Source organism: Watersipora subatra, chromosome 2 (genome assembly GCF_963576615.1).
Source record: "Watersipora subatra chromosome 2, tzWatSuba1.1, whole genome shotgun sequence".
NCBI classification, from domain to species: domain Eukaryota; kingdom Metazoa; phylum Bryozoa; class Gymnolaemata; order Cheilostomatida; family Watersiporidae; genus Watersipora; species Watersipora subatra.
This window is the reverse complement of record NC_088709.1, coordinates 57,645,000-57,717,088: the sequence shown is the minus strand read 5'-3', so window position 1 is coordinate 57,717,088 and position 72,089 is coordinate 57,645,000. Positions and strand designations below refer to the sequence as shown.

Below are 72,089 nucleotides of genomic sequence, written 5' to 3'. Positions count from 1 at the left end.
AGCTGAATGGTATACGTAGTTCACACTGTAAAGTGCTCAACAATGGTGTTAATCAGCACTTTGTACATTATAAAACTTATTAAAAGCTACTAAAATTGAAAACTATAATTACTTCTTAGTAAAGCAATATATTTTTATCTATATACATATTTTTCAGGGTTTGTATGTATGTGTTTTTGTTTGTGTTTGTGCATGTTCACCTTAGCTATTCAAACCTTAAAATGAAGAATGAGGAATTATAATTCTGCATTATGATGGATTTGAACTCAGAGATTGTGATCACCAGTTTTAAAATAACACGCTATACCACAGAGATATACTAAGCGTATCAATCAAATACACTATCATATACAATATATGATAGTTTATTTAGAGTATGCACTCGCTAAATGATGTATTATTTATGCATTGCACCATACCTTAAGATGCCTCCCATTATAAAATCTTGGTCTCCTAACATAAGAACAAGCGATGTTTTTTTGTTAGTGGTTTGTTATGGCGATTTTTTATGCCACATGATGGCAAAAATAATTTTTGTGTCCATATATACTGCTTATATACATTATTAGAAAATAAACATTGCTTGCCATGGTGGGTTTGGCGGTATCCGCTATGGTAAAAACAGATTCACAAACAGATGTAGGATAAGATTTTGGTTAAAAGTTAGACTTTTACTATTCTACATACCAAAACTTCTTTCTAGTATGTGTCTGGAAAACTAAATTCATTTAATTTAGATTCAGCATTTATGTTTTACCTCTGTCTTGAACGTAAAGACTCACTATATAGTGCTTGTAATGTTTTATTATTTTGCAGATCATAATCAATAGATGCACTTAAGTGATTGTTGATACCTATAGTTACTACAGTTACCATATTATTTGGTTAACATGTTTCAATGATGGTGATTCTTACCAGGAGGTGATTGCATTAGGTATTTGCTATGAGTTTCTATATCAATCTATGCACGTCTATAGCCCATGATATTGGCATGACAAAGTGCATGCCAACACTAAAACAAGCTAAAATCATGTATGTGCATACCATACAATTTTCCAGAGTAATCATAACAAACCAGATTATATTTAGCCATCACTTGCTAATTATTTCACCTTTAAATTATTAAGTTTTCCTTGTAATGTAATTCAAATAGACACTTTCAGCTTATGAAATTTAAAACTAACAGTTGTTTGAAAAGTCCAAAAACTTTAACGGTTGTTTTACTTTTTTCCTAATTGGTGTTTAAAAGTTGTTATATGTTAAATATAAATCAATTTTTAGTCCAAACGCCTTTTTGTTACCTGGGCAATGCCGGGTAGCACAGTTGATATATATACATATATATATTTATATATATAGGTATATATATGTATATATAGGTATATATATATAGGTATATATATATAGGTATATATGTATAGGTATATGTATATATGTATAGGTATATAGGTATATAAATAGGTATATACATGTATATATATAGGTATATATATATAGGTATATATATAGGTATATATAGGTAAAAATATATATATATATATATATATATCTGAGCCATGCTGGGTAGTATGTATATGTATATGTGTATATATATGTATGTATATATATACATATATACGTATATATATATATAAATATGTATGAAGTTTATTAAAAACTACAGGTTAAAATAATTACTACTAATAGTTTTATGCAATCACGATACATATACTATGTAGAGTATATGAAAATGTTTTGTATGCTACATATACTATATGTAGTTTACAAACAACTGTGAACTATATATAGTATATAGAGTTTACAGTGTAAACTACATATACTATATATAATTCATTTTTACTTTTTAGTTCATTTTCACAATTAGAAGGTGTGTGCGTTTACCAAAAACAGCTATTAAACTGAGAAAAGTCTGAGATGCCAATGCAGGGCATAAAAAGAGAAAATTCGCAGTGTAATTATGTTTTCCTGAGAAAGTATTTACCGAAGTGTCTACAGGTGGTCACGATCTTGTTACGGCCATTTACGGTAAACAACTCTAGTTTTTATAAAATATGATCTTTCACATTGGTACCAAGCTGGCAATTCTTACTGATATTTGAGTAAGCCCTAGCTTTGTTCAATTCTTTGCAGTTGATGTCAATATTTAGCCATATACATGTATTTAAGGGACATGATGTGTTTGCTCAGCTCAGTGCTGTTTCTTTTGCTCGCATTATTTAGAGATGTACTAGGATTTCGGCCTCTTCTTTTAAATTATTCTTCATTCAGACCTAAAAATTGGTCTATCTTGTCATTCAAAATCGTGCGAGTTTGATATATAATGCGTCTTTCAGGCATTTCCCACTTAAAGGACAGTTACGGTTTTATACCACAGTTCCGACCGTTCTTTTTTGGTGTCAATAGCTTTTAGGATTTTCATATTTTGCCCATTGTTTGCAGATGTTATGTTTGGCATGTAACTATAGCTAGTTTTAACAGTGTTTTTTATAGAAGATGTTTCCCCAATGAGCGTTTATTAGAAAAACACGTTTTTACTAGCTTTAAAAGCTCAAATACTATATTAATAGACACATTAAGGTCAGAACAAAAGTTATATCAAGTGATATTTTAATGCCTAGCTTTTTGGGTTTGTTAGTGTTATTAGTGGGTTTGTATGTTAGGTTATAAGAATACCCACTTTTCTGTAAAGCCTTCTGGTAGACAGGGTGAAATCTTCATACATTTCTTGATCTGAGGACACTTCTGAAAGTAGTTTGTTTATGCTTATGCTTATTAGGTATGTTTCGGATGACAGATGGTGGATTCTGTGAGTTTATGTAGAGATAGTGTAGGGTTTTATTAGGTTTATTGAATGTTTATCTTTGTCACTGTTAAAATGTAAAGTGTCGTCCTGGTAGTCTATTGCTTTTTAACTGGCTTAAATGATGATTTTCAAATTGTATTTGGCGAAGATTTTACATACCATACTATTTGGTCTGTTAACCGCCCTTCTATATAAGCCACAAGTACTTTATTTTTAAAAACACAATAATAAAACGGTACCTAGGCCGCTCCTTTTGCATAGGCCGCATAACTCGAAACAACGGTGCTTTTTTTTAACATGGCAGCAACTTTGCTGGTTAAAACGGGTTTTTCGGGATTAGGTATCTGTTATTTTCAGGTCAAATATGGAAAATACGAGTTAATATTTTTTGGGTTTAATATGGAACAGTACCGCTAGGCATTGTTTCGTTTTTTCTTACTAGAGATTCCGGTTAATCTGTCCTAGCAGTGAAAGAAAAAAAACCTCACATAATAGCCGCACCCTCATATGATCCGCATGGCTCAAAACATCATAAAAAAGTAGTGGCAGATAGTCCAAAAAGTAAGGTATGTTCTTTCTGATAATCTCAATTTTTGGAGCGTTTCATTAAAGATAGCCAAACCATCATCTTTGAACAGGCCGATAAAATTGCCAAACAATTTGCTAAAATGTGATAGAATCGTTCAACCCACCAGCTCACAGGTCTCCCCACCATCTTTGGTGTGGGGACGAATTGTCCTCCAACCAACTGGTTGATAAACAAATTTTTGTACGAGGTTTCTCATCATAAAAATGAGTGAAATATTAGTGTTTTAGTATTTTTATTTTATTGTCACCAATGTTAGTAAGGAAATGAATTTTATGACTTTATCAAGTGCTTTTTTTGTAATAGACAAGTAAAACTCTACTCACTCTCTCTAACCAAATAAATTGAGATTCTCTTTTGTTGTTCCGCTTTTTAATTTTTCAAAACTACTCTAAAACTGAAGAATTGCTCTCTCGCAGGTTGTTGTTAACTCTGTCTACCATGGCCTTCCAAGTTTCGAACAAAATAGCCATGCTGATATGGCCAATATCGGACTTAATAGAGTTAAGGAGGCAACATGTTGAGTTGTTACTGAAATTTTTCTTTTGGTCTTTGAGGTTAATGTATGCTGCTTTACTAGCCATAGTTTTTACTCTTTCATCTATGCATAATTTGGAAATGTTTTTAGCTTCCTTAATAATATATTTCAGGATGCTATCTCTAGCCGTTTTGTAGGTTTTTTAAATGTTACGTTGAAGGAGATTGGCATAGCTGGATGTACTCATTTCATGAACATTAATGGTCTTGTCAGAAGCTCTGATAAGTTTTTGTTCCCTTTTAGTATATACTAGCTGCATTACCCGTGTTCGGGAACAGATTTACGTAAAGCAATAGTTTTATTGAGAGTTGTCTTTCATACTGTAAAACAACTCCAAATAATATTTGGAGTTGTTTGCACATCATGCATAATTATATTTGCATAATATGCAAATATAATATGCAATATTATAATATTATTATATTAATCTTACAAATATAATATTAATATGTTATATATGCATTATATTGCATATTATGCAATCTACCGAAGTTTTTGTGCTGATTTGACTACATACACATATGCAGTTGTACATGTCAATAATGTTTGAGATACCAATGGAAATATGCAATGTGTTTTACAGCTAGACTACAATGCATCAGTCTCGAAACACTCAAACCGGAATTGTCATAATTTTGTACACGGAACTGATAATGAGATTGACGTTGCTAGGCAAACTGAAGTTCTTCAAACTGGCAGTATTGAAAAGTTTTACATATTTTAAATTACATATTTTAAGAAATTATAGAAAATATTTTGCTATTGCACTGCTTAGCTATCACCGGCATTTATTGAATTGAGGCTTCTGGATGCTTGAAACACTAATCATGACTGACCAGTTCTTTGTCTATAGCCTGTGTTTTGACATGGTATATACAAACTGTGCACCAGTGATGTGGTCGTGTTGATAAAATTTATTATCAATAAAATCTACTATATAAACTAAATATATGGCCTCTCGCCTTTCCAACGAAAGGCATTATATCTGGAGCATTTTTGGACATTCGTCCGATAAAAAAATTCAGCCCTATATTGTGTTGAAAGACTGTAGTCAAGTGCGAAGTTTTCTCTTCATACACGGCGCCTGGTAGCAGCTGCTGTGGTTAGTGCATCTTGCTGTTGTCGCTGTTTTGTCTGCTCAGAAAATTCAGCTCGCCGAGCAGCTGTTGTAGCTGGTGCATCATGTTCTTGTTGCCGCTGCATCTGCTCGGAGGTTTCTGCACATCTGGTCGAAGTAGCGGCTGCTCTGAGCCGTTTGAGTCGCTGCTGGGTCGGTTCAGCAGTCTCTGCACTTCTAGCGGCTGCAGCATCTATTCTGGCCTGCTCTCGATGTACCTGTGTTTGTTCAGCGGTTTCTGCTTTTCTAGCAGCTGCTATTCTGTTTTGTTGTAAGCGTAGCTGTGTTTGCTCTGCAGTTTCTACACTTCTAGCAGATGCAGTAGCTATTCTGTTTTGTTGTAGGCATAGCTGTGTTTGCTCTGCAGTTTCTGCACTTCTAGCAGCTGCAGTAGCAGTTCCGCGTCGTTGTGGGCGTAGCTGTGTTTGCTCTGCAGTTTCTGCTTGTCTAGCTCCTGTTTTGCAAATTCCATCTCTTTCCCTATGGGAGTCAATCTGTTCTTGCGTTTGAGCAGAAGGCTTTTTGGAAGGCATTGCACTGCTTCAAGCATTTCTAAAATTGAACCAGATGTTGTGCTTTTTTGTAATTTACACTGCTCGCTTTCTTCTCAATGTCGCCGATTGCTTGGAGTGCCCATGCAAGTTCTGTAGTAGCTGCAGGACTCGTAGCTGGAAAAAAAGTAAAAGAAACTCAGCTGCGGAAGGAAATGAACATGTTTACTATTACAAACAGTAGCAAATCCAACGTTTTCAACCCTTAAACTGAATTAGGCTCATTCATGCGCTCTCTATGGTCGACCGCCGTAAACACATTTTTGCGACTTTCCCAGCAATTGCTGAATTTTATTATTTGTTGATAACATAACCAACGATCTTTAAGACTTTTATAGTAGTGACAGTGTTGTCCAAAGATTTTTTTATAAAATTAGCTTAAAATTTAATTTTAAATCTTTGTTTGAGAATTTCCAACTTAAAAACGAAGGTTTTTTGTGCGAGTTCATTAAATGCGTTCAAGTTAAAAAACAAATAACTACTTATGTTGATGAAATCATAGCCGATTCAGATTTTTGTGATTACACAGATAATTAAAACGCACAAAGTATAAATACAACAAATTTTTGTATAGCAGTGCTTGTTAACACGTTGGCAAAATCTACTATATAACCAAAACAAACGTTCTAGATGAAGTTTGAAATTGAAAAAATATTGCATACAAATTAGGCAATATCGGCAAAATGGCTGGCAGTAGGCCGATAGCTAAATTTGTAAACGGACGGAAGTGAAAGGGTTATGTAGTGGAAGTGAGGCATTTCATAGACGATACAACATTGATTAAGAAGAACTTACCTTTTTTTGTAGAAATTTAGTAGGTGAGAACTGCGTTTTCCAGTGACCGCAAGAAACCAACGTTCGTGTGACCTTCTCGGTACATGTTTGCAGTAAATATTAATCACATGAAAATTACTATTCATTAACTTTATTTAATGATTTGTACATTTGTATAGCTGTATAGGCCGCCGAACTCAAAACGATGCATTTTAACACAGCAACAAATTTGCTGTTTCAAACGCATCAGTGTCGTTGGGCGCCATAAAGATGCGCGCTAACCAGAGATGACGTGTTTTGTGTAAAAACGATGAATAGGTTATGTATAGAGGCGTGTGCTAGCCGGAGATTCCCGTTAATGCGCCCTAGATACCTAGTAGCGGGTAATAGTCCAAAAAGTATGGTACTCTATAAGGCGGACACGCAATCTCACACGCAGACAGACAACGATTGCCATTTATATAGTAGATTTCTAAAATGTAGCACACCATGTAGATTATATATATACATGTATATTGTAGGAAAAACATGTGTCCGAGTTCAAATCAGTTTATTACTAAATAGTTTTATGCCTCTGCGAGGCAATCATCAGATAAAATGACTTTGCTCAATAAAAGCAGTAAATATACGCAGGGTGTGGTCACAAGCATACATATTAAAACCAAAGCTGAATCAGGCAGATTAGTTGGTAAGAGCTAAGATACGCTATTGTTTTAAGCAGGTATTTGACCGCGTGTCTACATGTAGAGACATGTTCATTTTGCTTATTTAGAGATGACATATCAGGCTTGCATAATATGAAAAACTTTTCCCATATACATAGATTGCATATATTAGTTACACTGCTGTATGCATTGGCTTGTTTCAGTAGCTTCCACTTTATTGAGTAATGGGTGTTAGTGCTTTTCAGCTGTCAAATATATTTACTGAGTTCAGTGCTCAGCTTTCTTGCCTCGTTTTGAAATAATGCAGTATGATGGTTGTATGGGGTCTTAAACTGATTTTCCATTAGCCCTACATAAGTTTTATCAGTATTTTCTGCTGTTACTGTTGCTTGATATATGCGAGAAGATGCTAAACGTTTTTCATTGAGTGGGCAGTTAGCTTTGACTCTGCAGTTGCACTGTCTGATGTGATGGTCGTTGTTGTTATTTGACAGTAGTCGGGAGTTGTGTGTACTTATAATGTTCTATATGCTAGTGCAGCAACTATAGCTGACTTCGATGTAATTACGATTAAAGATCTTATGGAGCTCGTGGTGCTGGGAGAATTCTATGCTAATGATCTTCAGAAATGTTTTTTCAATATCGATGGATATGTTTCTGCTTTATAATGGATTGTACCACAATATGTTTCGCTTTCTAGGTGGTCGCTGATCCTTTCCATTAGCTGGGGGTAAAAACTTGAGTTGGTAATTGGGTCCACAATCATTGATAGCTTTCTGGTATGTTTAGCCAATGTTCTAAATATTTCAGAATTGGAAAATATCTCGCTTAGTCTCTTGTTGATAGAAGGTGGAACATTTGCAAGAATAGATGGTGGATGGTTTGATTTCATGTGTACATAAGTTGGAATGTTGTCGGGTTGCCTGTATAGCATGTAGGTCTTATCATGAATGCTTAGTGTAATGTCCAGGTAGTTTAGAATCTTTTTGTTGACTTCAATGGTGATCTTAGGTCCAGTGTCGTTGAATATTTTGCATATACCTTTCTTGATGATTTCAACTTTTCTAGGTGATTCACAAGTGATACCTAAGCCTTTCAGTGATGCCAAGCTAATTCAGTTTTACAAGTTCAATGTATTTATATATAAACGTATATAATAGAATGTCAGTTCAAAACTTTTCTAACATAGTGCTCAATTACTAAAAGCAAGAGCTGAAATATAGTGAAGTGAGAGTTGACTAAAAAAGCTTTATTACTATTAGTTTCATATACGTAGTAAAATGTACAATCCTCAAATAAAACTCATTTACTACTGACAAGCAGGTAAGATATACCTTGAACAACCCCACTATAGGATTAAAACATAATTATATGACAGCCATGTTGTTAAGTATATGGCTAGGTTATATTTCTGGATAATAAGAAATTTCTACCGTGGCGACATATAGAAATGAGTTCTTGTCTCTTATTTAGTTGAAATATATATGTATATATTTTACTAGCTGTGCTACCGGGCATTGCCTGGGTATTAAAACAGTCTGGACAGAAAATTGATTTATATTTAACATATAACAACATTTACCATTCTAACTTCAAACTACATATCATGAGAAAAGTGTTTTGTGTAGTTAAAATAGAACAAGGAAAAGATGTAAACAACTGTAAACGTTTTAAAAATTTTTCAAACAACTGTCACTTTCAATCTATTAGCCTGGAAGATTGCCAATGGAAAATTGCAGTAAGCAGCTTGGCTTTTAATGACACTGCGTCGGCATTGTGTTCAGCTGCAGTTATTCTAATAACAGCTATAGCCGGTATGCGGGCAGACATGCAACACACGACATACGAACCATGGACATACTTTGAGAAATATATATATTTCTCAAAGTATGTCCGACAATAGTATATTTTTCAAAGCACCTTTCATTCTGTGAAAGGTGCGGCACTCTTAACCTTTGTGCAAAGCTCATTCCTTTTGTGATTTGAAAACTCTGGTGTCAGCAAATTGACTTTTTTAAAGTATGTGAGGCAACCTAGTTGTTTCATGGCAGGAAGTCAACGCTCATTGGTAATGGGATTTGTGCCTTTGCCTGAGCTCCAAAACAGTACTGTCTGTAACATGAGTATATATATGTATATATTTATAAATTTATATATGTATATATATATGCGTATATGTATGTGGTATATGTATGTGGTATATGTATGTGGTATATGTATGTGGTATATATATATATATATGTGTGTATATATATATATATATATATATGTGTGTATATATATATATATATATATATATATATGTGTATATATATATATATGTATATATATATATATATGTGTATATATATATATGTGTATATATATATATATATATACATATATATGAATATGTATGTATAGTGTGGAATATATAGAATATAAAATTCTTGAGAAGATCAATAAAACCCTAACCACAAAAACTTATACTAATCTATGATGGAAAACCGCCGACGTAATTGATTGGTTTAAATGTATTAAGGATAAACATTATTGCTCATTCCTAACTTTTGATGTAGTAGACTTTTACCTATGTATAACACAAGAACTACTCAAACAAGCAATATATTTTGCTAGCAACTATACATGTACTAACATTACTGACCAATAAAAGCAAATAATGCTACACGCCAAAAACTCCATACTAATACACAATTACAAAACTTGGATAAAAAAATCGTCTACTAACAGGACCTTTGACCCAACAGCGAGTAGCTTTGACGGAGCAGAAACATGCAACTTAGTTGGCACATACATGTTGCTGCTCCTACCTAGCCAAGTTCGTGAAAACATTGGACTATACAGAGATGATGGACTAGCCATCAGCCCAGCATGCCCACAAAAAATTGAACGACTCGAGAAGTTGATATGCAAAATATTTAATCAGTGCAAACTAAAATTACCCAACAAAGCAAATAAAAATTCTGTAAATTTCATTGATGTAACCTTTCACCTTAATGCAAATACCTACTCAGCCTATACCAAACCAAGCAACACAACCTTATATGTTCACAAAAACAGGAACCACTCACCTACTGTAATAAAAAATCAACCACACAACATTAACTTGCGACTAACTACGCTATCCAGTAATTAGCAGGAATTTAACAAAGCACCGCCTTACCAAAAAGCACTCGATGACAGTGGTTATAACCACACACTAAGATACAAACACATCTCGACTTAGTCGACGACTAACAAGAGGCAGCGTAAGCGACATATGACATGGTACAACCCACCTTTTAACGCCGTTGTACAGACTAACATAGACCAAAAGTTTATATGCATTATAGATACATGCTTCCCATCTACTCAATCGCTGCGCAAAGTATTTAACACACACGCACACACACGCACGCACGCACACACACTAAAACTTAGCTCCTTTTGCTTGCCAAACATGAAACAGCACATAGACTCACATGACAGATGCTTGTTGAACAACCAGCAGAGCACGACTACAAATAGGGCCTGAAATTGTAAAGGAAGGAACAACTGCCCACTAGACAAAAACTGCCCAACTACGAACATAATATACCAGGCCATAGAGACCAAAGGAGATACGGGCACCAAAGCACCTACATAGCACTATGCACAACCGACTTCAAATTAAGATTTAGAAACCACACTGTCTCTTCCATACAGGTTGACAAACAAAAAACAGCACAGAACTTAGTAAACACATCTGGAAACTTAAAAATGACAATAAAAGCTACAGGATTAAATGGAAAATTATGCAGAAAGCTAAACCTTATTCAATCCAAACAAGGAAATGCTATATGTGCCTTACTAAAAAGTATTATATCATTTGCGGGCCAGAAACAGCCACCTTAAAGCAAAGAAAGGAGTTGAAAAAAATGCAGAAACAAAACTTAGTTACTGTTTGTGTCAAGATGAAACTCCTGCATTTTTTGCTTGCCGTGTATTTGTATTTACAGTAATACCATGAATTACTTGCATAGCGCACTTAGTTACTTAATCTAACCTACAAAAAGAGCAGTGTCTGTTCATTCATCTTCAGCCACTCCGAGAGCATTAAGAAAAACAATTCTACACTCAAAAATGGAATCTGGCCAATCAGGTTCAAATGCAGGTCCGTTACCACAACATCACATAGTAGTTAGATTCCAAGCCAGCCTACTGTATCTATACAGAACCAAAAGGAAACTATTATTTGTACATGTAGAGCCAATGCAAATACGTTAATAACCTATCTGGAGTGTATTCTTAATTTGCAAAAACTTTTTTTATTGCAAATAATTGTTAGCAATGACAATTCTGACTTAACTCGCTACAGCACCAAATTCTTTTACTAAATTTAGACCTCTGGACTTTGGGTGGTTTTATTGATTTATTGATCAATAGTAACGCTGAGAGTTATTCACAGTTTATCAGTAATAATAATGCCGTAAACTGTAAAAATTTTGATAAAATGTATAAGATCTATTGTATATATTTATTATCTATCACAGGTGTTGTTTTATGTGCATGTACGTATTTTGGAAATAAAATAATTCCCAATATTGATTAGTAAAAGTTAACTATATGAGCGCATTAACGTAGAGTTGGCTCGCTTTGTCTCCAAACAGAGCACATTTATTTGTAAAACAAGTACAATAAGTACAAAGAGGTTTAACAGCATAAAAACTTAGGTATTTTTAGGTTGCAGTCTTCTTCAGCAAGTTATCAACTTGAGCTCGAATAGCCATTACACTTCTATTATCAGCCTTTTTGTATCACATCCACCATCGACCTTGTTGGCAGTTTGCCTGATTTTTTAGTCCAGTTCTTTTCAGATTTTTTCTGTTTCTTTCGCAGTTCGCCCTTTTCTGCTGACTTAAACAACAAACAGTGTGAATAATTACTTATAAAACATCAAACATGCTATAGATTTTGGTAAATCACATATCATTAATCAGTTGGATTCAAAAATTAAATAAGCTAGTTAATGTGTGGCACGTCAAAACAAAACTGACGATTTTTTCAGATATAAGTAAACAACAATGACATTAACGCTTGCTTTTGTTATTTTGCATTGATTAACGTCATATCTAACAATGTATTGCAATTCAGGTAAATAAATTTTATCCTGATAGGCTATGGAAATTTGCCAATATAATTAAATGGTGCAATATAATAACCAAGCGTGTGGTTGGACTAAAATGAAAAGTTGTGCTGAAATGCTTGAAAATATCTTGTGGCTTTAATCATGGTAAATAATACCAAGTGTGATCAAAAATATAACTCCTGACGTGTCTGCATTTAGAAGACAACTCATTCCTTTTATTCAATGTACTTAAGTGTGGCTTGCATATTATGAACTATTTTTTAGTAAACATATTTTGTGTTTTCTTGCTTGTCTATGGTTGTGCTTGGGCTAATTTTTTCCAAGTTTTATTGTGAGCAGAGTTGCTATTTTTTCATTCTTAACTTTGCTTGCTATGTTCTTTGTGGCGCTGTTGATTTTTGTGATTAAAAGAGGCGTTATGATTGATATATTTGGTTTTAAATTCTGCTGAGCAAAGTTCTACTTAGGCTGATACGTGGTTGTCTGTTTGGTATTTCACTGTTGCTTAGAAGGCCTATATTACATTGTCATCTCAGCACTTTCTTTCCAAAGAGCAAATTTTCCATTGTCTGCAGTTGCAATTTTTTATTGTTTTCTTTTTGCTGTGTGATATTTTTTGTCAGTTTTTCTTGCTCGCATCAATGATTGACTTCATGTTTGGCAGTACTGAGTAGCTTAGTTATAAGTTTTGTCTATTAAATATTGTTTAAAGTGGGTGTTTCTTTGTGAAGCATGTCGTAACTATGTTAAGGAATTTTTGGCCAATATTAGCTGCACAGTGGGCACTAAATATGGGATTGTACCATGTGATCTTTCTTTGTTTATTACAGTTTTTTAAATTTTTTGTTGAAGTTGTATTGTAGTGTGTTTTTATATCTTCCCTTGTTGAGTAATTTTTGGTATATTCGCACTGTACTGTTAATTTTTCGTTAATTCTATGAGACGGTGTATATTGTGTGATAGGTTTTTTCAGTGTGTGAGGTAGATGGCTCCTTTGATTATCCACATGTAGCAATGTATTACTTAGATTTAATTTGAAAAGGTCTGAAGTTTTCATCATGTATATTTAAAAGTACATCAAAAAAGTTTATTGATTGCTTGTATGCCCTGATAGTTACATGTATTTTCCAGTTGCTTTTATTCAATATGTTGCATATTAGTTTTTTTGTTCCTTCTATAGTTTGTGGCTTTCCTTTGCAAATTGCCAGTCTGTCATATCTGTGTAATTCAATACTGCAGGTAAGCCATTGGGTATTCATTTCAGTAAGTAAGTATCTAATAATTCACCAGTTCGCCTTAGTTATGGCTACCCATAGTCACGTCAAACAACTGGTTACAGTCCTATTTTGACTGAGTTGTGTCTTTGTGAACTAAAGAAACATTTTTGCATATATCATGATCATATTTTTGTCATCTGTGATTTATGTTATGTTACTTGCAATGTCTAAGGGTTTTTAATAGTTTCTCTTTTGTTTAACAGTGTCTTGTAAATATGGTTCATGATCTCAAAAAATGGGGTCAAGTCGAAAATTATCAAAATTTAGATACTTACTCAGCTTAACCCTTTTGCAAGAAAGTTTTTTGGGCTATTTGAGGGCCCCTGGGTAGAGTAAATTTTCAAAAATCGATGTTTTAAAATCTCCTGATACACTCCTATTTATGATATTGTAAACGCGCATTAGGTGTGTATGATACAGTTAATTACAAATAAATGTGTTTCAAGTCAATTCTTCTCATAACTTTTTCTCTAGCTATGGTACTTTTGGAAGCATTTTCTCTTGCAGATACCTGACTAGTATATAAGTTTTTGAAAGTAGTCCAAGCAATAGCATCACTACCACCCCCGTGAGTATAAAAACTTACTAGCTTCTCCATCACTTTCACTTTCAGATTCCGATGCAAAATCCTTCCAGCCACAATCTGAACCAGATTCACTGTCACTATTAGTTCTGACTATTAACTCTAAAAAGTTATCAAAATCAGCTGACATTATCCTATTACTGCTAGCACTACCACTACTACTGCTTGCAGCATTAGAAACGTGGGTAATTTTGTTTAGAGGGTGCATGGCACTAAAAGAAAGTTTTTACACTCTGTGAAAACAATCAGAAAGCAGAAACTAAAGCAGAAACAAGCTACAAACAAGATAACCAATTTTATTTAAAGATGTTTTTATTTTGAATATTTGTTTGTCACAGCGGCTTAATTTTTAGTTTCTAACAAAGAAGCATACATTGTAGTTTACTAGTAGTAACAAAATTTAACAGAAAAAGGCAATAAGCAAACCAAAAACCGATGTTCAAAAAAAGTTCATGTGGTGACAAAATAGTCGCTGTGCCCATTGTTGTCAGTATTGCAAAATGTAGCAAAACAGACTTAATTTAGCTACGACTTGTTAGTTGATTCAGATTTACGTTTAAACACTTTAAACACATAATTGGTCAATGCTGTTGTTCAATTAATTTAATATGCGGAAAACACTTTCCTCATAATATGAAGTTTGACAGTTACAGATGTTTGAAAAGTTTGAAACTTTTACAGCTATTTTATTTTTTCTCGTAAATTTATCAGACCGCACAAAACACTTTTCTCTTGATATGAAGTTTTAAAGTTAGAATTCTAACTGTGGTTATATGTCAAATAAAATAACTTTCTTTGCAAAGACTTTTACCTGGGTGGTACCTTTTATTACCTGGGCAACGCCCAGGTAATAAAATGTAGCGCCCAGGTAATTCACTTGCATATATTTGAATTACTACATATAAAAAACCGACACACTTTCAATTTGGTCACATAGTGTAATCGATGGTATTTTTTTATTTAAACAAAAAATGTTAACGACTTTTTAAAGCTTGCCGTTTTAATCAAAGCCTTACAACCAATTAATTGCTGTACTTGCGTTAAGTGTAAAATTGTTTAATATTAAACAATTAACTATTTAACTATCAGGTTATGATCAAAACACATTGCCACAAGTAAAAGCTTGATCTAATTCATCTTATATTTAAAAAAATAAAACTTTTAATATTTTTGCAGACCACTCTACTGAATCCCTGAAGCTTGAAAATTAATTAATTTGTTTCGTTTACGCATTTTCTATGACTTATGGCAGTTGCCTAACCTGAAGTGCAGTACAAAAACATAACAATGAAGTACCGTTTGTTTTGGATTGAATATATGGTAATACAAGGGCTACTCGTTAAGATACAGTTCATCAACTAATTGTAGCCAACAATTCACTTTCAAAACCTTTTATGTGCAACCACCGAATGAAGGATCTATGTTTCAATATCAGTTTTACTAATTGAAAGCACTAATATCTTAAACAACTGTGGAAACTGGTTTATGATTCAGCCAGTTTAAAAGACAATAAATGTATTAGCCTACTTATTATTAAAACCACATTTTAAAAAAACAATTTATTTGCAAAAATTGTATTACTGAGCTGCAATTTTGAAAGAGAACATTTTAACATACTTTGAATCACATATGAGAAAAGCTCATCAACAGTGTTGAGCAAATAAATGTGACAGCACGTATCCTTTTCAATACAAACGCGGCATTTCATATAGCGCGCAATAGGCTCTCAAAGTGAAACTGGTCCATGCAGCTTAGACTTTTGGAATTTGAGGTCATGACTTTTCTAGGGCGAATCATATGTCAGGAATCAGGTTCTGAGGCGTATGATTAGCTAAGATGCTTTATTAGACTGTTTTGCAGACTTTGAAGTGGTTGCTAAGGATAACAAAAATAGCGATATTTCATTTCTGGTTATTCAGTCTATGTATCGCGTTTTAAAACGTCTTACTGATTTATCGTTGGTGGTGACTTTTGGAAAGAATTTGAGGAGGTCGATGTGAATTATTTAGATTTACAGGGTAGAGAAGGAAGTATTAGTGATTTTCGAAACAGTAAGATCGATTTAGATCTTGAGAATGATGGATTAGATGGAAATTTTCCGCCAAGTTTTACTGATAACGGTCGTAGTTTAGAGATCCTGTCGTCACGACAATATCTAACAGAAGGTTCGAAGCTTGGTACCAACACTCCTTTGACTGGACCTCATGTTGCTCACTATGGCTTTGATTATGCGCAGCAGGTAGGTCAAAAACATTTTTTTAAACATTTCTTGTTGCTTGTTGCAAAACGCAAATCTTATTTCATGTTTTCGTCAATAACGCACACGCAGCCCAAAATATAACATTAATTAGTCGACTATTACAAGGTATAAAGCTATGAACGTAGTGTTTTAAGTTGAAACATTGCTGAGTTTTAACAATTAGCAATTGCAAATGCTAATTAAGAATTATAAAAACGATCAAATTTATAAGCAAAAATATACATTTAAAAAATAAAATATAAATAGTAAATGTACTTGCATGTCTATAGAAAAACAACAAATTTTCGTTCTGTTTAATTCTTAGGTCCACTACCCTGCCAACCCACAGCAATCTGGGCCACTCTATTTCAAAACCACTCGGATGTGTGCGCTATTTGGAGTGGTCTGTGACACCTTCCCTGCACAAGTGAATTATCTGATTGATGAGACTGCTTGTTCGACAAAAGGAGCCAACAGCGTCATATCTTATATTCATCAGTATCTAGAAACCTATTGCCTTGATGAAGAGAAAGCTTTGTTCCACGCTGACAACTGTTGGTATGCAAGCAACAACCAATGTTTTGAAGTTTCATGTTTGTATTGAAAATGTATTGATACAATTATGTATATCAAACCCTTTTTAATGGCCAGAATAAAAACAACGCAGTAATGCAGTACTTGGCTTGGCGCGTTGCAAGCGGGCTGTACAAGGAGATTGAACTGAATTTTCTCGTCGCAGGTTACACGAAGTTCAGCTGCGATTACTGATTTGGCTTGCTAAAAAGGAAATACAGAACTAACAGAGTTCCTCTCTTTCCGATATAGGTGAGGTATGTTTCTCATTTTGTCAATTAGTGAAATGAGAATTTTCAAATCTTGCTTGCGCTATTTATACAGAAACTATCTAAAGGTTCTTGGTTACTTAATCTGAGTTTTATTTAATTAGGTAGTAAATGGCTTGGCTTGGCTCGCCTAAACAGTGCCCAGCTTGTCATGGATGATCATGGCAATGTGCGTGTTCCAATAAAGGACTGAAGTGGATTTTTTCATGCAAAAAGCAAAAAGATCAGCCAAGTTAAGAGCTACCACCAGTTTATCTTATTGGCGGAAAGATTAGGCCTACTTTGTTTTGTGTTCTTTGCCATCCTGAATTTTGGCTGTGAAAGTACAACATAGAGAAATTCAATAATGTTGTACAATAAATGTAATACTAATAGACAGTGTGTGCAGCAATCGTTGTTTTGCTGCAGGCAGTGTCCAAGTAAAAAAGCATGCCAATAGCGTGGAGAGTGAAGATATACAGCTTATGTCTGCAGAGTCAGCCAGGTCAGGGTGGCCTGAAATCATTCTGCCTCCTTGTCTGACTGTTGAACGTCAGCAATATCTTTTCAAAGAAATCAGAGAGTTATGTGATGAGAGCAAAAGAGATATTGTGTGCCCAGCGCCTATTCAACAGCCATCACAGCTCAATACGTCAGCTCAATACATCACAGCTCAACCGCCGCAGAAACCAAAAAGACTACTAAAAAGTCTACTAAGGCTAGCTCTATCGCCCCGATACGGAAACGTAAACGTCAATCATAGACAGTAGCAGCAGTGCTACTAGTTTATTTTTTTATTGATATTATATTATTATATTATATTCATGTTATTTTGATAATATTTTAATCAATCTTAACTTGCTTTAACTTGAATCTAATTTAGCTACTAAACAAGTAACATTGATCTCAAATTGTCTCCTCGGGCTCAGAAGCCTGGATCGTCTACCCTAAAGACGCTAACTCATTCATCTCAGTAAAAGTTTTGTGAGTGCATTGGATTATTATTCTAACACATACATTTGCATCAATTTTATGCTCAAAATAATCAATTCAATGTGCAACACAATTTGATAGTAACTCCTTTACTGTGCATCAATGTGCTCCTTTTCAATGACACAACATGTGACCTTGACCTCACTGTTTTATGTATTCGAGCTGAAGTGACATCATCGGGACCCATTTCATATCGTTCGCCATGTTCTCTTCCCTATAGATCTCAACATTCATGAAAATATAATGTCTGTAGCGTGCGGTTGCTATGACATTCCAAAACGTCAACAAATACTACGGTTTAAAATTCAATCCATCAACTGTAACGACGAATTTCTCAATTTGTGGTGTCGACCATATTGACCAACACCTAAGATAAAAACCTGTATCTCAGGTTAAGTTGCTTCGATTTCAATTCCGAAAACAGTTTTGAAAAGCTGAGAAACTGCTCTATTACATTGGGCTAAAAAACAATTTTGTGATCTGACCTCATTTGTATTGAAAATGACACGACCTGTCACAAATAGGTCAGCTCACTGAACTGAAGTGTGAAATAGTTTGTCAGGATTTGTTTTATATGGGTACTCATTTTGGATATCTAGCCCTTAGACAAAAATATACTAGTCAAAGCAAGCAAAACCGTCAATTACTACAAACTAACATATAATTCCTACTAAAAGACTTCTAAAAAATATTTCCAACAAAAGCAAGAAAACCACTAAAAATGACAAAAATAAAACCATAGAATTGACAAAAATAAAACCATAGAATTGACAGACCAATAAACTGCATGCAAACTACAGCTTGATGACACAGTTTAACAGACTGATACAAAAGAGGCATTTATAACAGCAAAAAAACCATCAATGCATCTTTCTAAACAACCATTTTTCTAAAATTTTTAAAAATAAGTAATTGGTTACTAGCTAATATAATTATTTTTGTATGATATAAAACAAAAGCAAATTTATGGCAAAAGACAACAAAAGTTAACAACAGGTTGGAAGGCTAAAAACAAACACAAACACTTCTTTATTGCTTTGAACGATTGCGACTTTTAAATATCCATAACTTCAGATATTTTACAAAAAAACTTGTACATAAACTGAGCAACCACCCCTTTGCATCACTAAAACCTACCGATTAACATAAATAACAATCTGAACAGACCTTTTTTAATAAACAGGTTTTTGACAAAGCAAAACAACCATACCAGACAGCACTGATAAATAGCAGATGTGATCATTTACTTGATTTCAAAGATAAAATCCCAGCTGACAAAAGAGTATTACAAACTAGGGAATGCACCATAACTTGGTACCCTAGGACACTTAAGTATTCGCGGCATCTAACTTTCGCGTTTTCGCGGAGTCATCATCACGCGAAAAATTCATGCGCGAAACTAAACTATCATAACGAACTAGCGAAAATTTGAAATTAAATAGCTATGTTCTACACAGGCCTGTGTTCACTGGTTGCAAATTGGGGGGCTAATGTTAGACGACTAGTTATGAACATCTGGGGTGTGGAGAAGGAGGGGGGGTGCTGTAAGCTCCCAACAGGTTTCTCTTATGTAGGGCCTCAGCCGGGCCTCTCACGTGAAGTTTTAAAAAATTTTATTGGCAAGTATCAACATTTTTCTATTTTTTGAGATTTGCTTTGTTTTAGCTGATGTGACTGACAAAACGTTTTAAAATTAAAACAGGCAAAACTTGTATGCAGTTAAAAAGCTCAGAAAGAAGACATCTTTTTCTTTTAAGCGTTTTAACAAAGATCATTTTTGCCGATTTTATTTCAAGTTCATTAAGTAGGATATGGGCAAGCAGATGTTTGCTAAAACTTGATATTTTGCAAACCTTTATAAAAGTCGTTAACAAGAATATTTTGCCGCTGATGAAGATAATAATGACGCCTAAGAACTACTAAAAGTTGATGTTTGTATCTATGGCTTCGAATAAAGTGATATTCTACAGCGATAAAAACCTTTCTATAGCCGATGGACTATGAAATTCCTAAAAAGTTGGGGCGTCTAAGCCGGCCAGCTGTCCAAGGGAATACGGCCCTGTAGTTCATTGATATCCACAACAAAATCGTTATATTAGAAATGCAGATAATTTTGTGTGTGATTGAGCTCATTGGGAAATTTCTAGTAAATTCGTTAATACACCGAATGAGCAGCATGGCAAAGCAAATTAAGATAACAAGTTTTTTTGGAAAAGCCAAGACAAACGAAGAAGATGATGATATCAGTTTAGTCACCGAATTTGTAACTGATGAGGATGAAAGTCTGGTAGGTGAAGTCATACAATTAAATAATACTTATTGTAGTGATGAATTTTACTGCCAACCAAAAACGATAACAACCCTCACCAGGTCCAACCATGTTATACAGTTCTGGTTGTGATGTTGGTTGCTATCTATTTTCTTTTTTATGAGACATGTACTGTATTTGATTTTTTTTAAATTTGAAATATTGTGAACTCAAAACGTGCCATGGCCATCGCTTGCTATAAATACTTGAGATCTAATATTGGTACCATATCGGTCACGACGGAAAGGACCGAGACGTCATTGATAGTCCAAGAAACAAATGGCAGCAAGCGATCACGTTGAATTATCGATTTCTGCCATACATTTATACCTGCGGGTTACAAATACAAACTAGTCGCAAATATAAAAACTTTTTTACTAGAGGACCGGACCTGAGGAATCTAATTTGTTTGTTCCACTGTATTTATTTTCACATCACTATATTTTCGCACTCATCAGAGCTGCGAAATTAAGTTGCAGCGAAATTTTACTCTGTGTGCTACTCACGAAACTAAATACTAGCGAAATATAAGTGTCCTAGGGTATAACCAACAATTCAACTCAAATGTAAAAACTAAGGAAGGAAAAAATTTTTGACCTTCTTCAGCAAAGATTTCAAAAGAAAAGTTACATTCTTAGAGTATTTAAAGTATATCCTAAAATTGAGCTGTTTTAGTATGCTGAAAAGTAAAACCAGATTAGATTGCCATAATAAAAAGTTACTTTTAAAGCCACTAATAACTGACATTAGGAAATGTAAATGTAGAACCAAAATCCGATTTTCTGCTAAAGCAAATAGGTATTCGGATGAACACGGTGTACAAAGCACAAATGACGAGATTAGACAACAATGCCTTTGAGACCTATGTGGGACTTTGTGAGATCAATTTTAAGCCGAAATACTGTAATCATAAAACTAATATAAAAATACTCAAAAAAGCTATTACAGAGCTGAGTAAATATATATAGTCATTTGGAGACAGAGACATTGACTTCAAACTCAACTGAACTAAACTTAAACATGCTAAAATTTATAGTAACTTGAGTAAAAGTTGCAACTAGTGTCTCTCAGAAAAATAATGCATCATTAAAAACCTGAAACATCAACACTTGAGAAAATAAATTAAATTGCCACCTGCTGTCCTCATTCTAAAAGGTATATTTTCTGTTGTTTTAATAATAAGCCAATCAAAACATGAGAAAATTCACCAATCGGGTGACAGAGAGTAATGCTTGGAAAGCCACCTTCTTGTTTCAGTTAAGATTGACAGCTTTGTAAATGGAAAAGAAAGAAATCGACAATAGCTGAAATATATGAGTACATTATCTAGTTCTCTACTAATATTTATAGGTTTTCCTTGTCATTTTATTTGATATATATACATGTATTTTGTACAATTTGTATGTGCAGACAAATTTTATGCTACTCCTGTTTGATAATTTTCTATTAAAATACAAAAATGACTGATTTAGGTTTTTATGTTTAAAACTTCAGTCTGCTATTAGATTTGCTGGTTTGTATTGGTTGAATAGAAGTCACTAAAATTGGTCGTCTGGCATGAGAATTTAGACAGTCAGCAATCTAGCCATCGCATTGAACGCTCTTTAAACTGGCTTATTTCATCTTAACTGTTGCATGGTTTCATTTCAATGCAAAAAAGCCCACATCACTCTTCTCTGATACGGAATTACAGTGTTTTAAAAAGCATTCTACAAGCTATCATTGAGTTGAGATGCTAATGCAAAGATATTTTTACAACCAACCTCTCTGTTCTAAGCACATTAAGCTACTAATACAAACAATACAACTTTGACCATCTCTTGAGCGTGAAGAAGTCATAAAATTGACTTGGTTATTTAGATCAAATTAGTTATTAGGTACTTCAAACATCATAGTTTAGACACTTTTCATTTGCTTTAGTAACAAATACCAACATAACTTCAAAAAGCTGCTAAAAGGGTAGTAAAATCAGCTGTGGAACTTAGTGGCATTTCAGAGTTGCAGTCTGTCCAACAACTATACGACTGCTGCCTAGCCACAAAAAGCTTAATTTTAATAACACCAGAAGCCACACCAATCTTAGTTACCTTTAGAACGCCTGTCTGTGATAAAATTCAGATTGAACCTAGGCAAAAACTGTTTTAGATTTATGTGTATATAGTTTCCTAATCGCATTTTTATCAAGTAATACGATTTTAAGGGTTTTACATTTTCATTTTGTTTCCGTAATTGATATTTAGCATCAGTTTTCTATGAGCATATATACAAAATTTCTATTTCTTTTACCCAACAAAAACAAATTTAAAAAATAAATAAATAAATGTTAACTTCATTGCATCAAAACTAGTTTAATGTAAGGCAGTGGTGCTTTTACCTGTAATTACTTTGTAAAACAAAAAAAAATTTAAAAACTTGAAGAAATGAACTTAAACAAACCTATTTTATCATTACAAACTATTTAGCAGAATGATGTATAAGTGAGAACCAAACAGGCTAAATTAAATTTGCAATTAGTGGTATGTAAAATTTTCTGCTTTTTACAGTTTAACAGCTTTTGCCTTGTTTTTACTGCAAGCAATTCAAATATGAAAACAACAATTCACAAAATCTAAACAAACATGTAGAAACATTTGGTAAGCGATGGCACAATATGCTACATACTAAACATGAGCTGATTCTCCTAGATATTGTTTAATTTGTGTTTTAGTCTGCATATTATCAATTCACAAAACTACTAATTTTTTAGAACAGCTGTAGTATGGTGACTATATATAGGTAAACGTCATTTATTAATTCATAATTAGAAAACATGGCTCGACTATTTTCTATGCAACTGAAATTTTTTTTGCATTATTTGTTGAAATATTTCTAAATTATGGTATTTTTCACTTTTAAATATTGCATTCTTTTTCAATTAAAAATTAAAAAGTGCTAACTTTTTTATTGCAGCTATCTCCAGGGAAGAAAAAATTAGAGAAGATACGGTAGCGGTTTCACAAAAATTTGAATTGCTTACCCAATTTTTCATTTCATTCAATAGTAGAAAGCTTCTTATTAGGGTGAGAAATGGCATAATGAAATAGGAACTTAGAGAAAATTAATAAATTCTTTATTAACAACTACAAATAAAACAATATTCAGCTGAACTATTTTTCAAATCGCTGCCTCCTATTCTGGACTCAATAAGTAAATAGCAAAATAGTTCAAACTTTCGTTCTCATTTTGCTTGTAGCTGTGGTAAGCAGTAAAAAGATATGACAATTCACCAATTTTCACAAGATAATCAAAGTGCACCAATAATTAACCTATCGATATTACCCAGCCGCTATCTGATAAAATCAATATTTATAAGACTTATTTTCGGAAAAACTGTTTCTGTTTATATGTTATGATTTTTTTGGTTATATATAATTTTCGCACTTAAATAAAAGTCTATATTTATATTCATGTATTCCTAGAGTTGAATAAAAATAAAATCTTTATTATGCAACTTGAAGCGTGAATAGTTTAAGTTTAGCATCAAGTTTGTTGATTCATACATATGATTCACTAAGTAAATGTTTGGCGTTAACAAAAGAGTAACAAAATCTTTGCAAAATATTTGTTTTAATTTATCGTATACCAGCTATCATTCACACTTTCTAATTCCGTCATGATAAAAGTCTTTTAGGCAAGTCAAATAAAATGGGAGACAAAATAAAAGAACTGTAGGAGTTTTCAAAAGTAACTTGAAAAAAAGAATGAAATAAAGTAAATAAATAAATGAATAAGAAACTAATAAATAAAGTATGTTTTGCTAAAATGAGAAATTATTTTGTTTACAATTATATGATTTGAGTTTTATTTTAGTGTTGGCATCGCAAGGCGGATATAATTAGTTTGAAGTGGTAAAATATCCATAGTAATTATCTAATGCAAGCAACCTCTGATAATATTAGTCAAAATGTTATATTCAAACTGTAAATGTTCAAAATTAGTATAGAAACAATGTTAACTTTGGAAACTATATATAGGTATTTTTGGTGTAACTTTTGTGTATTTAGTGATTGGGATCTCCCAGAAAATGTAACATTGCGAAGCTGGGCGTGCAAAAACCACCGTAAAGAGTTCTTACCTTTGAGACAGGCCAATAACATAAACACTGAAATTAGTTCGAATGATCTGTTTTTGGTTTTGCTTTGACTAAACTTATAATGAACAACGCTAAACTAACATAAAGAGATTTACATACCTTTTACGTATTATAAGAAAAATTTCAGCTAATAGGAGTTTGGAATTTTTTCTCATATCATTGTAATCAGTAACACCGACTGCTAGATTTTAATTTTAAGATAATATTTTTTGATATCATACAACAGAAAAAAAGTTAAAAAAACTTTTTTCCTAATTGGACAAGGCCCATCTTGTTTTATATTATAAGGCAAAAAAAACTTGGAGCAGGAGTCGTGTGATTTGAGGGCGCACGGTATTAATGAATAATTTAGTGTGCACAATTGAAAAAAAGACATATGGTATATGATAAGGGTGTGATAAGATATGCTTAGCTTTTTAGTTAGTTGAGCTTGTAAGTAGACCTGATGTGTAAATGAAACAATTTCTAATTCAGTATGAATGTGATTTTTCACTACCAATATATACTAGCTATAACAGGACAAACGACCGACAGACAAAAGACAAGCAAATTTGAAAATTTATATCTATATATTTGTAATTTTATACAGTATGGGTTTTATTGATATTTCTAGTCACTTGCTACAATTATGATTGCATTAGTAGCGTTAGGGAAGATATTCACCAAATAGAGCATTGCCTAATTAGCATATTTTTTTGAAAGACTAGGTTTTTGGCGTACATGAGCAATATGGTAAAGAATTGACTCTACGTCATGTTATATTTATGTTTTCAGTGGCTACCACATGACCAGTGATGTGCATTATACTGCAATATAAATGCTTCAATTTTTAAATGCAATCTTTAACTATCATTTAAGGTATTTAGTTTCATATTACAAGTTTTTTTTTAAATGACTTTGGGTTTTTTAGCTTTTTTGAGTAGGCTCTCAATTACTTGGCATTTAACACCACGTAAAACTCACCTAAGTTACTTTCGTACACACACCGCAAAGACTTTTGCTCATAAAAAAATTGATTTTTTCTTTTGATTATCATCTAGTTTTCATTTTATGATAAACTTTGATTAATTACTAGTTGTTGCAAACAAATGCAACTAAACATACTGATGGCGTAAACCTCAAGATTTATTACCAATGGTTTTAGGCAGTTTAAATGTGGCTGACAGTTGTGCTTGACAATAAAAATCAAACATTGCCTAACAAGTTGCCAAATTGCCTAACAGTTGCCTAACAATAAAAATCAAAATGAGTATAAGAGTAATCTACATGTATTTTGTGACGGTTCTTAATGACTACTAAAGTAGCCAAACAATTGAAAACCTGATAATCTTAATAATTAAGGTTGATATAGTTGTTTCTAAGAAAATACTAGATGTTGTGAATTTTAAACAATGAAGTTTTGTAAAATGCTTTAACTTGCTTCATAATAAATAGCATAAATATTCTGCATGGCAAAGCTGTTCGTCAAGAGTTCTACATAATTTTGTTTAGCGGCAGCTTAGTCGATAGTGATACAAAGACTAAAATATAAGAATGAGAGTAATAATAACTCATAAAATCTCAACATGAAGTTTTTTGGTAGCCTATAGCCTGATTGTAAAATTGATACACCAAACAGATGGATAAACATCTATCTGTAAATTATGACTGAAAAAAATGTCTCTCGTATTTAACAAACATGACTGAACAGTGCTAAAAAGAAAATATTATTAGATAGATTGTGTTAGCTGCCATTGTATATACTTTTATCTAGCTACCAATAGATTTTCCATTTTTTAGTTCACGAATTGAAAAAAAGATTCATTTTATAGCTGCTTACTTTTGAAAAACTGTAATATTTATTGCAATTTAAAAATAGCAAAAACGTGGTAACCTCAATTTTAAACAAAGTTATTTTCTAAACAGAATAACTAAATGTGATTTATGTTGAAAGCTGTACCGCCTTTATTCTGTGAAGGGCTTGTTTTTTAAATGCGCAATCAGGCAGCTTCTAAGGTACAGTTAGTCAATAGACTTTTCTATTCAGCATCAGTTTCTTTAGTAAATGGTCTTGTGAACATTAAAAGCTCATTGAATTGCATTGAATTTGAAGTAAATAAGTTTTACCGTGTCTTTGATTACAAGCAACTTGACTACTGCAGTTCGGCTTGCTACATTCACACTACCAAATAACTAGAGAAAGTGCAGTGCAAAGATTAACTGTCAGGTAAATGTTTCTTACAAAACAAACTGAACTTTTGTTAAGCTGAAATGACACATATGCCAAAACCAACTTTGATTAGCAATTGTACACTATTTAACAACTCTGCATGAACTAGTGTAATCAGTGTTTTACTTAGCCTGTGTGTCGGGAGATTTTCAGAAATATAAAAATATTTTGTTACTCTTTCAGAATAGAAGAAAAAAAGTCCGTAGTAAAGTTATTGATAAAGCATTCATGTATATTCAATTGTGTGAATTTTTGGCTTGAAATCTGGAAATTCCTAAAGCACATTGTTTAAGTACAGAAGTGGTGGAAGTTGAGACAATTCAATATTTAATCCTATTTACACTTAGCCACAACCTATGTTTATGTAGAACTTGTAATAAATGATTTTCAATGCTGGCTTAATAGCTAAAAGATTTCTGCTGATGTTTTATGAAAACGAAAAAATATTGATTTTCATCTAAAACTAGTTTTACAGTGTTCTAAGTTAGACGTAAGCATTGTTGAACAGCAGTTGTTTAACGAAAATAAACAAAATAATAGAGGTTTAATAATACACTGATTTAATTATAACTTTATTTTCAAATAGTTTTATATAATTTTCAGCTTTCTTTATTAATGTTCTATTCTTCTAATTCTATGGCAAACTTATCAAAGTACTTGTACATGTCCTGGAGCAAAGGATTTGTCCTTGACATAAAGGCAGCAACTGTAACTATGCTTGATAATTGCTCTGGTATCTCACTAGAAATGAAAATGCTGACAGAATTAGGAGTCATCAAACTCAACCTCATTTTGTTGTTGGCTGGTGCCGTGATATCATCAAATATCGATGATGACAGACAGAATATTAACCTTAGCGCTGATGGAGGCTATATTGATATCCTTGTTTCTATTGATAAAAGGGTACCTGAGAACATGCAGATTATCTACAAGCTGCAGGTGAGCATAGATTACCTTATGACGTGTTTACATGTTTACAAAGATGTATTTAAATATTTCAAAGATTTTCTTATGTTCATTGTCAGCATATGATTACAGCACTTTTTTAAAACTGCTGAAAGTTTAATATGTTCAAAAAAATTGCTGTGAGAGTTATTTAGCACATGTACGAGCATTTCATTAGACAAAAGACTTGCAGTTGCCTATATTAACAATACAAAAACTCAACATTACAGTGTCTCACAAATACTCATATCTGTTAAACTGTTTTCCTCCTATCTAATCTAATATATATTCACATGTATTCTCCTGTCATCCTAGTCTGATTATATCCTGTTACTCCTACACTTATACTGTCTCATTGCCTTATTTACAATGCTTTATTGTAAATAAGGCATTGTAAATAAACCGTATGCTCTCTGTGTTGGTCCTAAAAGGTGCTTACATATTATGCAGCTAAAGTAGCATGAAAACTAAGATACTCTATATGTGTGTGTATGCGTGTGAGCGTACATGTGTGTGCGTGCATCTATGGGTGTGTGTCTGCGTGCTTGCATGTGTGTGTGTGTTTTCAGACAGCGTTATTTACAAAACTGACTTCCTAAGTGAGTGAATATGCAGTATGATTTGGGCACTTCACTATTATATCGTCATGGCATCTTTTAAGCTATTTAGTATGTTTACTGAGATCTTAATTTTACATAGAGATAACTTTTATAGACTTTTCAAAGTCATTTGATGCTGAGTCGTAATCAAAATTTAATACACCAGCATATGTGTACTTACAAAACTAGTTACATAAACTACATAAATAGGGTATTTAGTGAACTTTGAAAATAAGTGCTGACTAAAGTTGTATTTTAATTCATAATACAAACATATCAGAAAGACCTTTTGGTCATAAACTGATTTGCTTTAAATGTCACTTTAGGTAGTAAAGGCTGATTGAATAGGAACCGGTTTTGAAATAACAAAAATCCTATACCGAAAAAGATACCGATTTTTGTTCAGAAACATGAATATATTTTGAGACATATATCACAGAAAGCTATAATTTAAATGATTAAGTTTAATCTAATGAGCATATGAATTGTTTATACAATGACAGGCTGTCACCAAAGTGGCTATTTGGCTGCATATTCTACTGCATAGTATTTGCAGTTTAAGTTTTTCAGGCAAGCTGGGGTACATTGCAGTACATATAAACAAAGAATAAAAAATTATTTAGTGGGTAAATTGTATTAGGCCCCTACAAGCTGATTGCTTAGAGAACTATTCAGACCTTCAAGAACCCTGCATGCTTTTGTTTATAACATCATTGAGCCTGCTCAATATGCGTGCTCACATACTGTATATTATGCAATAAGAATTTGCAGCATTTGTTTATTTTAGGGTTGGCTTATCAATTGGTTGAGTTATTAATGAGTGCATTCAATGATTGTTGAAACTGTTTTGATTATAATGCTAACATGCCCGGGTGATTGCTAATTTCTTGCTTGTTGCAAATCAATAGAATCATACCAAAGCGTATTTCAAAAATTTTCCTTTGTTCACTGTCAGCGTACGCTTAAAGCACTCCTTTGAAATTGCTAAGGACTATTATGTTTGAAATCATTGCTGTGAAAGTTAATTACCAGTGTATCAGCACTTCATTCGGCAGCCAAAGATTTGCAGTCGCTTAAAGTAACAAGCCAGAAACTCACAACTACAGCTTCTTACTAATACTCCTACGGCTTTGTTTTTTGGTGCATTATAAAACTATACCTAGTAAAAAAAGAAATATATAGCAGAAAATACCTAAATAACTATTTCACTGTTACAGGAGTATTTGTCAGAAGCCTCAAGGGTTCTACTCACTGCTACAAATGACAGGCTCTATTTCCGAAACTTCACTATATTGGTCCCAGATAGCTGGGCACATAACGACACTTGGTCTGAGGTAATAATTTGTTATAAAACTGTATATTTATTTTACAGCTAATGTGCTAGCATTACAATAATTAAAAAAAAACAGTTTAATACGTAAATGAAAGAAAGCATCTGAATGTTTCAAAAAAATGGTTACAAACTGTAGTATTTTACATGTATTTCTCAGCGCACTGATCTCAGCTACTACAAAAAGTATAGAGCTATTTTGCTTTAAACGCTATCATTTCATTAATTAATCCCACGACCACACGAGTGGAGCGGAAGTGTGGGAGTTTTATGATAAATGCATGCGCACACAACTTACGAAAATTATTCATCAACAATGAGACGAACCCTCGTCAAGAAATTTCATCAAAAAATTTAAGCATCGAAATTTAAAGTCGTTAAAGTATAATAACGATACAAAACACATTTAAAACTATTTAAATATGTTATCAAGTCTTTGTAAACCTATGATAATATCTTAAAACTCACCCATCTGATCGGATTATACACAAATAGACAGATTAATTTCAACGAAAATCGCCACAAAACACTTGAAAAGCTTGGTTTAATAAAAGTTAAGACCGGAAACTAAAACGCCGAGGGACAGATAATAGAACGATGAAGTATGAAGATGTCTTGCGCATTTCACGAAAAAGTAACGTGCACTTTTCACCAGTCTATAGCATTGTCGAATTGCCGAAGGTTTTGGCCATTAACATAGGAGTACAGAAATCGTTTCATTTTTGCTGATTTCAATTTTTTCATTTTCATTTGCCAACACATTTAAATACTTTCCCATTCTAACTGATGTCCAACGCAGTATAAGTAAAGGCAAGCAAATTACGATGATATTTTTTAATGTTTTTTATGAGATTATTAAAATAATTAACTAAAAGTTTGGACGACTACAGAACAATGACTACGTAGTACAGACTTTCTAAAAATCTAACGCAGTGTAAGTAAAGGCATGACGATGATATTTTTTCTAACGGTTCTAATGAGATTATTGCAATAATTAATTATAAGTTTGGATGACTACAGGACAATGACTACGTAGTACAGATTTTCTAAAAATCTATATAAATATCACAACTTCGTGATATTGTTAGCTATGCCGTTTTGAAATGTAAACAAAATTTGGATGACTACAGGACAATGACTACGTAGTACAGATTTTCTAAAAATCTATATAAATATCACAACTTCGTGATATTGTTAGCTATGCCGTTTTGAAATGTAAACAAAATTGTGCATTGGTTTTTTATTATTACTATATAAATAATATTGGTTATTCTAATAATACCAATGCATTTTACTTCTAATATTGGCCAATATTGCATTTCTTTTTTTGCAGGAGGAGAGATATAAACATATAATCTTTTCCTTTCATTATTACTATTTGTTGTATATAATAACACCCAGTACATTACAGCTACCATTGCAGTTATCCTATTTGACTGCTAATATTGCATTTCTCAACCATCAGTACCCTTTCTTTTTTCCAATATCACTTTGTTCATGGGCTGTATGACAGTGGAATTTCTAGAATTTCTAGAAATAAAGATCGCTTATCAAAACCATTCTACATTCAACGCAACCAACTTTCAAACTGTGTATAGTACACAGTATCTAATTTTGCATTTCTAATCTTCTAATTTTGCATTTCAGAGTTATAATAAACATATTTCTTTATTGTTGTTGAATTACATACATTACAGTAAATTAGGCCTACAGCTTTATAACACTTTAATAACAGCTTTTATTTTGCTGAAGTTTGCAGAAATCTTTGAGACGCATGAACGCTCATAGGTTTTCTATTATTGTTGTATTACTATATTAACAATATTGGTTATTTTAATAATATCAGTGCATTTTACTTATAATATTGGCCAACATTGCATTTCTCTTATTGCAAGGGAGAGATATAAACGTGTAATATTTTCCTTTCATTGTTGTTGTTTGTCATGACCAAACACTTTTTAAATAAATTTTCTAAAAACCTATATAAATACCACTTCTCGATATTGCTACCTATTACGTTTTGAAATGTAATCAAAATTGTGTATTGTTTTTCTATTATTACTATATTAATAAAATTGATTATTCTAAGAATATCAGTGCATTTTACTTCTAATATTGGCCAATATTGCATTTCTCCTATTGCAGGGGGAAAATATAAAGATCTTTTCCATTCATTACTGCTTATTGTTGTATATAATAACACCCACACCCAGTACATTACAGCTACAATTGCAGTTATCCTATTGCACTGCAGAGCCATTTGATTGCTAATATTGCATTTCTCAACCATCAGTACCCTTTCTTTTTTTGCCAGTATCTCTGGCCATCTCTTTGGTCGTGGGCTGTATGACAGTGGAATTTCTAGTACCCATTTATTGATACTACTATTTAGTAATAGCTGTAAGTGCCTGTAGCAATGATTATTCCTGTCAAATCTCACTAATATTACGGCATCAGATGCAGCTATATATATCTATATATAGATGCATGATACGTTGCAGAAGCAAATAAGCTTTGCAACATACAATAACTATAACAGACCAACCAAAATAAAATTATTGAGTTGAAAGTCAAACGAAACTTTTGAGTTTGACTTCACCCGATGGTTTCTAGCTTCTTTAGCTACATTGTAATGACATGAACACTATAAAAATGTATCACGAACATAATGCATAGTTCTTTAAATATGTTGATGTTTGCAAACATTAATATTCAGTTTCTTATTTATAGGTTTAATTAACTTAAGAAGCTTTGTTATAACATTTCATCGTTGATAGTTTACACTTATTTTATCTAATTTTTCTATCTGTATTGGGTGAACCTACTTTGGCAGTTTGAACAAAAAAACTTTGTCATTTGGCATATGCCTGCTACTATGGCAAGCTGGTCGCATTGCTTTATTGAGAACATTTGTTGTCCTATTAGCACCATGTGGTCCGCTAACAATTGTTGCTAAGACACTTGTAAACAAGTAGCTTTGAAATGTTGAGAATGTTTATATAATGCTATTCAAACTTTCACTATTGTTTTCAATTGTTTGTTTAGTGCTTGCTTAACCATTGTTATTTAATGAATTGCAGAAACAATTCTTGCTTGATTAGCTTGATTTACATATGGCTAGCAGGCTTGCTGTATCTTATTTGCCTTTCTTTTTGTTATTGATTAAAAGACTCAAACAAGTAATAATTTGATATCCATTTGAATGACTAACCCTTGTGTCAAATTGGCTGTTAGCTATTACTTGTTGAAGTAACAACAGTAAATTGAGGTCAGCAGTCAAAATAAAATATTTTAGGCATGATTGCTTGCAGCCAATTAATATTAAAAGTATTTATGTGTAAATAACTTACATGAACTAGAATTTGAAAGAGCACCTGTGACTTTAAAATTCTGTAGTTCCCAAAAAAGTGTACCATTACCTAAAAAAACTGTGAGACTTGGGAAGAGCACAGTCAAATAGTAAGTACATAGCTATGTCTGTCTTTCTATTTTGTTATTACACAAAATAGAGTCTTTTTTCAACAAAAACTTGTTTGCACCAATATAAAGGTGAATATGATGTTCGTTATTTCTATAAAAGACAAACAAATATATTTCAGCTCTTAAGTTTTACCAAAGGTATATTATAATATTTAAATACAATCCTGTTAGCTAGTTATCAATTGCAAACATAAGGTTAGTGTTATGAGAAACTTCAGCTATTTTAGAAGTTAAAAATAAAGCATCTAGCAAAACACCAATTAAAAACCTTTTTTTTGGGGATGGCTATGACTTAATGTAGACTGCTTATAAAATAACTGGGAGCTAGTCTTATTTTAAATTAAACGATTAGCCAGTTTCTATAGACCAGTTAGTATTCCAATGTGGTAACTCACTTTAATTTTAATCGTTTTTTGTTCCCGAAATTTTGGAATTTTCAATCGAGATTACAAAGTATTAACAGTTCCAAAACAAGTTAAATATACATAGTAATCACCATTATTTTCTGTTTTGTAGTATAGCAGCAGTTGCCTAGTGATTTCAAATGCTTGATCATAAACAAATAGTCATGGTTGAATGTCCAAAAAAATTCCTAGTGGCGACATGAAAAACTTTAATTGTATTTTGTAACTAAAAATGTCTTTAGTCAACAAGTTTTTTTTACCACTTGACTCAGACATGTTTTTTTCAAGATGACATTGCTATTGTTTGTGCAACAATGCTCTAAAAACATGCACACCCACTGCTTCTAGGTTGTTATGCACAAATCAGGCTCAACCTTTTAGGAATTGCTAACACATTCTAGCAAAGACAAGCCTTATTGACATAACCATGTCATATGATTTTATACCTATGCAGTCCTATGTTAGTATATTGATACATCAATTGTCTCTCAAATAAATACTGACCTTTGAATTAATAAATTGTTGTAGTAGTTAATATTTTATGGGTCTATAGACTTGGATCTAGAATAATAAATTTTACTTTTCAGCCATTTTCATAAGTTGTGAGTTTGTTATAATATCTAAGTGCCTATAGTATAAAATTAGGCCATAATATATTGCAATTTTTGAAAAAATCATTCAATTAGTTTTTTGCTTTTGAAATTTTTACATAAATACAAAGTGGTTCACAGCAATAAAATTAGTTTTTTAATTGTGAACTTGTAGCCTGCAGAAGATGAGACAACAGACAGAGCCAGAATAGTGGTAGCAGAGGCTAACTTAGCCTATGGAGATGAACCTTACACTCTTCAACCTGGAGGTTGTGAACAGGAAGGAGACTATATTCACTTCACTCCTGCGTACCTCACAGAGATGTCAGCTAATGATACAACATACCGACCTGGTTAGTACAGCTCTAGAGAAAAACTAACTAGGGTTTAAGAGTAAAATCTATTTACTTATGTTTAGTTTTTATAACAACTGGCTAATCGGAAATGTAATGTAATCATTCTATAATTATCATTAAAACCTTTGATAATTTTTTATTATATGTGCTTGTATAGCAAAAAGCCAATGTTTCGGTAGCGAGATAATTACATATAATCTACTAAATTTAATCTAAAAATTTCAATCAATAGATTTTGGACACTTAAAGACAAAAATTGCCATTTTGACCGACCTAGTAGAGATGCCCCGATTCTAATTTCACCAGCCGATTCAGATACCGATTCGATATACCGATTCTTAATGAAAAATAATCCAATTCAGATACCTATTCAGATTCTTTTGTGTTGCATAGATAGTTAGTTGTTCATTTTATTATGCAAGTATAAATATAATGCAAAGAAAATATATATATTAATGTATTTATTTGTTTGTATTTATGAAAAAAAGATATACATGTATATATATTCACATACTGACATACCGTGCATCTAATAACAAAACAGTCCATGTTTCTTGAAATATGTTATTATTAATGGTAATTACAGTTAGCGGTACAGCTTTCTCTGTGATAATGAAGTCTCTCTTCTACTGCTGAACAAACTGCTGTGCCTGTACAAGTCTAAAGCAAGTAAATGCGTCTTTTAATTACCGTTAGTGATTCAATTATCTCAGTGAGAGGTCTTTATCTTCTATCACTATCGACGTAGCCAGTCGCACTGAAGGACTCGCACGCTACAGATGATGGAGGGCAGGCTAAACACCGATAAGCCACTGAGTATATTTTATGCGATACAAACGATACATCTTATCGTCAGGATCAAGAGAGAGAGATAGATAACTTTATGCATCAACTGCTCAAATTACTTTCGCAATGCTAGTAAATAGAAACATTACACGCATTCTTGTTGCTCGTTATGGTTCTCTTGTTCGTGATTGGCTGCAACAAATCATATTGCTGTAATTGGAAAATACCGCCCTTGGTGATTACGTCCTGACTAAAGCCAAAATATTGCGCAGCTGTGTGGATGTTTATTAGGCTATAGACATGAAATAGATTGCGTGACAGGCTTGGAAATCATTAGATAAAAGCAAGGAACTTGCAGCTGATGATTTGTTATTAAAGTAGCAGGTTAAAATACAGGTTTCTGCTAAATAGTTGATATGTAAAAAGTATCTGAAGTGTCCAATTTTTTAAGAAAAGATCGGCCGATACCGATTCAGATAGGTAATACCCATATCGGTACCGATGCCGATTCCGATATTGAAATCGCGGCAACTCTACTACCTAGTAATGAGTTTGTAAACCCAAACAGCTGTTTGAGTAATTAGGCAGCTATGATGTTTTTGACAGATGTCCACTGGGGCGCCATGTTTTAAATCGATTCAGAGTTAACATCTGCCAAAGAACTTGCACCTTACTGTTTAAAGGCTTTGGAGTTGGAGTTTATCATTTTTTTTCAAGACTCGCAATAGACTCTTCAAAACAGAACTTGTTAAAGTAAACTCATTTTAGGGTCACGGTCAATTTTCAATTCAGGCTTTTTACATTTTGCACTAACTCAGTCAGGATACCTGATCACAATTTTCTTTATCAATAATAATATTAATATCCATCTATATTACAAAACAGCAGTAGAACTTACTACTTGTTATACAGGTAGTACTTCAAAGAACGCATGAATAACAATCGCTTTCATAAAAATCATCTTCTATGCTAAAAGAGTGAAGCCTAGAAATAAGTTGGCAGCAACGCAGTGGAAATCGCTTCAAACAAAATGTTGTAGCGAAAGTTGTTTAATGAATGCAGTAATAAGATAAAAAGGTAACTAATTACCTCTTCATCGTTGTATGATCAATTTATCATTAACAATAGTAGTTAGAATATACTTGTTATGAAGCGCGTCAAGTTTTTACTTTGATTGGGGAGAACTTCACGTTGTATTATCAATTGGAATTGGTCTGCAGTAAGCGTCTCTGCGACCAAAGATAGTAGCTTCACTACAAATACCTTTGCAACACTTTTGCAAAGTGAAATGCAGTTGAACTCATTCAGATTTATCAGTTCTATGATTTGCCGAGAAAAAATGCCGTATCCATTTAAAGCATGGAAACCTAGTAAAAAATGTTTTATTAAACATAAAAGTTTTAATATAAGATGAATAAAATTTTGAGTATGCTTTCATCTTTTAAGTTACCATATAATCATAACATATTGTTTATGATATAAATTAATTAAAATAATATATTATAATATATTATTTTGTTTGATAAACAAAACCAAATAACAATTGGACACATCACTAATTCTAACAACAGCTTTGTGCACAAAATTCATTTTTACTCTCCACGTTTATATACGCCATTGAGTTGATTGCATTTAGAGCGATGTTTCTATAATGATGTTCTATCTCATAGTTCATGAGACAGATAAATGTTCTCTTACGCCATTTTTAATGTTTGTTACTGTATTACAAGTTCTTCTAAAAGTTGTATTACTTTCAACTCATATTTTTCTTAGTTACTCCGTAAATGCAAACATATCGCTCATAAGGACGCTGCGGAAAACCAGTTTACTTTACAATTGAATTTCAGTCAAATCCTGTCATATTAAGGTGTGCTATACATGATTGATTCTAGTACTGAACTGAATTTGTTGCTATAATGATGCAACAACTACTAGTAAATTAAAAACAATTATTTGAACAGCAACATAATTTTAAATTACCAAAATTTTTAAAGTTTGCTGAATATATAGCAAACAAAAAATTGAAGTCATGAAAAATATTACAAAATCTTAAACTTTCTGACGATGTCAGATTAGAATTTTACCCATTCGACTATGTTTCTAATGATTTCATAACAGTATATATGAACACTTTTATATTTGAAATAATTAAAGTTTTTTGCTTCAGTGATTTTATAGCAAGCCATAAAATGAAGGCATCTAAAAGTATCACAAGATATAAAATTTTCTAAAAACCCAAAATTAAAAGTTTAAGTATTTTTTCATATGTCTTATGATACAGCAACATCACATCTACTATATAAACAGCAATCATCGTCTGTGTATGTGTGTATCTGTGTGTGTATGTATGTGTCCGCCTTATAGAGTACCGTACCTTTCGGACTATTAGCCGCTACTAGGTAGCTAGGGTGCATTAATGAGAATCTCCGGTTAGTGGGCCTATATACATAACCTATATTCATCGTTTGCCGTTTTCACACAAAAACGATGTAATAATTACAGCTCGATGGCTTCCTTTTAGCTTCATGACACGCGATGCTTTTTTGTCCTCAACGTATTAGGGCTAATTTGTTTTCGGCAAAACGATATCGCCAATAGACTCTCTCGATATTAGAATTTGGGGGTTAAATTTTATTAACTCTATAAAACACGATGCCGTTTTTGTGAACCTCTATTTCTGGCTTTTCTTAAGGTTCAATTACTAAATCGCTGTTAAGGTCACTACTTTTCATGCGAACAATTGTATTATCTCAAGTAGGAATAGCATTTAGATTATCTCACCATCGATCAGACAAAGACACTACAATATTTTATTTTTACATAACATATCGTCGTACCAGTATCATCGTATTCAGAGTTTTAATGGATAGCTGTTGGTAGAACAGTAACTTTTTTATACACACAATTCTATGCAAGAGTTGTTATTATTAATTCAACATATTCACAAGTTTTATTTTGTTTTCCCAGTTCGTAATAATTGTATCATTACCGAATCATCTCATATTGTAATCATAGCAAAACAGACTCAATTTAGCTATTACTTGCTAATTATTTCACTGTTACATCTAAACCCTTTTATAGTCGTTTTATTTTGAAAATTTATTTGACCTGCAAAAAACGTTTTTCTCATGATATGAAGTTTAAAAGTTGTTTGGCAAAGTAAGTTTGAAAACCTTTACAGTTGTTTTAGGTTTTAGTCAAAACTGACTTAATTTAGCTATTACTTGCTAATTATTTGAAATTTACATCTAATCCCTTTTACAATTGTTTTATTTTTTTTACTTTATTAGACTGGCATTAAACCTTTCCTTCATGCTATGAAGTTTGAAAGTTACAGTTGTTTGACAAAGTTTGATAAACTTTACAGTTGTTTTTATTTTCTCTCAAATTATTTCAACCACACAAAACAATTTTCTCATGATAGGTTACCTATCAGGTTTTTTCATGTTACCTATGTAGTTTGAAAATTAGAATGGCAAATGTTGTTATATATGTTAAATACACATAGATTTTCTGTGCAAATACTTTTTTATTACCCGTGTACAAGTACAGCTTATGGTGTTAAATGTTGAAAAAATTCTTTACCAAAGTTATTTTCTTGCCTTGGAGTGGATTAAAATTTACATTATTTTATTTCAATTAGAAAAATGGTTTCTGATCTCGAACAACTCGGTTTTCGAATTACCTTCTGGAACTGATTATGTTCGAGAACTGAGGTTCCACTATACTTTATCAAAAGATATAGGTCACTGAAAGTTATGAAATTTTAAATTTACATTGGTTTGAAAACCTTTACAGTTGTTGTATTTGTTTTTAAATCAGTTGGCCTGCACAAAACCTTTTCTTCACGAAATGAAGTTTGAAAGTTTTAGTTGTTTGAAAAAGTTTGAAAACCTTTACAGTTGTTTAATTTTCTCTCTTAATTTATTTCAACTACACAAAACACTTATTTCATGATATGTAGTTTGAAAGTTAGAATGGCAAATGTTGTTATATCGCTGGCTTAGTTCTCAAACCAGTCATGTGGGACACAAAGCTAAATTCACAAAATGGATTACAAGTTTTGGTCTACTGTAATTTCATTTTAATATTAGTTAGAAATTTCAAAATCCAGTAAACAATATCCTGACAAAGATGACAATGAATGAGTAAAATATTTTTATCCTATCAGTATTCATTGTGGCTAAAACTATTTTTCATAACTCCAGTTGACTGGTTTGTTCATAAACTAGTTTAGAAGTTAGAGCACAAAGCAGCAAACTGGTATATCATTGATGCATAACAATCTGTCTGATGATGCACAAGCGCATAGAATTACATTGGTTTATAATAGTTCTTATATAATAGTTTACAAACATTGTATTTGCTTTCTCTAGATGAACAATCAGATAGTCTTACGACATTAACATACATAAGCACAAATTTATTATAGTAAACTTAGTCTTTTTTAGGAGCGAATTCACGTATGATTTGTCTGTTTCTGCAAAAAAAGAAAGCATTGTTTCGAGATCTTTTACTTTTGCTTCAGCTAACGTTATCACTCTTTTTTGTCTTCTGGAGCATTGGCTAATCTGATCTCAGATGAGGATCCTCGTGACAGGGTTTTACTTATAACATAATCCAATTTTAGACTAGGCTTATTCGTGCGCTCACGATGAGAAACATTTTGAGGTCCAGCTGCACGGTAAACAAGCTTCTTCACCTTGGTGTAGCGTACGAGATTATAATGCCCTGTTTTTGTCATTTCACTTTACTTTTTGATGTGTTTCTTCTCCAAAGGGTGACTTCCATAATTTTTTACTTGGTTTTATATTGAGTAGGTGGCGAATAACATGACATTTTTTGGTTGGTACCAACATCTTTGCAAAGTTTGCTACAACATACCATATTTAATGCTATATATAGAGAAGGAGAACTGATAATAATACAAGCACCATTTTGTGGTATTCAAAAACAAGATCAATTATTGATGACGAAAAATGCTGTAAAAGTTTAGGTTCAGTTTTTTTAAATAATTTGGTTTAATGTACCAAACCTACTCATTTAGATATCTGGTTTAAAACTTCACTTTTTTCAATAAAATTTTTCTTTTGCCTCCTATTTGCAACCTCCATGCTTGTTTTAAGTCTTGCAACAAAGCAGTGTTGAGTTGTGAGTCGCGTATATGCAATGAAGCAGTTTTAACAATACACTATATGCAATTTCAATTGTCTGAAACCAAGACTGCAAAGAGAAAGGGAAATTCCTCAGCAAAAAAAATTTACTAAAACTGATAAAAATAAAACAAATCTGATTAACAAATCTCAGCTGGCTTAGTAATGAATTTTTTAAGTTGTATCAGGACTTTACAGACACCCAGCATATAGTCTGTATTGGACAAACCAGTTGAGGGGTTTGAGCTCTAACAACATGGTAGAATAAACCCATTTAGCTGATTTGTATGACTGAGATTTCAGAGAAAAACAAAAACTATGCAAAGAAAATTTGACCATATATTTTTAACCCTATAAACACCCAAAAAATGCAATTTTCTCAATTTTTTTTGTTTTCGCAGTTAGCTGATTTGAGAACTGAGACAGCGATATGTTAAATGCAAATCAATTTTCTGTCCAGAGACTTTTTTACTACCCGTGCAACACCGGGTAGCACAGCTAGGCTTGGGGCCGTGGCGCACTCGGGGATGCGCGGGAAACCTTATTCGCCCTGAGTACAGCGAGATTCTCCAGGCGCGGCTTTCCGAATAAATGAGTTGGCGAGTGCGAGGCGATTGATTGCAAAGCGATTGAGTGCGAGGCGATTGATTGCTAAGCGAGTGGGAGGTGATTGCAAGGTGAGTTCGAGGTGATTGATTGCGAGGCGATTGATTGCGAGGCGATTGATTGCGAGGCGATTGATTGCAAGGCGATTGATTGCGAGGCGATTGATTGCGAGGCGATTGATTGCAAGGCGATTGATTGCGAGGCGATTGATTGCGAGGCGATTGATTGCGAGACGATTGATTGCGAGGCGATTGATTGCAAGGAGAGTGCAAGGCGATTGAATGTGAGGCGGGTGCGGGCCGATTGATTGCAAGGCAATTGATTGCGAGTGCAAAACGATTGATTGCGAGGCGAATGAAGGAGCGCGATTGTCAACTGCTCGGCAGGTAAAGACTGGTCAACCGAGGCGGGGATGCAATCGTCAACTGCAAATATAGACGGGTATGAACGGATGCATAAATCTAGACACAAAAATTTAGAATATTTACTAGATTTTACACGCATCTAGCTGTAAAACACATTGCAGATTTCCATTGTTCTCCTCAGCATTGACATGTACATATATGTGCATGCATACTCTGATGAAGACAATTTCAGTAGACTGCATATTTGGAGTTGTTTTACAGTATTAAAGACAACTCTCAATAAACCTTATGCTGCACATGAATCTGTTCCTGTAGGCGGGTAATACAGCTAGTGTATATATAAATAGTTGTATATATATAATGTCTAATTACTGTAGGTGTATACTATTTACATATTCTGAAGATGGAATATTAATAGCTTAACCATTTGATTGTATGTCTAATGTTACAGCAGCATTACATGTACTGTATATATAAACGCTTGTATATTGGTAATGTATAAATACTGTAGGTATATACTACTGTATTTGCAGCACAATGGCTCGACCAATAGGTTCCAAGTAATTAGTAGATCATATAAGAGTTTATTGGCAATATATTATTTATTATTTTCTACAAATAATTATATTAGTTAAATTTACACACATTTTTTTAATCTTACAAAAGTTTGCTGAAACTTTTAGAAATAGCCTTGTGTAAAATTACAATCAACTCATTGCTAATTCATATTCATAAATTATTTTATTAAAAATGAGAAAAACTTGTTCGATGATATTTAAAAAAGAGTTAAATTAGAAGCTATAGGCTCTAAATGTGAAGTTAGTCATTTAATTTTTCCAAAGGAAAAATGACAAAATTGTTTTTCATTATTCAGTTGTTTAGTTCACAAAAATAAAATGTTGCAAACAATTTCTCTAAAAATGGAGTATTACATCGTCTTAGAATGAAATTTCTTTTCTATTCACCATAACTTTTTACAACTCATATTATCCTTTTTCTACTTTAATTTTATTTTTAATATTTTTGAAAACATGCTGTTACTAGCATACTTTGTCAAAATATTATTTAAATTTATCAAAATGCCAAAAATATGGGTAATAAATCAGTTTTTCTCATCAGAATACTTTGTTGATGTTATTTTTGTTATACGGTTGTGGCTTTTTCTTTTTGATGTTAGTGTGATGAGACTAAAGATTTAACTTACCAATACATGTACGACTGGCTAAACCTACAGTAGTCCAGATGGCAGATGCAGCGATACCTGCTAAAACTACTAGATATATACATGTAGGTTTGCATTAGTTAAATTTTTGTGCAAACTGTATTAAACTAGAAATTCCCCTGTCATACAGCCCACGATCAAAGTGATAATGGAAAAAAAGGTACTGCTGGTTGTTGAAAAAGCAGTTGTCAGCAGGAATTGACAGAGTATAGTGTAAATGAGAGTTGTTCGAGATGATATAAAATAAAGTTGAGAGAGCATGATTCCAAAAAGGTGCAACTAACAATTTCTGTTGGAGGTAAAGTTGGGTTGAAACCAGGTATATGAGTAATTGGTAAATTGTCGATATTACAATTGTATTTGGTAGTGTAATATAAATATATATAAAGGGGAAAAAGTACTATTTTAGAAGTGTAAGTATAGAAGAGTGTTAGGAATGTTGTGAATGGGAAGTATATGAAAAATTTGAAGTTATATATAAAGTAATAGAAATGGAATAATGATATATGATATAGAATAGTGTTGTAAATATATTTGTATGTAGGCCCTATGTAAGTAATTGTAAAGTATTTTGTATACAAACTAACATCAAAGGAAATATATAATAATGGAAACATAAGGAAAGAGACATATAAAATGTTTCAAAAAAGTTCATATAGAAAATAATAGAAATAGTTTTGTTAGATAAGTTAGAATTAGACATATATAGACAGTGGCAGCTAAACAGTAATTTTAGATACATGTGCATAAGTTTTGACTGTGGCTGTAGAATGGATGGTTTTCACAATGTTGAAGTTGAGTTTATTATTATACTGTTCTCAGAATCTGTATTTTTTAAATCCCTGTTTTTTCAATTTAAAGTCAAAGGGATGTTGATAAGATTGATAGATGTTAGTAAATCTTAAGTCCCATTTGTTAGTTAGCACTTCTGTTTGTAATAATTTCTTTTTGTTGTTATTGTAGTTACCTATGAGTGGAATTTTGATAGAATAAAACATTAAAGTGCTAACAGCTACTAAACTATTTACAATCTAATTTTCATCCAAAACTTAACCAGAAATCATATCACAAACAATATTATCATCTTACGACTAGTATAGAAGCTCATCTTTTTTGCATTATTTTGTTTTATTATTTTACATGTAGGTGTGTTAAGTGTGAGACGTCATCCTTGTACAGTCTGAATAGCATCTTACCGAGTATTTACAAATAAGGTTTTGATATATTAAAACTTATTGAAAGAATACGGTGAAAATTCTGGATATAAGTGTTTTCAAACTTTCAAACTTCATCTCACATTTTATCCCCCAATCCGCCACATCATAAAGTGGACATGATTCCTGGATGGGGCACAAACATGAGTCTTTTTAATGGTTAACATCTGACATTGTTAGTCAAACTCTACTAATTTATGTTGTAGCAGTAGTAAAGCTTATGACGCTTTTGGGATTGGTAAAAAGATACAAAAACACAGCCTGGCCAATTGTCCTACTTATATTTAGTGATACAGCTTGATGATAAAATTGTGCCTCTTGATGGTTTGATGCCTGCATTTGTGCCAAGAATTGTTTATATAGGTCACAGCTGACTTGATTTGATCAAGAATTGTTGGTTTGATGTTGTTACTTACTATTACAACTGATGTGTTTCAAAGGTCACATGATGAAATGCAAAGGTGTAAGTGAGTTGTGGCATGTAAATATTCTGCACCAGTCGTATATTAGCAGTGCTATGCATCACTGTAAATAAATCCTTATTGGATCAGCCAAACCAAAGGCGTTTTTATAGCCTACCACCAAAAGTGAAAGTATACATGTAAGTTCACTCCATTCAATGGTACACATACAAAGACTGAGTTAATTTTTTTCTTGGCTTTGAGAAAAAAAGAGGATCAGCTCCCAAAACTTACATAATCTGCAGTGACATTGCATTTCTCTATAAACAACTGCTCAATCATGAACGGAAGCTTGGAAGACAAAGTACCAAATACCAACAAAGCAACTTCCTTGTTTTGATCAGAGCCGTATAGTTTCACAGGATTCCATGACCAACAGAAGCGCATATGGGAACTCGCTTGTTTCCAAACAAACAGGCCGCGGCAACTATTTTTATATACCATAAGTTCTAATGGAGAGGCTGCAACATTGAGTAACAAAAAATTACCCTCATTGGCAGTTGCTTGAAAGTTGATTGTTGTATCATACACCATTAGATAGAGGACAAAATTTCCAACAAAAGTCTACAATTTTTTTAAAAATAAAGTAAATGCAAAAAAGTGAAATGTTGAGAGCGAGGTAAGAATATTCCAATAGAGATCAGTATGTCGATAGGGTTTGTTTTGAAACAAGCGTTTTTGCTTCCGGTTTTTGATGCAGGACTCAGAAGCTATACGGCTCTGGTTTTGATAATGTCATATAACGTGGCACAATTGCGCTTTCTTGACTTCTCTCGCGAGAGTTTTTGGGGTGCTAATTTCCTCTCGCACATGGCTTTACGAGCGTTTTGTTGGCCGGTTTTAATTTTGATTAAAAAGGCTTGTCAGGTTTTTAAAGAAATTTTAGGCCAAATTAATCTTTCTAGCTATGTATCATCTGATCAGATGGGTAAGTTTTAGGATTTTTCAACCATTTTCAAAGACTTGGTAAAATATTTAAATAGGTGTATATGTGTTTTGTATCATTATTGTAGTTACACGAATACAGAAAAATGGTTAAATTTTTTGATGGGATTTCGGTACAAGGTTTTGTGTATGGCCGTTGGTGAATATTTTTTAGGAGTTGTTTGCAGATATGCATTTATTATAAACATGCCAAACACTCGCTTCGCTCGTGTTTGGTCATGAGATTAATCTAATTAATCTAATCAAGTTTTGTGTAGTTGATGTCTTTTAGGCAGATGTATTGCAAATATTGAACATTGGCTGTTAACTTTTAGCGAAGAGAACTGTCAAGGAATTTGCTAAACTGAAATGGGGTTTGTTCAACGAAAATATTCCAGTTTCTGACACAGAAACATCTAGATTTTATTTCAAAGATGGAAAACTCCAAGCACAAGGGTAAGAAACAATAATATTTTTAATCAAAAGTTTCTTTTGCTGACATGATAAAATTTTGCACCATGAGATGAACTCCACAGATAGTTCAATTTTCTTGATAATTTTTTATGCCATCCGACTATAAGCATGGATTCCTTATCATCATTAGTTTTATCAATATTAGCCTTAGTAGCCTTTTTAGCTTTTGTTTCTGTAGGTAATTACAGTTGGCCCTTCTTAGCTTATTTATTTGACCCTGAAGCTCAGGCTAGACTCATTTTTTGTAGACTTTATATTTCTGGCAAGGAACTTGTGCTACAAAGCAATGGTTCCCTAAACCTTTGCAGCTTTGACCTTAAAATACACAATCATTAGTTAGCTCTGAATGTGATTAACTAGCATGAAAAGTAGGAGAAATATGTTTTTAAATGAAAATTTTTAAAAGTTTCTGTCTAAGATTTAAGATACGTTTGTCTACAAAGAACTTCTGACAGCTTTACCATTACAATGTTTTAACTAGTATCTCTGTTAAATAAATTATAAATTCTATTATAAGTTCCAGTTGCATAACATTATTTGTAAACAGCTGTATTTTACATGTATCAGCTTAATGAATCTTAACCAAACAAAAAAAAATTTCAAGTGGCATAAAAATTATATTGTGTTTATAAAAACCTTATGCGGCTCACTATGATCAGCCTGTATATATATAAAGATTTCAATGTAGTAGGTTGGAAAAAACCAAAAAAGTGATGCAGTGCATCTTGTTGGCTTTAGTTATTTAAATGTTGCTCAAAAACAAAGATTGTGAGTTAAAAACATGTGAAGAGTATCTATTTGTTGGTGATTAGTTTCACGGTATATACAAGACTCTACTCGATTATAATTTTCCAGATGCGTTGGAGACATTTTCTTCGATTATAAAAACCCAACGCAATGCAACCCCGGCAGCGGTCCTCCACCCGTAGCGTGTGATTTGCTAGTAAGCGATGTGGAAGGATCAGCTTCTCTTCTATCCTATGAATATTTAGATTCGGTGAGTTAAATTCTATCTCTATACAACGAAAACTTTGCATTTTTGGTACTTCATCAAAATTTTTGACTTTAGGCTATATTAACTATATAAACAACTAGACGAATGTCCAGTGTTGCACAGCTAATGGAAAGGTTTTGCAACAGACAATGTGTTTTTAATCGGCATATACCGCATTTACAATTCTAATTTTCCAATAAAAGTGTTTGTTTATTTCTGTGTTTGCTATAAGTTTAATAAGGTTTATTTTATGCATACATAAACTTATAGCCTTTTGGAATGTTTAGGCATGTATTTGTCTTCTAGTACATCAGCAGTTCTGTGCATCTTTACGTAGTGGCAGGTATAGTACATGTAAGTTAGTTCGCGATCATTGCATAGTTTGGTATGGCAAAGTGGCAACGGAGCGTAGTCATTAGCCCTCCTGTCTAAAAACTGGTGTTTTTTTGCTCAATTCTAGTGCTAAGCGGTTTTTTACTACTAGTGGTTTGAGTGTGCTTATTTTAATAGCTCTAACTCAACATACAGCAGACTGACCAACAAATTTTTTGTATTATATATACTATTTATTATTATTTTTAATGTCCAAATTATAAAAAAACATGTTCCAATGTCTTGTGTGGCAAATCTGATTAAACAAATATACTCATGTGTGAACTGGTAACCACAAGTTTTTTACAAACAATATGCAGATTTGTCCATTCTAGAAAACTCAACTGGCAATTTTTTCATACATGTACTGGCAAAAAAGATTTAGCTCTTTGGCACAAGTTTTGATGACCTTGAACTAAAGTGTTCTTTATTGTTTACTTGGTTTGAAATTTGTACACTAAACAATAAAAAAAACTAAAAACAGTATTTTGAACTTTTTGTTTTTTTATGGTTGCGGGGAAATTTCTGCAAAAAAATCATAAATTTATTGGGATTGCACAAGTATAATTGCCTTTAAGTTTCATACATCAAAAACTGTTCATTTTTGCATAAAAACAAAACACATTTTGGCTGGCTTACAGCAACACAACTTTTCAACTAATGTTTTATTGGTTAGTAACGATATCTGCTTTTGTTAAACTGCCTTTTTATGATTCTTTGTATTTAATTATTTTATAGACTATCCAAGGCTCCAGTATTTAAAATCAGTGCAAGTATTTAGGTTACTTTTAAGACAACTGAAATGGCAAACAATTGACCCATAAACTGGTAAAAAATATTTAACTTTTTAGCACAAGTCTTGTTGACCTTGTACCGAGATATTTGCTATTGTTGAATTTTTTTAATCTTACATAAATACTAAGCTTAAGTTAAAATAAAAATATATTATTTGATCTTACTTGTTTATTGGTCGTTAGGCCAGAATTTTGGTGAGGCAACCAAAAATTAGTTGATTGCGCAGGTAAAACAGTTAATGTTTAGCAGATCATGAACTGTTAGTTTTCACATAAAAATAAAACGCATTAAGGCCTGCTCAAAGCAGCACTACTTTGTAACCTATGTTTTATCGGTTAGCAATCATATTTGTTTTAAAACTGTTTTTTTGTATTGTTACTTGTATGTAATTATTTTTATAGACTATTTAGTGTGCCAGTATTTAAGAGCAGTACAGGTATTTAGATTTATTCTGGAAAAGTTATTATGGCAAACCCTTCACGCATAAACTAGCAGGAAAAATATTTTGTTCTTTTTACCTCATTTTTTTTTACCATAATTCTTGTTGACCTTTGAACAAGAATTACTTAATCATTAGCCTTGATTTTGTTTAACAAGCCACTACTATTTACTAACTACTAAATTTTATTTAAACTAACAATATATTATCTCTAAAGTAATAGTTTGTTGGCAATTAAAAAGGCCTTATTATTAAAGATGCTGTATTTATTTGAATTGCATACATATGATAGCTTTTGGACATAGCACATCCTAATTTTTTAGCTTCTGCTAAAAAAAATTAGCCTAAAGAAAGACTTGCTTAAAGTAAAAAATTTATTTTATGCTTTACTGGTTGGTAGGCTTATCCAGTTTTCTTAAAACTTGCTTTCTGCATTATTTTTTGAACTAGCTAATTTTTATTAATCTTTGTTAACTAAAGAGATTTTTCAGCGTAAAAGAAATTTTCTCTACGCTTTAATTGGAAAAATTTGGTACTTTCTGGTCATATCTTATAATATGTACTAATAGAAAAAACCTATGTTGGTCATTTGCACTAAAAACAACTTTGTTTCAGTATTCTTACACAAATAGTGGTGCCAACAAGTTTCTGTTTGTTTATATTTTAATAGAAAAAGAAATAAATTCAAGTACGAAAATGCAGTATATTTTTCTTTCATAATTGACAAAGTAAACAAACTTTTAACAACAGTTTTCCTGCAAAGTTAGCTCCAATAGCTTATAAACAATATGATGATGCAATTTTAGATACAGAACCAGCATTCCAATTACGTGTAGATAACTCTCATTTTAGGTAACTGGGTTCTGCACAGAAGATGAGAATAATGCAACCCACAATGTTCTTTCTCAAAATTTGCAAAATGTTAACTGTCAATCCAGGAGTGCTTGGAAGGTGATGCTAGAACTAGAAGACTTTGGTAATTCATTTTAAAATTATTTTTAAAAGTTAGAATGTTGAAAAAAATCTTCCTCACTTTATGGACTGCATAAAGTGAGAAATATAAGCAAAACATTAGATTGTGTTTGTGTAACCTGCGTGGTAATGTTTGTTTAATAGTTCTGACCAAAAAAGCACAACACTGATCGGGTGATATGATTTATTAAGTTGTATTTATAGAAATCCAGCCGTCACAATAATGTGACGAGCTAAATAAAAAAAAGACTACCCTGATCATAAGCGTAAATATAACATCACCATAATTGTGAGTGCATGCAGCTAATGAGCTTCAGCTGTGAGGCTAAAAAACCTTTGTACATTTTATGAACATTACATCAATTTGGCCATCTGTAGTAAACAAGAGAATCTAGTATATCTATTATTCATATTGAATTTAAAGTGTTTGACTTGCAGTTTTGTCTAGCTAACCAATTAAATATTTGTTTAATTGATTTTAACATTATTGTTAGACTCACAATACTTACAACTTCTTTAAAAATAAAACCACAGCAATTTAGTATCAGGATATCGACATATGCTAAAAATTGCTCTCAGTCGGCAAAGATAAACTTGAACACAAAATTGCAGAAAATTTCACTAGAAAGTACCATTTTTTTACTATAACAATGGTTTTTTGTTTGAGATGGTATCACTGCAACAATTTTTCAGGATTTAATTCGACAAAAACTGTATGGTAATTACAGCGCTCAGCAGAAAAAGATGGATCAAAATGATGCCATGAGTTGCTTGGTTGCATCTCTCTATTGTTATCACTATTGGCTATTACATTTAAGTTGCAGGGTGTCGGGTCTCTATTTTACTTGTCTCATCGTTGAAGTGAAACTGTAGATGTCATAATTTCACTTTGGCTTGAATCTCAGCGTTACGAGAAAATATATTTTTCAAACTATTATACCTCTGAATTGGGTAGTTCTGAAAAACAAGGTTACGCTATACTGAAGCTTGATGCCTTAGCTTGTAGAGATATTATTTTCATTTGTGTTTCCTTCAATGGTCTAAGTTTTTTTACAAATAATAACAGAAAAGTCATTGAAAGTGGAGTATTTATGTGTTACTAAAATCCATAAAATGCGAGAGAATTACCCTAGTTCGGTAAATCTAGTTAGGGCCCTTTTAAAGTTGCTTTTGTTGATCCTGCAATGTTATAAAATGTTAATAGTTAAATTAAAGAATATTAAAAATTCCTTTTAAAAATTTGAGAAAACTGAAAAAAATTAGCCACTTGAAAAACTTTACTTTGACTCGGTAGTAGTATGTGAGACTCATTTTTGCCCAATTCAACATTCTTGCTCTAGCAGGCACTTATAACTTTGTACTAAGTTGCACATAGTACAACCTTTTGTGATTTTGCTAGCATGAGTTGGTAAAAAGTTACATAGAGCAGTTTTTTACTGTTTGAATAAAAATGATTGTTGCTTCAGCACAAATAAACGATGCAGTGAATGAAGTGAATGATGTATACACTGCAAACAAATATGTGTACAGTAAAAGACTATTGTTAAATACATGTATAATTCAACATACATGTATGATGTTATAAATAGACGGTATGTGATAAACTGTAATAGACATTGAAGCTGCCAGACAATTCAAAGTTATGTGAATAGGTGCTTGAAAACCCTTTTTGTATGTGACACGAAAGTAGCAGTTTTCACATTTTTGGTTGTTTTAGGGCAGTGTGAGCATGCAGCAAAAATTGTTTTTTAAAATTTTGTTTTGGGCATTTAGGCTGATTGCAAATGAGCTTTATACTAGTAATAACTGTGGTATTAATAAGTAGCAGCATGCCGTATGAGCTTTTTCTTCTCACCAAATAATTGATGAAGGTGTGAAAAGATTCTTAAACATCTTGCGAATAACTTTATCAATAACGCATAGCTCGAAATCTGCAATGTAACTCTCCCTAAATAAAAATCTCAACTTTTGACATTGATTAACTTGCAACAGTTTTAATTTTTTTGAACAGAACTTCCTGAAGTAAAACAAGTTTTGCTGATCATAGCATTGCGATTGAACTGAATGCCATAGCCCTGCAACACAATTTCTGAGGGAGCCCTGTTACTAGCTTAGCTTTTAAACTAAAATCATCGAGAGAAAAAATTGATTCATCAAAAGCGATTATTAATTATGTATAAACTATAAATTTTATTTCATTTCAGGGCTTTGTTTCCTATATTGAAACTATTTTATTAACTTGTTTTATTTGAATGCTTTTTTTCAGTCATAGATTACAAACTCACTCGGGTGTCTGACATTCCGGAAGATCCATATTTTAAGATCGTACAAAGAGTTGTATCAGGCAACTCAGCAAGTAATAGCACCATAACATCAGAACTTTCAAACACAACTTCTACAAATAACAGAACTGAAGAAGAAGCCGTGTGCTCACAGGATGTCGTCTGTCTTTGCTTAGATGTATCAGGTAGTATGCAGGTAAGTACTTGGCTTTGGCATAAATAAATTGAAATGTTTTAATGATTTAATGAATAAATTTAGATAAGAATATGACATGTGAAGTTATAACTTGCTTGCTTTGAAAAGCTTTGTCATTTTTTATTTAAGTATTTGCTTATTAGCAATTAGGCTCAATGAATAGCAAAATTATATTTTAGAAAGGTAGTTTACATGAAGACATAAATCGACTCATTCCAATAGCTGAATACAATGACTGCTGTCATATATAAATGCCAGTAGCATTGTGAATGTATATAAAAATACGCATATTGTACCAATGGACTATCTTTGGTTAAATATACCTTACTTTGAAAATAAGAGAAACTTCAATGTTGTTAATCAAAGAAAAATGATGTTCAACTGATACAACTTCATAGCTATGCATATGTACTGCGGCACTTGATACAAACATATAAACAAGTTATTTTACATAGCAGCAAAGCATCAGTGCTTGAAAAAACAACAACTAATAGTAGCAAAACATGTTAGTTAGTTTCTTCATTCTATCTATCTAGTTAGTATTCTTCAAAGTACTCCCCTTGGCTACCGACACACTTGCCCCATCTCTTCTGCCATTATACTATGCAGTACTGAAAGCCATCGGCGTCAATGCTGTTTAGCTCTCTTTTTGCACATTGAATCAACTCTATGCTGTCAAATCTGGTTCCTTTCATAGTAAGTTGTAACTTAGGAAATGGCCAGAAGTCACAGGAAGCCAGATCTGGTGAATATGGAGGATGTGGTAGAATGGCCATGTTGTTTTTAGTGCAATACTGCTTCACAGAAAATGCAGTGTGGGCAGGTCCGTTATTATGGTGCAGCACCCATGAACTTGTGCGTCACAGCTCAGGTCTTTTGCGCCTTACTCTTTCCCTAAGACAGCTCAAAATCTTAATGTAAACGTACTGATTCACAGTAGTATCCTGCAGTCAGTACTCACAGTGTACTACTCCATGAATGTCAAAAAAAGCGATCAGCATGGTTTTTACACCTGGCCGAGACATTTTTGTCTTTTTTGGTCTTGGGAAGCCCGAAGACTTCCACTGGCTACTTCGGAGTTTAGTCCCCGAGTCTTAACCATACACCCAAGACTCATCTCCAGGTATTACTTTTGAAAGAAAGATTTTACCATTTCTTAAAGCTTCCTTAAAATTGTTGCAAACATGCATCTTGAACTCCTTTAGGTCATCAGTTAGCAAGCGTGGCACGAACTTTGCTGCAACCCTTTTCATGTTCACATCATCAATTAAACCTCTTTGAACAGTTTCAAAACTAATTCCAGTCTCTCCAGATATCTCTATATCTGGAGATATATAGTATGTATATGTTATATACATATATATATATATATATATATATATATATATATATATATATATATATATATATATATATGACAACGATCTGCCAAGACTAGTGACTTTACACTGTTGATTGGCGAGCAAGTTATTGCCGAGGCTGGTCTGCCAGACCTCGCCTCATCTTTGGTGCTATGTTTACCTTCACGGAAAAGTTTGTGCCAGTCAAAAAGTTGTATTCTCAGAGCAGCATTTCCAAAAGCAGTATTTAACATTTCAAATGTCTGAGTATTTGTTTTCTCTAGTTTCACACAAAATCTAATGCAAATACGCGGTTCCGATTGATTAGACTTGACAATAAATTTGTTTAAAAATTGCCAGAAGCACCTGATAGACCTTGACATATCGCTGACTCACATGAGAATACCTTGTCATAGCAAACCGAAATGGTGCAACAGAACTTTGGAGAACAAACACTGCGATGGGTTTTTCCATCGTGCAAATATGCTAGTGTATACAACCACATTCCAAAAACTTTTGGATCAGACCTTGTATATACGTATATATTTTTTTGTTTTCTCAAAGTTTGTGTGTGTATATGTATGTATGTGTGTCCGGCTATAGCCATTAAAATCTTTGAATTTAAATTCTGCGTTCTAATGAATTTGAATTAACAGAAAATGCTACGAGAGGTTTAAAACCTAAGTACTCTACCACTGAGCCATTTAAGCGTGATTATTTAAGATGTTTTCATTTACAGTACAGCAGAATGCACACGCTAATTATTTTATCCGTGCGCCCACGTGTTACGATACCTTTGTTAAGAGATATTTTTGTAATGTTCAATCACTATATATGATATCAAGAACAAATCTTCTCGCGCAGAAAATTATAAGAAGAGCCGTGACATTCTCTTTTTGTTCGGTCAGACAAAAACATTACAATATCTAACTTTTACATTTGTACTAGTATCAAGAGGTACCAGTATTGCCATATTCAAAGTTTTGATGGTTAGCTTCTTGTGGAACAGTACCTTTTTTATATACACACACCTCTATGAAAAAATTGTTATGATCAATTCAAAATATTCAGGATTTTTATTGTTTTTTTTCAGTTTGTATTAATGGTATCTTTACTGAATCAAATTTATTTGTGACTGTAGTAAAAAAAACTAATTTAACTGTTACTTGCTAATTATTTCACATTTACATTTAAGCAATTTTACAGTTGTTTTATTTTGTCTCATGATTTATTTGACCTGCACAAATCATTTTCTTCATGTTATAAAGTTAAAAAGATACAGTTGTTTGACAAATTTTGAAAACCTTTGCAGTTGTTTTACTTTTTCCTGATAATTTATTGAAACTGCACAAATTACTTTTTTCTTGATATGAAGTTTAAAGTTAGAATGGTAACATATTGTTATATGTTAAATAAAAATAAACATTAAGTGTAATGAAATTTTTTATTTCCAGGGCAACGCCGGGCATTTAGCTAATATATATTACATATATAACATATATGTATATTTATATTATTTTTTATGTATTTATATAAATATATATATTGCATAAAATATATGTATAGAATGTATATATATTTATGGAATATGCTATAAATATATATATAAATAAATTTACCCTAATCTTTTAAGAACTACCATTTTACTTTCTTTTGATGCGGACTATTCTGAAAAATAAAAAATTATAAAATCTCAAATAACATTATTTCCTCAGTAACCAAAAAGATTTTAGAATAGATATAAATAATATATGTTAAGCGCAACTTTACCACAAGCAGTGACGCCCAAACCTTAAAACTAGAATTTGCTTTGGAGTTGAGAAAAACAGTCCACATTTAATAATATTACAATCTATGAAACTGAAAAACATGCTAAAAATTATGTATTCACATACGTAATTAGTTTAGTAATATTTATATGTTTTCTTTTAATTGACCAATGAATAAAACAAGGAGTTTGTTAATTATGCCACAATTCCTTAGATATAAAACAAAAGAGGTTTATTTTTGGTTTAATACTTTGTTTCTTAGTACTGCTTGTTGGGAAAGCTCTAGTTTGTAATGTAGTATTTTTACCCCGGCTTATTATTAAGTACTTCAACATTGCCTATAACTTATTTAGACAAGTGACAGGATAACAACCATGTCTGAAGCTGTTCAACTCTACATACTGAGCTACCTGAGAAATGGTACAGCTGTTGGAATTGTTTCATTCTCTACATTTGCCTATGTGGAAGCTTACATGACAGAGATTACAAGTGATGCTGTGAGAGAAAACCTACGAGCCGCCGTGCCTACAGAAGTTAAAAGCAGCACAAACATTGAAAGAGGGCTAGATGAATGTCAGCAAGTAAGGCTTTGTTCTGAAATCATGGTTTTCTTTTGGTTTTTTTGTCAGAGCTTATGAAAAATAAAATAGAAATGAAGCTAAGAGGGTTGCATCATATTGAAAAGCACATATTCTCTGATAACGTTTTTTGCTGGTTAATCATGTAAAAATGTGATATTTGAGTCAATTTTGACTAATAAAATGGAGATGCTCCATAACCATTGAATTGAGTAAAGTTTTCTGTGAAGCTTATGTATAGTCACTCTAAATAAGCATTCTCTCCAATGTTATATGTCTTATGGTAACTACTCAAATTTGTTGCAGCTTTCTGTAATAAATTGTAGGCATTGTTTGAATTGTTTTGTTAGTTTACCTGCATGTGAAATGTTACATAAAAGCAGATATATATAATGTATATATATAATGTATATAAAAATATAGATATACGCGTGTGTGTGCGCACGTGCGCGTGTGTGCGCACGTGCGCGTGTGTGCGCGTGTGTGTGTTTATATATGCATATCTATATATGAATACATCTAGATAAATTTAAATAGGCACTCATAAAAATAAAGACTCATATGTTAAGAGAAAACTAGTCCCTTGCAAGCAAATTGAGTTTTTTTCGTGTTTAAAGTGCATCAAACTAGTTACAAAGGTTCTGATGTCAAAATTTTATTCAGATTTCTCAATTTTAAACTATATTTTACTATATTGGTCAATTAGAATAATAAACCCTACCAGCAGCTTTATTAAATTAAAAGCACAACATCTTCAATGTTTGTGATTTCGAAACCAATTCATTAGATCCTGAGAGACTACACTGGAGGTGACATCAGCCATACCAGAATGCTTCTGCACAGTGATGGACTGGGTACAGTGGGAGAGTCTATTCAGAGATTGGCAAATGCAGGAGTCACTCTTGATACTGTCTTGTTTGAGTAAGTATTGATGACCTTTCTCAAAAAATATTGACAAACTTTAAACCTTTTGTTTAGAATTTTAAACTGAATGCAAAAGATTCCTAGTTACCTAAATTTTATGATGTTGCATTTTCATGTGATCTTAAGCTGAGTTTAAAAACCAATTCAGGTTTTTGTAATACAGTGAGCGATTTTTTGATGGCAGCTGTTCGAAAAATATGTTTTAATACATATGTTGCATGAACTAGTCATCTGTCGTATATGGTAAAAACTCAACATGTTGGTGAGCATTCCGGAACCTATCTTATTGCTAGCAGTTGGTGTAAGCAAATAGAAGGCCACTAGCATTGTATGTTTCACTAGACACGCTCTAAACATATACTATTCTTCTTAAATAAAAGTTGAAGAGCATCTACTCAATTTTTGAAAACAGAATAATTAGACATAACACACATAATAACATATCAGTAACTTTTTAGCATTCTCAAAGATAAGGCATTTATTACGGTCAAAGTTTTATTGTATAGTTCAAAAATACCTGCACAGGACTTTTTGGTGTGTCTTGAAATTTTTATTGAAAAACTTCAATGGTTAATTTGATTATTTTAGATTAAAATTTCTACATTTAGCCAATTTGAACCTGACGTATTTTGTAACTTTTTTAACACTTTTTGTTTAATTAGATAATTTAGTAAACAACATTTTATATTGCTGGAAATTTATCAGAACAGTTGAAAAAGTTTACTTAAATACATAGTAATAAGATATTGTAAGGACTATGAACTACTGCAATATAACGTTCAAATACCTTGTTACAATCACTTCCAGTGATTGAACAGGTCTGTCTAAGTATCTTGTTTATGTATAAAATAGCCATTTATATATTTAATCAAAAGAGGACCATGCTATGCTATCTATTCAGCCAAGGTGGATTTCTGGCGGAGCAGGCCAAAGAGACTGGAGGCAAAGAATTTCTAGCTAGTGATGGGCGAGGAGACGCTGGGTTGTTGGCATTTTATGAAGAGACCTCTTCTAGGGCATGTGAACCAGAGACTGCTGATGTTTTGGTGAGATCATTACAAAAAAGTTACATGCTTTGTTTGGCAGGAGGCTTTTAAATTTGAACAAAATTAGATCAACTCTGATGTACAGAAGAGTATTCATCTTTAAAAAGTTAAACTTTTATCATTTTCAGGCCCAAATTTTTTACCAATTTACAATTTTTGTGAACCTGATGTACATTTGTAACACTAAATTGTTGCAGCTTGTGAATGAAGTGATAAATATTTCTTCTGGAGACTCTACCTATCGAGGACAAGTTTATTTTGACATCACAATTGGTCTAAATACTAAAATGGTCTTTCAATATGAGGTCGCTGTGGACATATCCATACTGACAAACCTGGAAGTAACTCTGACCAAAGATGTCAACTTGATGACAACAATTGTTACCATACACGGTGAACTGGTGAGCTGTTTTAAAAGCCAACTCAAGTGTTAATATAAGTAATCTTTTTGATTTACTAAAACCTATACCTTGAAACCTAGTTCATCTCTTTGAATATTAAAAAACTCTCACTTATGTAGCTACCAGAGATGAAAAGCAACGTTTATAGAATATGCTTATTTTCCAATCAAGATTAAAATTTTAGCAAAAATATTCGTACATTTAAATAGAATGCACTTTCAAAAATTGCATTTGATTAACCTTGATAACTTTAAACAATATTTAGTTCCTTACTTGTATTTTGCTTTTTCATTAATTCAATCTTGTGCTTCAAGGTTTTTGTAATTATAGGCGTGTTCTTAATAAAATTTAGTTTTACTTACAATACTTCTGTTTCTGAGAAAATGGTAATTTTCAACAATTTTTAATTCCTATGTTGCAATGAGGTTGTTAGTTTTTAATTTTTTTGCAGGAAAATTCTGTGGACTACATAATTTCGAGAAACTTGACTACCTCAGAAGCTTCCATAACTGTTACTGTGACATCTTCACCTATTCCAGGAGCTCAACCCATAACAACCAAAAGCAGGATTAATTCAAAAAACATACAATTTAGTCCAAACACTGAGGTTTGTCAATAGTTTTTTTCTGTCTTTAACAAAAATGATATATGTTTTAGGAAAATAACTTTTTGAAAACATCAAATAATTCTTTGTGTAATAAACAACTGATCTCTGAATTTGATCTAAAAACTACTATATTTTGAAATATTTTGTAGAAATCACTTACCTCCAGCTCAGCATATACAAAATAAGTTATTTGTCATTTAAATAACTTTATTTTGAAATGACTTTTCATAGGTATTTGTTGTATTTGTATTAGAATTGATGTAGCATGTTTTGTTATTGTAAAACTTGTTCCTACATCAACATGCAAAATGCTACTATGTAATATACAATGCTATATTATACAATATAAAATGCCTTTGTTAATTAAAAATATACAATATGTTACATAGTATATAGTGATGATATTGTTTAGAACTGGTATGTAGTATATAATAATTACTGTATATTGGTCTTAGTCTGATCTAATAACACTTAAAAGTAATATACATATAATATACTGGGTAATCATAGAATATACCGTAAAACCTGTAATTGAACACCATGGCGCTCTAATTTTCAAACTGGCAATCAATTGGAGGTCGCGTTCAAATAGGGGTTGGCGGTCTATTTTTCAACTAGTGCCAGAATTTTTGGATGATAAATTTAGCCCAATTACGGACGAAGCGAACGTCGCACATATTTTGCCCGCTTTTCTGGTAGACCAATATTAAACATTTTGAATGCAATAAACCTCCTAACTTATCTTTAACCTGTCAAAGATCTTTTTATTAATGTGCATCATAAACCGACAAATATCTTTCCCAGATGATATATATTGCTTGCAATTTACCCGCAATGATATGACAGCCTGTGTCCTTCTTTGCAATTTGTTGACATTTTCAGAATTTATTTCATTCTAAATATTAGGACATATTTTTTATTTTATATATATGTTTAACATTGTTGAATAAAAGCTCATTGCACACACTAATATGCTTGTTACAGTTTGAAGCCAAAAAAGCTTTTTATGTGCAATAGAAGTGGAGTGATGAGCATCGATCCATTGTAAGCCGTGTTAAGATAGTCGCAAGGATGCTATTAAATGACATGCTATAAATCTGCATATTTATAAGGTATAAAACAATAATCTATTAAATGATACAAAGATATATTTATGGACAAGTGACATAAACGAACAATACTTATATTACATGCAGAAACAAAAATTAAGGTTTTTAAAACATAAATATTGCTATCGTTTGCTCGGATAGCTGCGTTCTGATTGTTACTTTTGATGGAACAAACATTTTATAGTTGTCTAATACCTTCCACAATATCTCCTGGCTTCAACTCTTCTTCTGCACTGCTAAGCTAGTCCATATTAGCGTCTAAACCATTTTTGGGAAAGCAAAACTTTCACGCGCTGCATTTAGCACTAACACAACACGCAGAAGTTTTACTCACAATAAACATACCCTTTGGTCCAAAACTTACGAACCGTAGTAGTTATTAGTGTAACAGTAGTTATTTCTATGGTGTTGTTTTCAAAGTTCCAGTTCCTTTTTTATAAACATAAGCTACTTCAAAGTAGAAAGACCGCGTTAAACAGAGAGCTACTACTAGCCTGAGACCGCTATTGATTATTGGTACGGTGTTGCTTTCAAGGTTTTAACAAAAAAAACAATCTTTGGAATTGGACAACAAAAGAATTAACTGTTATTGATATAAACAATTCATTATTAATACAATTTTGTGAACACCTTTCTACTGATCAGTTGATATTATAGGCTCGTAAAGAACTAATTTCAAAGTGGCAATCAAATGGAAATGGCGTTCAATTGGAGAGTGGAGATCTATTTTTCAACCCTTTTCTCAGGGTGGCAGTCAATTGGAGGTGGCATTCAAAAAAAGGTTTTTATGGTAGTTGATGCTAAAGTTGGAAGATTACCGTAAGAAACTGTTAAACAATTAGAATTTAGTGAAAGTGCTTGAAAATTTAAGATAAAGGCGCGCTAAATCTGTCATAGCTGTAGAACCACATGGTCTATAGAAAATGCTTCATTACCAATTTAACCATTTTAAAATTTTACAATAGTTGATGCTATAAAAATGCCACAAATTTGTTGCGGACCTCAAATACTTTTTTGTCCAGTTTTGCTACGACTGTGAAGTATCAGAGTCAGTCATTTTATCAATGTTATAACAGCTTATGGCATTATTACTGCAACTAAAAACACAATTAATCTTGTTCAGTAGTAATATTGTTCAATAATATTCACCCAGTCCATAATTCTAAAATTCGTGAAACTTTTATAGCCGTAATGCGTCCGACATAGCTGGTCATTGCTACAAAGAAGTTTACATAAAAAGAAAGGTCTCTTCAAAGCGAAACTGCACTCGCGATAGAGTCTGAACATATTTTTTATAGAACTAATACATTCAGATCAATGCTGTCTTTATTTTTACCCACAGACATCATTTGCTAGACTGATTGACTATTTACTCACTAATTAGAAACATTGTGTACGACACTTATTGTTGCCGGGCCATGTTGCTTTTGGCCATACGCAACACCCTTTGTTGAGCTATACTACACGATTTGGGATAGCAAAAGAGTTAATTTTTCTTTTGCAGGCTAAACTATAGTAAACGTGCAAAATAAACCATTATTTTGACTTGTTACAATTACGTGTACATGTGTATATCGTATTTTTATTCTTCAGATACAATTAACATAAGACGTATTTATTTTTATTCTTTTGATTCAGTTGATTGTATACATGGGGATATTTCAAGGATATTCTCCCATTCTCCAATTAACCATTATTGCCACCTTGGAAGACCCAGCAGGTGGATTAGCATCAATACTGTATACTGATGATGGAACAGGTGAGTTTAATATACCTCTGCAGAATGTATTTATAGACATGTTGTTTAGAAGAAGCTTGTCTTACTATACATAATCAAATCTTAAGTTATGCTTATTTTGATGCTTAAAAGCTGTAAAACATGTGTTGTAGTTACACAATTGCTTGTCAACGCTAGAACTTCAATTTTTATAAAAACTAAAAGTAATAATGCAATCTGCCATGGATAGTGATTTGTGTGTGTTCAACAGCCTGATTAAATTATGAACAATTGAGTTGTACATACTTCAACAGCTGTAGTTCAAATAATTAATGTTTTTACGGGTGTGGAGCCATCTAACAAAATGGAACATGATCAATATCTAAAGTGTTGAGCTAATAACCACAGTTTTGTCAACATAGTTGAATGTACATAAATTAGGTATTTAACAACTTTTTATATCTCAATTACTGCAAAGACTTGACATCAAAAATGAATTTGACTGTTTTAGCTTGAAAAATTCGGCTTGGTACTCTTTTCTGCTTTAATATTACTGTTAAGTCAGCACAAACAGTTTTTGAACTAGCCATAGTTTGAGTACTTAAGATAGAAGTAGGAATTTTAGGCGAGAGACACTGTTGTAGCAAGCCAAAATGCAGAAGATGTATTGGAAAAGATGCAACGTGTTTGCCTTAGCAGAGGCATTGAACCATATCCATAAATTTTTCCTATTTTTAATTACCCTAAAAGAAGCATTAATCTATAATTTATGATAGCTCACTTAAATTTTTTTTATAATGTTGGCCAAAAAAAATTAGCTATATATCAAAACGCTAAACCTCATCTTGTTCAGTACCCTGAATTTATCTGCTATTTACATACAGTGCATTACTTGACATAGAATCATAAGCAACACCACACTTTCCAACAACAGGAGAATAACTAAATTTTTCAGGAAAAGCCGAACTGCATAATTTCTAATTGGTAGCATAAAGTACTGTTAAAAACTGCTTTTTATTACTTAGGTAAAGACTCTGTACCAAATGATGGAATCTACACTGGCTTTCTTCCCCCTCATTTGATTGGGGGAAGTCTTGGAGGCAGTTTTTATGGCTTGGCGGTGAGTTTCTAAAAACCAATTTAGTAACTGTGTTTTAAAAAGGTATCAAAACGAGTTGTAAAACTAAAAAAAACTTAGTCACCTTCCAAAACTAATTTAAGAAAATGGGAATGACCGGCCTATAAATTGGTATAAAAATATATTGCTATGAGAATGTACCTTTTATTTTTGATTAGAACGAATCTAAAATTTTCAGGGTGTGCTAGTAAACAGATTCATCCAACGTATTTTTAGAATGGATAAAATTATTGCTATAATAACAGTTTCATTGTTTTAATAGTGCTTTCACATTGTGCTTTCTGAAAGCTCGTTGCTTATTGGTACCCATAGCGTTTTTATATAAAGCTTTCTCTTTGTTTCCAAATGTCAAGATGAACCCAGCTAATAAAGTTTCTGTCAATAAACTGAATATTCAATCTCTGTAAACAATAAAAATCTAGCACAGGTTTGCTTGTAACCCAAAGACAACAATTGAAGAGAAAAAATGAACAACAATTTAAGAAATTTTGCATAATTTTTAAATTTTCCTGTTTGATCACAAATATAATTATACAGCTAGTTAAAAATTACTTTTCATGTGAACAAAGTGAGTTGGTTTACTGAAAATTAATGGTAAAATGATTTGTATCCAGGGAAGTGAAAGGTATCATGGCCATTATGATTGGTTCTCGTATCCTTGGTGATTGTGTCTTTTTGTGGACTCCAGAATTTACTCATGTTTTCTGCTTTGGGTGAGCTGCCGTTCAGTCGATTACCAACTATTGTTAGATAGTATTTACTGGTGTTTAGTTTTAGAGTAGTTTTGTGCTATTGGGTGCTTTAGAATACGTTATGTAAGCTCTAATATCAAATGGTGGCTGCGTAGAAATTGTGCTCTCTCTGAAAGGTGTAGAATGGTGAAGGGAGTAGCAAAAAAAATGATGTGTCATCATTACAGCTTGTTACTGTAAAACTCACGGCATGAATTAAATAGTTTTTATGGCTTTGACATAAACTTCGAAAGATCGCTTATATTTCTACAAATTAAATAACTACATGTACTCTCTCCTGCACTCTTTTATGTTTAAATTAACTGTAAACTCGCATTATTAGTTTTAAATTTATTTTTGCTCTAATTTTCAACAAACTACAAATTTTGGTATAAATATCCTACTAAATGGGAAAGGTAGCAGCTCGCAAAATTGGTTTACTTATGAGAAGCGTAATAAATTGTTTACTACCGTTATGGCAGAGCGTCATGACCAGGGCCATAGCAATCGACTTCCTGGCCACTAAGGTTACAGAGCCAAATCTTGCGGCCACAAGAAAATATTCAGTGACTGTTGAGGACACCTGGATCACAAAATGAACCGCACCAAAAGACCAAATTTAAGAAAAAGATAAAAGTGGGCAGAGCCTAAAAAAGAGAAGAGTGGCAGAGCCTAAGAAAGAGCAAATATATATAAAAAGCACACAAAGCAATCGTTTCAGCAGAGTCATACACACACTCTCTGCATGCTTGCATGATATTTATTGCTTATCTTACATTATGCTGATCAATAAAAATTTTATTTAAATAAATATATCGCTGGAAATTAAAAGTCGATGTTAGTGCTTGACTGTCTTGAGGATAGAAAAACAAACTAGCAGTTTCTGTTACACTGATAGAAGCAGGGAGATCAAAGATTCTTGCTACACAAAACGTAATCTAGAAGAAGGAGCATCCCTGATGTCCTGTGAACTGTCTGCTAGACAGCATCATCGTCCGATGGCGGTTGGTGAGCACTGCTTTATTGAGTAGTGAAAAAATGTTTCCCTTAACTCAGTGGGCAGTGTTGAGTAAGCAATGCCGCCCGTAGTTTTTGAGGTTTTTTTAGTGGAGAAAAAGAGTTCTTTGAATTTATTACGTCATGTTGTGTGCGTAACACTGTCTTGAAAATTGGTCAGCTTTTTTAGTGGAAAACAAAGTTCCTTGAACTTGGTAGGCTGTGTTGCGTAAACAATCTCGCCACGGAATTCGGTGAGCTTCATCCGCTAAGAACAAAGATTTCTTGAGCTCAGTAAGTTGAGCTGCATGAGCCACACACTGCCTGAAGCTCAGCAAATTTTCTAAACAAAATATGAATTGTCGGCGCTCGAAGAGCGTAGAGTGAACTTGAGCGTAAACACGAGATCTCTATGGAAAGGCCACTTCAACGGCCTCAAGAGTGCTCAAAGAAGATAGGCCTGTTTGATTTTTAGGCAGTGGTACTGAGCCGACTCGAGCGCAAACACCAAAGCGGCCCCACTCCACCAGCCACTTCCTCCCTGGGAAGTTGGATGGGCAGCGCTTTCAGTTCCTGCTTGAGGCTGTGTGTACCGCGAACCTGCTGAGTTAGCATGTCTTTAGATTAATTAGGCCATGAGGGATTTGTTGCAAGGAAGTAATACTCACGGGTTTATAGTCGATTGAACCAGGCTGTCCTTTTATGGAGTTGTATGACTAACCATGCGGCTCTGGGAGGTAAAGATCAAGGAGGTTTTTGTGATGAGCCAGATTAGCAAAGACGCTATATTAGGAATACTATTTTTGGTGGCCCACCAGTGTTTCATGGAGCTCTAGCAGGCTATGGTATTTGCAAACAGTGATCTGTTGACCTGTATAGACAAATACAGCTGATTTTACTCAATAAAGTCGGGGTATTACGCAACTAGGTGCTGCCAACCAGAACCAAGATCATCGTTTTGTACAAAGTGACAATTAAGAATTACTGCTTTTGGGAGTGGTTTTGGGATGTCCTGATGGGCCACCGAGGGCCGCAAGCGTGAACCGGCCTAAGTCAAAGAGAAGTGCTGTGGTACGGTGCCTCAATCTAATGAATCTGCCCATTCATGTGTAAGCCGGCAGTACAGTAGGCACATACACGGGCATAGAGAATTACAAGGTAGATGATGAACCATCTTCCTCCGGCTCAGGAGCCACACTTCTAACTGCAGATATGCCAAAAATAAGAGTACCAGCCCATCTAACTGACCTCTTTTTGTTGGCCCAATGCAACTGCACAAAGCCAAGACAAGCTGATCACCTGACCCGGCTGCTGACACACTACCGAAGCATATTCAGCACCAAGTGTGAGAATATGTGCCGGATTTCCACGGTGGAACATTCTGTTCTACTCAAGGAAAATACCGGTCCTATCCGCCAGCCACTGCACTGATTGAGTCCAAAAAAGAGACTGAGGCTGAACTTCAAATCTGGACTATTGCACAAAGGGCTTATCAAACCTCCTCAAGGTGTTTGGAGCTCCTCTGTGGTACTTGTCCAGAAAGAATATAGAAAGTGGTGCATCTTCGTCAATTAATGATGGCTGAAAGCAGTCACCGATCAGGATGCCATCAATTTTCTTTAGGTCAATGACAGGCTTAATGAGCTGCCAGTAGCAGATATATTAGCACAGTGGACCTGGGCAGTGGCTATTGGCAAGTACCCATAAACAAGGACGCAGCGGAGAAGTCAGCATTTGCTACCCACACAAGTTCCTAAAAGTGGAAGATCTTGCCCTTTGGGCTCACATTGGCACCAACCAACTTCCACAACCAACTTCCAGAAGTTGGTGGAGTGAGTGTTACATCGGTTGCATTGGAAGATGTTGCTGCTTTACTTGAATGTCACCATTGTCACCGCCCTCGACTTTGAAATTCACTTGCAGCAATTAGAAGAAGTGTTTTGGCAGCTGAAGGAAACCAGCCTAAATCAGTGCCTTTTAGGTGTGCGCTCTTGTAGTAGCAGGTCTAGTAATTAGATCATGCAGTGAGTGCAAAAGGGGTTGCTACTGACCCGGAGAAAACCCAGCTGGTCCATCAATAGTCGATCCCCAGGGGACACTGGAGCTACATGGCTTCTTAGAAACTGTAGGATATTACAGGCAATACATTCCCGACTTTGCCACTATAACCCAACCATTGAACTGGCTCGCGAGAAAAGAAGCTTAAGTAGATGTGGGGCCAGGACCAGCAAGTACCCTTCGACAAACTGAGAGAGCACTTTTTCTACGCCCTTGTGATGGAGAACTTCAATCCGAGTCAACCGTGCATTCTGAATACAGATGCCAGCAGCGGCGGATTTAGAGCGGTATTATCCCAGGTGCAAAAAGGGGCTAAGAGCGTGATAGCCTTTTTTAGTAAAACACTGAATTTGTGAAACAGAGTTATCATGTGACACGAAGGAAGCTGCTCGCCGTGCTAAAGTCTGTGAAACTTTTTCGGGTGTGTTATACAGCATGCAGTTCTTTTTAAAGATATATCTTGTTTTTCTGCAGTGGCTGTGTTGTGAGAATAAGCCCTCCAACCGAGTGGACAGATGGTTAGAGTTTCCTGTCAATTCTTGCTTCACACTGAAGCGATGAGCAGGTCTCCTTTATGAATACGCTGATGGAATAGGCTGACAGAATCAGTCGACAGGTCTGTGATGACTGCTCGCAATGCGAACTCATTGAGCTGGGAAATAGAGGACCAACTTGCAAGGAACTTGCTCCGGAAAGTCAGCACTTTCAGAAACGACTTAAGGAAAGCCTGTTCACTATGCCGGAGATGCACCACTGGGGTGCACAGTTTCAGAGTCAACTGATAACCGAGCTGTGTCAACTCTGGCAGGTGGAAAAGACTCACACTCTGCCCTATCATCCCTAAACCAGCGGTGTGGTTGAGCGACATGGTTGAAAGTAATGTGACTCCCTGCAAGTCCGACTGCCAACATGGGTTAGGAGGAGTGGGGCAGATTGCTCCCTCAGCTGATGCCAGCATGTCGTGGAATGACACACTCAGCCACGGAAGAGACGGCCAACCAGCTGATGATCGAACAAGAGTTGTGATTTCCTGAATAGCTGAAGCTCAATGCTCTACCACCAAAGGATCAGCCCTTATATGAGTACACGAGGAAAATGTTGAAGAAGCTTGAAGAAGCGCACACAACCCTTCAAGAAAAGCAGATGGCCATCTAACAAGAAGAACAAGAGGAGCCTTTAATGTATGTGCCGAAAGACTATGTCTGGCTTCTAAATAAAAAATACAAGGTGCCAACCCTAAGCTACAGGCAAAGTTGGTGATGCCTTTCAAATTAAAAAGATCTGGTCCAAGTATACTTGCCTGGTAGAGCAACGGAGCCAGTTTTCATTGCAAAGTGGGAGCAGGCTGAAGTCGTTCCATGTTGGCTTAGAGGAGCTTGGACAGGCATCGGCCACCATAGAGCCACAAAGAGGGCTGAACATGAAAGGGGCAAAAGCTAAAAGAGACGAAAAAGAAGCAGAGTTAAAATTGACCAAACAAAGAACAGGGGCCTACACCTCCCCTGTTTTTAGCAATGAGCTTGGAGGCCGACTGCAGGAGCTAAAAACAGAAAAAACAACAGTGCCAGCAGAAACAAGACATTCCGGAAAAACCAGCCTGACCTGCAAGCCTAGCACTAGCCCAGCTTCCCAGCACAGAAAAAAAGGCTCCTAGAGTCATTGTGCATAGCCAACAGCCAGCCTGAAGCACTCGGCCACCTGGGTCGTCATAGAGAATGGGAGTGGTTAACCAAGGTAACAGCCAATCAGAACTGCAACGGGCATAGTGCTGCCAGAGTCCAAGTGAACAAGGGTGTTGAAAAAACTAATGACATAAGACCTTTCCCTTATGCACTTTTTGAGGAGTAAGTTAGTCACAGCATTGAGCTCACAAATAAAATGACTATAACCTTTCAAAAGCTCGTTAAAGTGATGGAAAGTTCCGGAAAGAGTCTACACTCTCTGGCTGAGATGCTAAAGTTAGTGAAGTCTACAAAAGGGGATCAGTTTCTGGCGGGTTTGCTAGACTCAGAAGTCGAGACTGTCTCGGTATGTCAGAGCAGAGGCTAAGCTTCTTCAGAAAATACGGCCAAGCTCCCTGCCGACTCAAAAAGATGCTCTGACCAGGCTGTCTCCTTGGGCCAATTTGTTATCGACAGAAAGACTCGTGTTGAAGCACACTTGGTCAACACTCTAGCCACTATAGATCAGAATTTTTCTGCTTATGTCAGTTATTTTAAAAAAGATGCCTGTAAGTACACTCACTGAGACGCTATTTAAAATCCGCTAACGACTCGACTGGGTTGAGAAAGTGGAAAGGGCTAAGTTGGTCACTGAACCGTCTAGGATCTCACGTATTACTGAGACTGAGCTTGTTCAATTGCCCATCCTTACGTAGCCACACGTGAGAGTCTCCACATAAATCTGGCTCCAATACAAAAAAATCCAGAGAAAATCCAAACTGAACGCTACGTCAGCGGTGGCCCTTTTGAAACAAATACAATATGCGCTGAAGGAGCTCGGATATGTGGCATGTGTGAAGTAACCACAAGCCCACGCAAAAGCAGATGGCATGTACTACAGCACTTTGCTGTGTATTTGTGTCCCTGATGCTATCAACATGTCTCTCAGGATTAATTGACGGCTCACCGGATAGCTCAAGAGAAGGCTCACCATGCTACCGAGTCTGGTGCCTGGTGTACATGGTCAACCAGGCCTGTTGGTGATTTTTTTTGCGTGCCAGATAGTAGCCACTCAACTCAATGATGCTGCCATGCCAGCCAACATTGACCATGGCCAACCACCTCCTGCTTCCCAGAGAGTCAGCTCAATTCGCTACTATCCAAAAGGCAAAGGAATATTGGCTGAATGCCTCACGCTGACAGCACATCATCATAGTTCCGTCGAGTCAATCAGGACATAAAGCTCATGACTCTCTACCTAGCAAGAGAATGGCTAGGATCACGATGCCGCCAGTGGAGAACGTATATATCAGGGCCTCCACAGAGGGAAAGTGTTACAGCAAAGCGCCATGACCAGGGCAGTAGCGATCGACCTCCTGGCCACCACAATCACTTTGTTGAATCTTCTGATTACAAAAAAAGACTCGGTCAACATTGAGGATCCTCAAACAACTGAGGAGAACTTACTAGAAAATCAAATGTAAAACTAAGAGAAAAGTGGGCCAAGCTTTAAAAGAAGAAAACATACAAAAGGAGCACAAAACGATCGATCAAGCAGAGTGGTACGAGCACACCCTCTGCATGTTTGCATTTTGTTTACTGCCTATCTTGCATGTATGCTGATGTATATTTACTTATTTAAATATACATTGATGGGGTTTAATACTTGGTGTTAATGCTTGATTGTTTTTTGAAGTGTCAAGAAAACTCTCAGTTTCTTTTACAGTACCTAACAAAGTCAACACACAAAAATAAGTCAAAAGCCACACATGAGCTAGGTGGAGAAATATTTGGTAACGTTAGTCATCTTTATTATATGAGACAAAATAAGTGCGTTTTGGTGAAGGCTCACGTAAAATTGGGAGCACTTCGATACTTTCACAAAAGAAGGATTTGAAGCAATCAAAATACACCTAATAACCTGCAGTGAATATATTATAAATCCTTTCAATTTTAATTATTAAAATACTACATAAAAGCTTGTAAAACTATCAGTGAGACGTCTATGTTCAATATCAACAGGTTAACATCTTTGGAGAAGGTGTTCTTCCAAATCTGGGTGCAGTGAGCCGGAAAAAAAGGTGTGCGGCCTGTCAAAGCCTCGGAAATGTCACAAGATCTACTTCAGGTAGTTTCTTCAACAAAAAAGATTTCTGTTTTACTGTGGCTCTATTTTAAAATATTAATCTTATTGACCTATGTCTCTCATAGCTTCTCTTTTTGAAAGGTGGTTCAAAGCATAATTTCTAAGCATAAAATCTTTTTCCTTGGAAAGATGATTAGTCAAAATCAATCAATGTAGACTTATTTAGTTTGTTGATAATTTGAACATTTTTTCATCATAAAGGAACATTTGTATCGTAAAGTCACGCAATACTTGGAAGTGTGATTATTTATCTCTGGTGAGCACCTAAGATTTTTTATGAAATTGATACAGTTCCTAATACTTATGTGAAGTCTTTAGCTTTGTTTTTTTTTCATTATCATTCCGTTAATGTTTGATCCATATCATGTTTGATGTGTTGTTTGGCATTCACGGTTTGATATTATTTTGTTTGTCAATAATTCGAACCATGGTTTTATCATAAACAAATACAATACACCTGTGTAATATTTGTGCTTGGTTTTTTGCTAGAAGTTAAAACAATGGACTAATTAAAACCATTGCTTATTCTGATGCACAGTTTTGTGTTTTGCTTCTTACATAAATTTTTCATCATGTCGTTATTGAGGACTGTTTTGTGTGTATTTGTTGTGTATAAAGAACTACAGACAACTTGGTAATTTGCATGATACCTTCTGTAGCTAAAAAATTCTTAATTTTTTGTTGAAGTTTGCTTCTTTGTGGTCTAAAATAGTTTCATGGGAAATTTTTTTTTTGTAAAATCTAATGCAGAAACAAAAAAGTTGAAACTCAGCTGCAATTTTAGTTGAGGCATAGCATGTGCGTTAGACAAAGTTTAAACAATGAAATATAATGCTCACATTTTTATATTGTTTGGTTTTAAATTAAATTTGATAGCGCTGTTGCGCAATAAATTTTATACCATGCATTTTAATAGTTGGCCAACCTGATATTGTAGAATACATTATAAAATAAATATATATTATGTATGATAATGTTATTATTAAAATATTGTTTTTAGTTATTATGAAAGACTTCACTTAAAGTAATTTATTTTTAATAAAACAGTTAGTACAACTTTTAGATAGAATATATTTGAAGATTCATAAAATTGTTAGTATTAAACCGTTTAAAGACATTTTTTGATATTTTTTAATGTGATAAAAAACTAATTAACAACGTTAAACTGCCACTATAAAAAACTCTACTAAAATTGTTACCAACTAAAACAAGTTTACAAGTAACAACTTTGAATATTAAATTTTGTATAAAGTTTTGCGACTTACAATAGTGCATCATTTTTGCTAAACTGTGTTATAGCATGTCAGATGCAAATATGGAAGTCATTCAAGTTTCTTCCATTAGGCAGCAACTAAACAGTCTAATACCATTAATAAATTCAGTAAGTTATCAAATGTACATGTAAATGCTTATTGAAAGGTTATAACAAACTTATCCATCTCTTTGCTAGGAGGTGTGATTGTGATCAATAATTGGTCTGCTGTACCTGACACAACTCCACCAGAAATGATTACAGATTTGAAACTTCTAGAAGCTTTTCAAGAAAGAAGTCTCATCACTGTAGGCTGGACAGCACCTGGTGAAGACCTTAACATTGGTCAAGGTGAGAGTGCAGCAAACTGCAACAAATGAATTTTTTTCAAAACTATTACACAAGAAATATATTGAAATTTATTGCATTGTTGTAAAAGAATTTATAACCTTGGTTGAAATATTTCTCAAAGGTGCACAACAAAAATGCTCACAGTTTGAACATACTAAATTCAGAATACACTAGTGCTATATGTATATTTTTTGTAGCAAAAATAACTTAATTCGTGTGTTATCAACGCATCACTAAGATTTTGTTAGTGTAACTTCTAAAATTCTGCAGTGCTCACATTTTTTTCTCTTTTTGTTCAATAAGGATTCAAAAATCGACCAGAGCTAAAATTCAGTATTTCAATCAAACCACTAGCAAAAATGTGACGAATCACACACTTAGGTATGTCTCATTAAATATTTCTTAATGCATTTTCTTTACGACAAATGATATGTTTTAACCATCAAGCATTTAAAATAGATAATAACTCACCACATGACTATTATTAGATATTACCAACTATATACCAGTAAATTCTACAATAAGAAGTTCTGCCATTAGGAAACAAAAAGTTTGTGTAAAGTGTCTCACAAGTTATGGTTTTATTATTAAACAATTTGGGAA

The 72,089-nt window shown here is 33.4% G+C and overlaps 1 protein-coding gene across 1 annotated transcript; it reads left to right on the top strand.

Moving 5' to 3' along the window:
- Positions 1 to 27,366: 27,366 nt before the first annotated feature.
- On the top strand, positions 27,367 to 65,449 carry LOC137388366 (calcium-activated chloride channel regulator 1-like). Its single transcript, XM_068074853.1, has 17 exons — positions 27,367 to 27,642; positions 29,465 to 29,581; positions 34,227 to 34,404; positions 45,474 to 45,594; positions 46,468 to 46,609; positions 49,065 to 49,188; positions 51,451 to 51,662; positions 55,125 to 55,352; positions 56,137 to 56,270; positions 57,175 to 57,319; positions 57,517 to 57,720; positions 58,172 to 58,327; positions 61,075 to 61,195; positions 62,179 to 62,273; positions 62,980 to 63,004; positions 64,494 to 64,625; positions 65,133 to 65,449. The coding sequence occupies exons 1-17, from the start codon at positions 27,367 to 27,369 to the stop codon at positions 65,447 to 65,449; spliced, it is 2,727 nt and encodes a 908-aa protein (XP_067930954.1).
- The last annotated feature ends 6,640 nt before the right edge of the window (positions 65,450 to 72,089 follow it).

What these genes read in the sequence shown, in the direction of transcription:
- LOC137388366 (XM_068074853.1), top strand. Translation starts at nt 27,367, where the DNA reads ATGTCCTGGAGCAAAGGATTTGTCCTTGACATAAAGGCAGCAACTGTA. An exon ending in CTTGATACTGTCTTGTTTGA is followed by an intron (nt 56,271 to 57,174) that starts GTAAGTATTGAT and finishes CTATCTATTCAG; the next exon opens with CCAAGGTGGATTTCTGGCGG. An exon ending in GTATACTGATGATGGAACAG is followed by an intron (nt 61,196 to 62,178) that starts GTGAGTTTAATA and finishes TTTATTACTTAG; the next exon opens with GTAAAGACTCTGTACCAAAT.